This window comes from Prunus avium, chromosome 4 (assembly GCF_965620075.1).
Source record: "Prunus avium chromosome 4, drPruAviu1.hap1.1, whole genome shotgun sequence".
In the NCBI taxonomy this organism is placed as follows: Eukaryota; Viridiplantae; Streptophyta; class Magnoliopsida; order Rosales; family Rosaceae; genus Prunus; species Prunus avium.
Genome location: NC_142287.1, coordinates 28,865,335 through 28,920,819, shown reverse-complemented (window position 1 = coordinate 28,920,819; position 55,485 = coordinate 28,865,335). Strand labels below are relative to the sequence as shown.

The window sequence follows — 55,485 nt, the reverse complement described above, 5'->3', positions numbered from 1 at the left end:
CTAGCAACACTTCTCTGCCGCTATCATGTCGAAGTTTCAATTTTTTAGTGGCTATAACGTTGTTATTGTTTGTTGAACGCTCTGCTTGTCAGCTGAGAAAGCTGAGGAAAAGGAAATAAAGAGATGTGTATTTTGAATTTGAGAACGTATGCTAGTTAAGGAATTTTATTTTCTCTTCCGTGTAAAGCTCAGTTTAGCAGAGGCTGTTGGTTTCTCAGGTTTTGAAGCAAATTGATATAAAATAAATTTTTTGCCATGGAAAACCTTTTCTAATGTGAAATTAAAGACTATTCTCTTATATTTTAGATTTTCTTGACGGAAAAATAACCTTTATGATTAGCAACACACAACTGATGTGCATGCATAATTTTGTTTTGTTTTGTTCTCTCTTTCTCCCTCATGGTCTCACCTGCTTCACCTTTTCGTTTTGACAGCACAAATTGGGTAGAGGCCACCGGGAAAAGCTCCAGCAGTTCATAACAATAACTGGAGCGAGGTAATTGATAATCATATGTAAATTTTTTGTAGTCTGTCTTACGAAAGGAGTTTTTGGTGAATACTATGCTTCTTTGAGTTTGGCTTTATTCTAAACAAATATGCGAGTAGCTTAAATGATTTATTCCTGTGTCACAAGCTTGTTTTAATATTGTGAAAAACAGGTTGTGTGAGAGGTGATAAGTGTTTTTATGTCTGAATCCTGCTGTAAAATGAAATGCATTAACCACAGTGATGATAGTATCTCAATATAAGAATCTTATAAGCATGCCTAGGTTCACGGGTCTTTATTAAAACCCATTTAGATGTTGAAGTTTTGCTAGCTTGCATCTGTCATGCATTGATATTTAAAGCAGCCATTTGAACCAGTTGATGTTGTGTGTTTAGTTGTTGATCATGAAGGGTCACATGTAACTTCAATATCAATTTTTCCTTTCTAAGGGACACACGTGCGTTTGTACTGTGCTAGAGTTGGTTGAGTTGAGCAGTTGTAATGGTCTACTTGTTTATGTATCTTTTGAAGTTGAGTTGGAAAAAGTGTGTGTGCAGACGCATACCTGATTTGTATTAGATTGGTGGAATTCTTCCATACCTTTTTTCTTTCTTCCTCTTCTTGAGTAGCTTCAGTTTGATTCTTGGAATAGTTGAAAAGTCTAACTTCCCATCATATTCAGTGAAAAAGTTGCTCTGCAGGCTTTGAAGTCGAGTGATTGGCATCTTGAAGGAGCATTTGATGTATTCTACAGTCAGCCCCAGTTGCAAACAAATACTGATTCTAGACATTTGGAGGAATTATACAATAGATATAAGGGCAAGCTCTTCCTTTCCGCTCATTCTTGTCCTCAATCTAGACCTTATTGCACTTTTTTATAGCGCATTCATAGGAAATGGAATAGACGGAGATGTAAATCAGTATATAAATCCACAACCATCAAGTGTCAGTCTAAAATTGTATCAATTTTGTAATAGATGAATACTTGAATCCTAATAATTTAGTAGTGAGCATGATGGATTTTTCACTCTGATTAAAATATAAATGCTAGATAATAAAAAGTTTGATGGAGTTGGTTTTTGTAAAGCTTCCTCATCAACTTTGTGTTACTCGAACATATATTGGCGAATAAAAATAATCCATCAAATATTTTCTTTCTTTGTCCTTTTTTTTTTGTGATTTTTTAAAACTAAATTTATATGGTTTGCAGAATTCCCCTTTTACTGATGAAATATAATTTTTCTCAGATCCATGTGCTGACATGATACTCGCTGATGGTATCAGCATCCTTTGCAACGATCTTCAGGTAACTGAATGGTACAGATAGTAACTGTCTCAATTACTGGACAGTAACATTGTTGTTTGTTTCTTATGATTGTTTTCTTTCTTATTTTTTCTCTCTTTTTTTGCCTAACAAGTAAGCCTCCATAATTTGACAGGTGGATCCTCAAGATATAGTCATGGTACGTATATATGAATGCATAAATCTTTTCAGATCAAGATGTGCGTGCTTACCAAGTTCCTTCCAAGTGTAGCCAAATCATTGTTGCGGCAATATTAAAATTCAATCCATAAAGTTATGTCTCTTTGAACTTAACAACCATTATGTTTGAAAGTTCATCAGAAGTTCAGGGAACTTTTTAGTAAGATTGCGGAAGATACGGTAGTTTTCTAAGTGGGGCTTATTGCATTTATGGAACAGGCTAAAATAAGATTTCTAGGGTGTTAAATGTTACTTTTTCAAGTTTGGAGACTACTATAGGACACATGCTAAAATTTAGGGGCATTGGTGAAATTATCTTGAACTATATAAAAGAAATGGATATGTAGGCAATGAAGACTCAAATATATGTTTGCAATTTGCTTGGTGAACTTTTGCTTTTAGTTTGCCTACATTTGTCAACTTATGCTTATGAAGTGGCTGGTTATTTTTGGCACGATGGGCTGTTGATGCAGTTAGTTGTCTCCTGGCACATGAAGGCAGCCACCATGTGTGAATTTTCCAAGCAGGAGTTCATAGATGGATTAGAAACACTGGGGTAGGTACAAAAGGTTTTTGATATGTATTTTATTTTTCTAAGCTCAAATTACAGTCGGTATTTAGTCCATAACTACTATGTGAGGAATTCAGTAAACATATAAGTTTACGTTTTCTGATGGCAGGATAGATTCTCTGGAGAAATTCCGTGAAAAGATACCATTTATGCGATCTGAGCTGAAAGATGAACGTATGTGATTATAGTGTTTTCAAAAATTGATCTGTTTGTCATGTTTGCCTTTTGTGGATACTTATAATGTTAATATATTTGTTGAAATAGCTTGACCCTTCTTTAAAGATATTGTTTTCATTTGACTTTTGTGAGAGGTATGGTACCTTTGTTCTCCATTGCTGAAATGATCTTCTTTTGATTTTCCAGAAAAGTTTCGTGAGATATATAATTTTGCTTTTGGCTGGGCCAAAGAAAAGGTATGTGTTTTTGGTGCATGGAGATTTTGGCTTGTTCTATTTCTTGACTATGCTTATCTCTCAAATTTGATAGGTAAAACTAGGAAGAATCCTTTGATATTCTTGATGGGTGCAAATTTAGAATGGAAACATGTGGACCTCAATGTGCATTAAAACAGACAATTGGGTTAAGCCGCTGTGGTTGAGCGGTAACCTTTCCCCTTCCACCCCAATTGTCCCCCGGGTTTGAACTAGCATGAGTTATTGAAATCTTGTGATACCCACTTACTGTACAGTCCCCCCCACCTTCCTACCTAATACCTATTGGCAAAATAAAAATAAAAATTGTGCATTAAAATATAATTAAAATGTATTCAGCTACAGCTTTTGAAATAGTCTTTGTGTGATGCATCTTTCATAGTTTGAATTATAGATAACATGCTTGAATGTCAACTGGTATCTTCATGTTGTTGTTCAGTACCTTGAACAATTTCAACAATAAGATTTTTGTTGTTAAAGGTATCTCAGATAAATTCTGGTTTTGATCTATATATATGTGTGTGTATACATATACATATATATGCTGCTTCATTTTCATTTCAGGGTCAGAAATCTTTGGCATTGGATACTGCAATTGGAATGTGGCAATTACTGTTTGCTGAAAAGCAGTGGCCGTTTGTTGATCATTGGTGTCAGTTCTTACAGGTAATTTATGGGATTAAGTATTTGTTGAAAGTAGCAGCTACACTGGGCTGCAATAGTCATTTATATTAATCATTGTGAACTTCTTTTCCCCCTTGAATGTCATGAATGTTTGATATGAATAAATATCTCTAAAATTGGAGGCTTCATACATTTACCTTTAGCCCTACGTCATTTTCTTACTAAACACTATAACACCTGTTATATGTTTGAAAGTATGTGTGCCTTGAAATTGCATGGGTGTCCCAAAGTGATCGTGAGAAAATATATAGTTTCTTCTTATGGCACCAAGGAAAAATGTAGGAGTTATGTTTTTTGCTGCCATACTCCATGCATAACTTTCTTCTCTTTAGTTTTATTATATTCTCGACGTGCATCTATTAATAATTTTTTCTTCATCCACTCATTTCAGGCTCGGCATAACAAGGCAATTTCAAGGGACACATGGTCTCAACTATTAGAGTTTGCAAGGGTAAGATATCAAGCATCAAAGTGTCACCAGAATTAAAAAAAAACAAACAATAAGGGAAAAGGAACATACGTATGTATTCTTATGAGCATGATTTATATCCAGTTGCCTTGTCCTTCATGCTAATCTGAATTCTGAACAAGGCTACTCCTTTTTTCTTCTGTTTTTGTTTTTCTTTGGTTGACTTTAAACTTTGTGTTTGTAGGCTGTGGATTCATCACTCACAAATTATGACGCCGAAGGTGCCTGGCCCTATCTTATTGACGAATTTGTTGAGTACTTGAAGGAGAATGGCGTAATCCAAAAGAGTTAGTTGCCCGAACAGAGCCAAAACCGATCAGGACCTGCTTGAGTGGTGAATTAGGAGTTTCTTCTCATTTTCATTACTGTGATTGAGTTGTGCTGCCCTGTGATTGAATTTGGTTTGTCTGCAAAATAAGACGACCAAAAGAGAGAGATGACTTGGAAACCAATTGAAAATCTTATTATTACATACATTTTACAGTCAATTAGATTGTTGATGTGGTATTGTATGTGCATTGTCTGTCTAGTACAATATGTTTTGTTTTTTCTTTTGATAAATATCTAGTACAATATTGAGATGAGCCAAGTTTTTCGTTTCATTGATACTGAAGATGTCAAATGTGTAAATTAGTGTTGGTAATTCCAAATTGATTTGCACGTTGAAATTTCATCAAATTATTTTAAAGCACCCAAACAAATACCAATGTCGTTGCTATTGACCACTAAATATTGGGTCTGAACTGAAGTTTAACCCTTTTTTAATGCTGGAGAAATGGGATTGAACACATGCACAAACGATTTAGTCTTTATGTTTTACTTCTGATGAGTCATTCGGTCAGGGTTATACAAGCCGGCTTATGAGCTCTTAGTCACACTTATCTTGTAATGAGAATTCCTTTTTGACACAAACAATATTGGGACACTTTTGGGAGAAGAACTCACATGTAACAGGGATGCCACTGTAGCGGTATCTCAAGTTTATCACGTATTGCCCTGTCAAAAAGTTAAAACACATGGCAATGGATGATTGGCTCAGGATTACATCGCAATGGTATCTCTGATATATGCAAGTTTTTCTCCACTTTCGGAGGTGAATCAAATACGACTTCGAGTGTATGGAAATGCTCTTAACCATTAAAGCTAAATGCATGTGCAGTAACTCGAATTCTTCAATATTACAAGCCATGGTAATGAGAATTCAAAATTAAATCGGCATCAGGTTTAAGTTTAATTTAAGAGTCGCACTTTGAACTAATTGATGAAATAAGAGCACAAAATCTTCAATATAAAGTATTTTTATTGAATGTTGGTAAGATGATGATTAATTTGATTAACAATTCATCCAGCAAATGCAATCAGGGTAACACTGGCCTCCCTGGTATGATTCACCCTATAATATACCTCTACTATAGGATGAACAAAAATAAAATTTGTTACCTAAACTCATGTGCATAAACTAAAACACCTACTATATACCAAGTCGAGAGCATAGAAAAACATACATATGTTACTTTACGAAGAAGAAAAAGAAGAAATTAATGATTTTAGAAATTATGGGATTCATTAACCTATGTATATTCTTAATCAACGACAACAAATACGAATATTAAACCGAACTTATGTTCTCAATTTTAGACTGATCTCAAATTTTCTAAAAAGAAAAATACTTTTGAACGTAAAATTATTTTATTCACATCCACATGTGTCCATATGACTTGTATATTGTAACGAGTGGTACAAGAAGAAAAGTCCTTGGATGAGTTTTTTTTTACTTTTCTCTTCTGAGATGTTCACGAGGTTGGAGTGTTCTAGTAGAGTGTCCTTGGATAAACCCAGATGGCTCTTCCACCCACAGACACACTGTCCTCTAATTGACAACGCATACCATGGTTTACTGGAAACACCAACAGATGTCTATACTTGATGAAAGCGACAGTAAGCTTTAGATCCACCTGTAAGCAAAACATCTGAATGCATTTTCATTAATTACCAAATCCTGAAAATCCATGCATACTTTAAGAAAGGTAGGGTCTAGAATGCCAAAGAACCCATGAATGACGTGTGACTGGTAATAATATATATATATATACACACACAGAGTGTTGAAAGACAGATCTAGAGTTCAGTGTACAATTAGAAATCTGAAGATTAAGACATGGAGAGGAAGTTGTTTGGTCTTGTTTTGATCTTGGTCATCCTTCTAACTTCTCGTAAGTACTCTCTCTCTCCGCTCTCCTCTTTGTAACAATAATTGATAAAAGAACTTATTAATATTTGTGGTAATATATCGCAGAAGAGATGGTGATGCAGAGTGAAGCTAAGATTTGTGAAGTGACAAGCAAAACATTCATAGGGCTATGCATCAAAGACAGAAACTGTATGGTGAGATGCCACAGTGAGGGTTATGGCTATGGCAAATGCTCCCATATCCTACGCAAGTGCCGCTGCCTTAAGCCTTGTGTGGCTGAAGAAACTAAGGAAAACTTGCCATGAATGATAATATTTTGTAGCTTCTCTGCATCAATCTTGATATGAGACCTATAAGCGTCTCATATCTCGTGTATTAGTGAAATTAATAAATAAAATTACATGTTTTATAAATGAGTTCTTTTCATTTACCGCTCATGAGGATGAGGATATTACCATGGTTAATAATTCTATGGCTGGAGGACTCAGCCTTTTTATTTTCCGAAAAGGGAAGGGAAATTCTCACACACACGATGTCATGTGGGATCGAACGGTTCCTGAAAGGGAAGGGGAATTCTCACACACACGGTCTCATGTGGGATCGAACGGTGTCATATGTGATCGAACCGCAGATCACTAGCCTGCATGTCACCACAAAGCTAAACCAACAAAAAGGAAAATAACTTACAATAATATTCATTTTCCCATTGAAATATATTTTGTGGAGATCGCTTCTATATGTTTGCAAGGCTTTAAAGTGTGATAGTAGTGTTGATATCTCTTTAACTAAGAAAGTAAAAATTAGAGCATATAACTCAAAATCAATATCAATTTGATATCTTTAACTAAGAACTGAGTGATAATCAACCAAGTAAAAATCATAATCATCAGTTGGAATTTTTTTTTCTTTTCTGAAACTACATATCATGAATCAAATTCTTAACCAGATTTTAAGAATGGCGGTAATTTATATATAGCATGTAATCCATCTGGGCTCAGAGCCTTGAGAGGAAGTTCTTTGGCCTTGCATATATATATGCATGTCCAAGCATAAAAAAGAAAAGTTCTTCTTATGAGTTTCTTTTTTCCATGTCATCAGACTTCTATGAGGTTGAGCATATAGCCAAACATTATATGCAGAAGAGATGGTGATGCAGAGCGAAGCAAAGATTTGTGAGGTGTCGAGCAAAACATTCATAGGGATTTGCATCAAAGACAAACTGTATTTTATTTAAATTTTTCCAAGAAAATACACATATATTCTTTGCAAACGAGCCACTTTCAACGCAATTGCTAGTGTTACCTTATCTTTGGCATCATCAAAAAATTGAAAATAAGCATATTTCCAGGATTTCTTCACGAGTAATGTACCACAAACGCCCCAAAAGCCAATAATAAAGCCAAGGATCATGCTGACTGTAGGGGCTTTTTCGTTCCGGCAGTTACAGATGGGTCTGGGCTGTTGTAAATAGCAAATGGGTGGACTTGCCCTTGTGTCTGAGTTCAAGAATTAGGCCCCACGAGTGCTTCAAAATGTTCATGGAGCCTTAGGAAACACCTTGGCTTCCTTCACCAACAAAACCAACAGTTGCTTACAGATAAATATTTAGGCTTGACATGAGAAGCTTGTGGCATGGGAGCTGAGCACTTATGAGTTTTGCATTAGAGAGAGAAGGCTTGGGTTTCCTATGAGAAACAGAGGTTCAAAGTAAGGGGAGAGGGAATTTTGTGAGGATTTGTTGAGGGAAGAGAGGGAAAGATGAAGGTGGAGGAATGGGTGGCTTAAGCAAGTTTCCGGAAACTTGACGAAAGCTTCATAAGGCTCTTGAGTGTTAGGCTATAAGAGAAAAAGGGGAAGAAATGGAAGAACATAGCTTGAAATCGGAGGGTTCCTAGGTGAGAGGTGATGCTTGCTCTCTTTGGATGCGTTTATGGGAGCGAGAGGAAGAAGATGGAAGCATGGGTGGCTTTAGCAGCTTTCTAGCAGCTTGACGAAAGCTTCGTCAGGCTCTTGGGTGGCTTGCCAGAAGAGAAAAAGGGGAAGAAATGGAAGAACAGAGCTTGAAATCGAAGAGTTCCAGAGGTGAGAGGTGATGCTTGCTCTATCTGGATGAGATTATGGAAAATAGAGGAAGAAGATGGAAGAATATAGCATGAAATTGAAGCTTCCAGCAATGAGTAAGGATGTTCCTCAATCTGGATCGGTTATTTTGCTTGGTAGAAGGTGCCTCCTTTTATAGGCGCTGGAAGCCCCCAATTTTATCTAGTCTTCTTCTCCATTTTTCTTCACTTTCTTCCATTTTGGTGAAATCTCCTGAACCCAAGCACATAAGAGCAGAGCTTTTTGGGGTTCCAAGACTTTCCTGTAGCTGGACTCCTCTATTTGGGTGAGGTGTCTCTTGCTTTTCCTTCTTGTTTTCTCACCAGAGCTTGCAGAGGAAATAATGGGTAAGGGTGCTGGTCAAAAGGTGATTTACGTCTAGCAACCTGTGCATATGGGTTTGCCTTGGTTTTGACAAGGTGCTGGATAGTTTGACTGATGTGGGATATTTCCAAGTGTTGTGGGCTATGGCTATTGGATATTTTCTAAGATGTTTGGGCCTTTTTTTTAAGGTGATAGGCTATTGGGTTTTCTCTTTCATGCTTACCCATATGTTTGAGCTCAAGGAATGGGCCCAAGCAGCCCAAAACTTCCACTCATTGGACCATCAATGGGCCTAATGAATACTCATAACCATTCATACCACAACTCGCTCAGCAAGCCCTAGACATTCACGTGGCTTGGGCCCACTTAAGCTTGTAGCGTGGCTTGGTGCAAAAATAAGGATTTTCCACTTGGCGTGGCGTGTTATTTGGCGTGCTTATGCTCGAGCTTTGCCGTTTTGTAAGGGCTATGACGGGGCCAAAATGGCGCTTGACGGGATAATGAGCATGGGTTCATAGAACTAGTACATTTTACAAGCTTGTTACGACCTTTCTGCGTGGAATGTTGCATATTTGCTTGGCATGGCATGTGTGCAAGCACATATGACGAACTCTTGCGTATTCAAGTCGGGTTTCTTCCCAAGTTAGGTGTCGTACTGGGCTAGAAATATATTTGGTCCCAGCCTTGGATTTTTTGAGACTCAACACTGACATAGAACCAATGACTCTAGGAACTCCACTACCTTTGAGCCCCAAATCTGATAAATCTAGGTATTCAAGAGATTTAAGGTTTGCAAGTTCCTTTGGAATATGATAACTGAAAGAATTGCTGCTTACATTTGAGGTTTGCAAGTTCACCTGTGCTGCTATTAAGATCCACTTCATTGAGATTGAGGTATTTTAGGGAAGAGAGACAAGAAAGTCTATTCAAGTTTTTGGAATATACTTCGAATGAACTGACATGGATAGAGTTCAAGTTTGATAAGTTACCAAGAGAAGAGGGAATCTTTCCCGCAAACGATGCAAAGGAGATATTGAGATACCTCTGAGTTTTAAGCTCCCCAAAGAACTTAGGAATGTGATCCCTTCAAAATTATTCCAACTTAAGTCCACGTAATACCAATGTTAATAATAATAATAAATTCATAGACAATGGGTGTAGCCCAATTCAAATTTACATGACACATTGGTTGAGTGTGTGAGAAACCCTTACACATTGGTTGAGTGTCCTTAACCCATTTTGCAAGGTTCCAGGTTTGCATCAAACAAAGTATGGAAAATATTCAATTGTGCTCACATATGCTCATATTATTATTCTTATCTAATATGGAGGTATTTATACAAATACAAAGATGTGTTAACCCTAAATAAAATAGGAAATATCTCTAAATTACAATAGGAAATAAATCTCTATTACAATAGAACTAAATAATAGTTGGTAAGTAACCAAAATTCTAACTAAATAACGAACCAAAATCCTAACTAAGTAATGACTCGCCAACACTAGTCCCCCTCAAGTTGGGGCAAATATATTTTGCACGCCCAACTTGACAAGCGAGTCATAGAACACCATACTCGACATTGACCAATCGAACAACTGTAGAGAAGGTCTTGTCATAAACCACAAGTGAAACAACTGACAAACCCTAAAAAATAGGGCACATAGAAGAACACATTAAAACAAAACACAGAAACCATGTGAGCACAATGGTAGATAAGGCAGAACATAGAAACCCTGTGAGCACGACAGTAGATAAGGTAGAACACAGAAACCCTGTGAGCCGAGCCCGACAATAGATAAGGTAGAACATAGAAACTCTGTGAGCATTACAGTAGATAAGACAAAACACATAAACCCTGTGAGCACGGTAGTAGATAAGGCAGAACATAGAAACCCTGTGAGCACAACAGTAGGTGAAGTAGAACCAGAAGCAAGTGAAGAAATAAAGGCATCAACATTGGGCATGGTGATGAATGGTGGGGTGGCGGCAGCGGCAGCAATAGCAAGGAAGGCGGCGACGACAGTAGCAAGGTAGACGGTGGCGGCATACTAGGATTATATGCTAGATATATAGTGCAGCGGAAATAGGTAGTGTTTAGGGTTAAGGGGTTTTTTTTTTATGTTGTAGAGACTGATCAAAACACAGCAACATCATCGGCAATGACCATAGCAACGTTACGTGAAGCAAACAAAGGCAACATCAACGGTGGCAGCAACGGCCATAACAACGACAACGACCACATAAACAGTAGCTGAAAACAATGACAAATTCTTCCATATCAACTTTAGCTAATTCACGTAGACACAACTTCTCTTCACTCCCCCTGAAGAGAATGGGTTGTCAGAGCCAAGAAATAAGCAATTTCTTCATGGAATACGTCAAGGTAATAGGGCAAGCAACACATTTGAGAGAGATAAGGTATAGGAAAGAGAAACAGATCCCTTTTCACTCCCCCTACCCCTTTGAAGAAGAGGGGATGAGAGCACTTAAATTGCAAGAAGAATGTAAGAACGTAAGCACATGTCACAAGAGAACCTGGCTCTGATACCAAGTCAAACAAAGTATGGCAAATATTCAATTATGCTCATATATGCTCATATTATTATTCTTCTCCAATATGGAGGTATTTATACAAATATAAAGATGTGTTAATCCTAAATAAAATAGGAAATATATCTAAATTATAATAGAAAATAAATCTCTATTACAATAGGACTAAATAATAATTGGTAAGTAATCAAAATTCTAACTAAATAAGGAACCAAAATCTTAACTAAGTAAAGACTTGCCAACAAGTCCAGTAAGGTACATGGAATTATATGCATTTTCTTTTTCTTGACTAAACTGTAGTCTTCTTTTTGGCTGCTTAAATTGTAATTCCATTTCGGAGAAAGTGGTTAGTTGGGCAAATGCTAGCCAATACCAAGCTTCTTAGTACTTATTATATATGGTGAGTGGTGGAAAGAAATTAACTCATGATGATATAATTGAATTTTATTGTATATATACAAAATTACAAATTCTTTTTCTTTCCTTAATTAAAGGGTTCAACTACGATATCATGGATGATTAATGATGTTGTCCCCAAATCCTTTTTTCTTTTTATATTTTTTTAATTAAACAAGTAATTACATTATTTAATTATATTATTTTAATTTTTATTAATATTTTATTCTATTTAAGCAAAAATAGTGAGCCCTGCACATGACACATCATCACTTCGACTTCTGGAGGCAATGTAAGATTTGACCATCTTAATTGACATCTTTTTTCTCTTTTTCACATTAAGATATTTATTCTTTATTTTTTGTCACTAAGAGAGAATTTCGAATCTAGACCATCTTATCTTTCAAAGTTGAAAAGAGAGGTGTTAGGTGTCTCTTGTTTTCAGTTTTTTAGTCATAGTGATAAAGTTGGTTTAGTCTTTGCTGGAAAAGACTTATTTTTCTAATGAATTGGATTGTAGAACTTAAAGGAAGCCAGGACTAATTCAAACTAATAAAGACAGTCGTAAAAAAGAATTGCTTTGTTGGGGATACGCAGTACGTTGTCTGCTGCAAGTGGTTTGTATTTGATTTTGGGTTATCTGATTATGTGCAAGAGTTTTTCTGACTTTAAATTGATTGATTTATGTAGCTCAACACTACAACAGTTTTTGAGGCTTTTGCTTGGTACCCCGTCCAGAAATGATTGATGGACTATTATTTTGTCAAAACAAGAAACCAAATTGGTATTTAATCAAAATTTTCTCAAGAAAAAACACACATAGATATAGAACGCATTACACTGTTTTACCGGGTCAAATTATAGTACATTACTAAACACGAGAAAACTTTCTTTGCAAACGAGCCACTTTCAACACAATTGCCAGTGTTATCTTATCTTTGATGTCGTCAAAAAATCGAAAATAAGCATACCTCCATGATTTCTTTACGAGTAATGTACCACAAATGCCCCAAAAGCCCATGACAAAGCCAAGTACCATGCTGACATAAAACCACAACTTATCACTTCCATCTTCATTACTGGGTTTTGCATCTGTAGCAGTAAAAGTGTCATCTCCAGGGCATTTTGTTGGAAGAGGAACCCCACACAATGATGGATTGCCCATATAAATGGACGGATCAGTGAACGTTTGAAGTTGGCTGCCCAAAGGAATTCTCCCCACCAAGTTGTTATATGCCAAATTCAAGTGCGCCAAGAATGTTAAAGATGCAAGCGTTTGAGGAATCTGTCCTGAAAGACGGTTGTTTGAAAGATCAAGAGTTTCGAGCCCATGCATATTTCCAACAATCGAGGGGATGTTACCAGTCAATTGATTTCTCGACAAGTTCAAGGTACCTAATAAAGTGAGGCTACCTATCTCTTGTGGGATTTCACCTTCTATATTATTTGATGAAAGATCAATGCTCTTTACTAACATTATAGTGGTGTTATACACAAGTTCTTCTCCTTTTAATGTCAGCATGGTTTGCTCATTATAGATTCGATGTGATTTATTGGAATCATCACGAACAAGAGAAGTCAAATTATTGAAACAGCTGGGAATAGTACCTGAAAAATTGTTGTGGCTAAGGTCGAGGATGTGAAGGTAGCCAAGATTGCACAATTGTCGGAGAATATGTCCGCTAAAAAAGTTGGATCGCAATCGTAGCATGTACAACATGGATACATTTGATCTTCCTATCCACGGAGGTATGCTCCCAGATAATTTGTTGCCTCCAAGATCGATACTTTTTAAAACATAGCAATTTTGCAAAGAATCAGGAATCTTACTGCCAAAATTGTTGTTGTTCAGCTTCAATATTTGAAGATTACTTAATTCCCCCAATGAACTAGGAATATTACCAGAGAGATTGTTGTAGGCAGCATCTACTATGGTTATCTGGCTCCCCGAACTCCATGCATGAGGGAATTCTCCAGAAAAATGATTGCTCCTCAAGGAAAGGACTTGCAAGTATTGCATGTTGCAAATAGAAGGTGGAATAGTACCATTGAAATGATTCTCTGAAAGATACAATTCTAGCAAGTTGGGAGTGGGCCCGGAAAATAAATTGCTTTCGAGATCAAAGGAAGTGGCATTAGTGGACCAAAGTGAAAGTGGGCCCTCAAATTGATTATGATCCAAAATCATAGAAATTAGACTCGGAAATCTCATCAATTTTTGGGATAAAAGCCTTCCTTGGAATTGGTTGTAAGACAAATCCAGGTATTCAAGTTGGGAAGATAGCTTCAACAACCATTCCTTGGGTATAGAATCTGATATTCCAGTTCTACTAAGGGTGACATGTGCCAGTTCAGTCTGAGATTGAAGCCATACCCCAAAATGAGGACCTACTTTACAGTTTCTAATCTCAATTTTGTGGAGCTTGAAAGGAGGAACCCAATCATAAGACATGTTGAAAACAAGGGACATGGGCTTCTCGATATAATTGAGTATTGAAAGACGTTTCAATTTGGTGAGACTTATGAAATGGGCTTCCGTTAGAATGTCATCCCAAGAATTCAAAGACAAATCGAGTTCAACTAGCTGGGAGAGTTGTCCTAGACTTTGAGGAATGGACCCGTTCATGTGATTATTAGAGAGGTCCAAATATTGCAAACTGTTTAACATTCCTAAGGAGGGTGGCAATTGGCCTTTCAGCCCACAGTTAGACAAATCTAGTGACTCTAATACTAGTGTATTATTTGTACAATTTGAAAACTCTTCAATCCCCCCACTATCAAAATTGTTCCCCCTAAGACCTAATGTCTTTAGTTTACACAAGTTTCCAAGGACTCTGGGAACTCCACTACCTTTGAGACCCAAATCAGATAAATCTAGGTATTCAAGAGATTTGAGGCTTGCAAGTTTATCTGGAATCTGACAACTGAAAGAATTCTCTCTTAGAACAAGTTTTCTGAGGCTAGTAAGATTGAAAAGCCAGCTGGGAGATGAAGAAATATTGAAATCATTAAATGACAGATCAAGAACCAAAAGTGAGGTGAAGTTAATTCTATGTAGTGATAGTGGAAGGCTTTCTATTCTGCAATCACATAAATGTAACTCCAGTAAGGAAGGAAGTATGTTAACAACATGCAGCCAACCTGTGCTGCTATTATGATCCAGTCCATCGAGATTGAGGTATTTTAGGGAAGAGAGATGAGAAAGCCAATTCAAGTTTTTGGAATACATTTTGAGTGAAAAAGGACGGACATCAAGATAATTCAAGTTTGATAAGTTACCAAGAGAAGGGGGAATCTCTCCTGCAAACTCTGCAAAGGAGATATTGAGATACCTCAAAGTTTTAAGCTCTCCAAAGAAGTTAGGAATACGGATCCCTTCAAAATTATTCCAACTTAAGTCCAGGTAATACAAGTGTTTCAAGCTAAGCAAAGAAGAATTTATCTTACCCCCCAAACAATACTCTTCATAATCCATGGAATCGAAATATGTATTCTGGAGATCCATCTTGACAACATGACCGGTTTGATTGTTGCATGAAATCCCTTTCCAGCGGCAGCAATCCTGACCCGCCCAAGAAGAAAGCCTACCAGACGGATCAGTAAGATCTTGTTTGAAGCTCACAAGTGCTTGCCTTTCTTCCTCAATGCATATTAGTTTCACTTTCATACCAGTGCTTGCAGTAAGTCCAATATCACCCAATACGCACAACAAAAGGAGCAAATACTGAGAAATCTTGATCAGGTGATGGATCTTCATTTTTCGAACTAAGTTTTCTCAATTTGATGCAGATGAGTAGATTAAGTGAACTCATACATTTATACAAGGCTGCTAGTGCGTGTAAAAACCAAACCCAAAATCAACAGTCCAAGTCCTCAACCTATTTTGCAAGTCCAACCAATCAGTAGATTTCTTGACTCATCACCATCATTGTCATCAATGCTTATGTCTAAAACATTACTCTGTTTATTTGCTACTTTCACACCACAAATGGTTTTTTTTCTTTACATAACAATTTAAATTTCATGGTAATTGTTAGTAACAAAAAAAATCCATGGACAACGGGGTGTAGTCTGATTAGAATCTCCATCACACATTGGTAGAGTGTGTGAAAAACTCAGGCATATAAATAAATATATTTATAAAAAAATTCATGGTAATTGAAACAGGTACTAGAAAAAGAAAAAGAAATTCAAATGCCAAAAGGTGTATACAACTTTGCACCAAATGACCCCTGAAATTGCGAAGAACGTGAGAGAGGGGATTTTCTAGTCTTCCAATCAGGTTGTTTGGGGCTGTTGAAAATTCACCCGGGCACCTTTCAAAGACACGGGCAGCTAGACTCTTGGAATGTCGGCCGGGCTTTGAGAATGGAATCTCGGTCGGGTTTTGTTCGAATGGGGCAGAGTCACGGCTGAATATTGTAATATGGAGCTCAAAGGCGGCTGGAGCGATCTATGCTGGGCAAGGTTGCGGCCGGGCTAATCTGTTGGAGTTTTGCGGCCGGGCATCGTTCGAGATGAGGCCGGGCGTAGTTCGAATTGCGGCCGAGCCTGAAGCTCTGGAGGTCTTGCAAAGTTACGGTCGAGGGTTGGAGAGTTTGGGCAGCTAGACTACACGCTGGTACGGCCGGGTTATGGAAGAATAGCGGGCGAGATTTCCTAGCGGCCGAGATTTCCTAGCGGGCGAGATTCCTAGCGACCGAGATTTCCTAGCGGGCGAGATTCCTAGCGGGCGAAATTCTTAGCGGCCGAGATTTCCTAGCGGGCGAAATTCCTAGCGGGCGAGATTCCTAGCGGGCGAAATTCTTAGCGGCCGAGATTTCCTAGCGGGCGAAATTCCTAGTGGGCGAGATTTCCTAGCGGGCGAAATTCTTAGCGGCCGAGATTTCCTAGCGGGCGAAATTCCTAGTGGGCGAGATTTCCTAGTGGGCGAAATTCCTAGCGGCCGAGATTTCCTAGTGGCCAAGATTCCTAGCGGCCGAAGTACTTTCTCAAAAAGGTGGCCGATGTCTTTTCTTCAAAGGCCATGGTGCCTTCTCAAAAATATGGTCGGACACTTCCCTTTGCAAAAGTGGCCGGGCACTCCTTAAGATTTCCTAGTGGGCGAAATTCCTAGCGGCCGAGATTTCCTAGCGGCCAAGATTCCTAGCGGCCGAAGTACTTTCTCAAAAAGATGGCCGATGTCTTTTCTTCAAAGGCCATGGTGCCTTCTCAAAAATATGGTCGGGCAATCCTTAAATACCTTGGTCGGCCACTCCTCCTACAAAAATCTGGGCTAGGGCGAATTCTCTCCTTGCTCACCCCGGCGCCCTCCTCTCAACACTTGGGCAAGCAAAGTCAGGCCAAGGGAGTTGAAGTTCGGCGGGAGGTATGTTCACCGAGTGCCCAATATTCGAATATTTGAGAACTCAAATATAGTCCAATGTAGGGCCTAGCCCAACATCCAAATATTTGGAGTTCCCATACCACCCATCTTGGCGGATGGTCGACGGATGGTAAGCCAACTCTAGAATTCTAAAAACTCAAGGGGCACAAGGTTCCACCAAATGTCAAGATGAAATCTCAGAGTTCAAGGCCCAAGCCACGGATTCACGCCCAAGATTTCCGGAGGTCAGTGTGCATGTGATGGAGGCCTCACAAGGAAACAAATCAAGGAGATTGATGATAATTCATAATATTCCAAAATAAGAGAGAATTAAGCAATCAGAATATTTCAACCAATGTAATCCCACGGATTCAAGGGGCCTCAAAAGGAAAGATTTTTAAAAGAGTTGACATTTGGCCATTCAATGGCCAGCCCATGGGCCAACGGAAGCCCTATATAAACCTCCCCAGACGAAGACAGAAGACACACAACATCAAACAGACAAACCTATCTTTCGTCTCGCACTTTTCTTTTCCTAGACTTAGGATTTTATTTTCAAGCACCTAGTGTAGCGAGTTCTTCCTTTTCCTAGTGTAAGTTTCAATTCTTGTTCAATTTATATTTTCATGTCATTTAGATTCAAGTTTATTTCCGTTGCTTTGCTTTTCATTGTTATCGCACTTCAATTAAATTCAATTTCAAGTCTATTCTATTTTATCGTTCTTATTGTTCTTATCGCTTTTATTTTCATTCTCGCTTTATTTATCGCTTTGATTTATTTTATCGCACCTCAATTCTTGTCTTTACGTTTATACGCACATTTAGTTTAATTGCATTATTTTTACTTAAAACCTTAAAAATCATAAAAACATCCGTACGAAACCTAACCATCCTCGAGCCCGAGGAAGTGAAAGAACCTAGGCCAAGAGGAGGTTCCTTGCTTGGCCGATCAATCGTTTGATCAGAAGTTAGAAGCGCAACACATCCATCTACTCACATTCCATTCAAGCCCAAATTCGGGGCTTGGTGGTGGCACGCCCCGCATCCAAAAGAAGAAGGACCAAGAACTCCTTCAATCGGCCTACTCGGCCGAAAAGAGGGAAACATAATTTGGCACGCCCGGTGGGACACTATATGAGCGACCGAAAGGAATGGCAACATTTCTATCAGCCGATGAACTACAACGGCTATGATTCTTATGGCTCGAATAGCCAATCCATCGGCCAACACTATGGCCAATATAATTTTACCTATCAAGGTGGGCCTAACAACCAATATGGCTCAAGTAGTCAATTTGGTTGCCAATATGGTGGGCACAACTATGTTGGCGAATTTGGTGACCAAAATGGTGGGCACAACTATGTTGGCGGATTTGATCTTATGAATCAAAATGGTTCGAATGATCAAAATGGCTTTGGTGGCCAAACCAATCAAGGTGGCTATAGCTGCCAATACGATTCTACATATCAATATGGCTCTGGTAGCCAATTCAATGGCCAACATGGCGGAAACAACAATCATGGCCAAAATAATATGATATATCAAAATTATGCGAATGGCCAATACAATCAGGTGGCCGGAGGGCAATACACTTACCCATATGGCCAAAATAATCTGGCCAATATTTATGATCAGCCTAGTTATGGCTCCCACCAAACGACTCATCCTAATGGCTATGATGGCCAAAATGTTCTTAGCGTAAGTGACAGGCCATATGTTGACCGCATGGACAAAGAACATCAAAATTTCATAAAGGAAGTATCTAAAGTGAAAGATATGGCGAATGAGTTTTATGCTTCCAACAAACTTTTGATCCAAGGTTTGTGTGAAATTGCCTCGCTACTTGCGGTCGAGGAGCAAACTCTCAACCCTAACCTTGGTTCTCAATCACAAGAGGAAAATTCTCATATGGTTGCAATACGGCCACCCGTTCAACCTACTCATCTAGAGAAAAATGAGGTTGGTAGGGAATATGAGAGTGAGAAAGAGGTGGGCGAGACGACCTTAAAATCGAATACTCAAGTTGACCTTCCTATTGAGAACCTGACATTGGTTGAGGAAAATGAGTCCACCCAAAGGGATAAAACTCAAAAAGTGGTTAATGTTGAGGATAAAAATATCGTCCAACCCAAGGCCACTATCCTAGGATGTAATAGCTTACCACCTAGTGAAGAAGGAGGTCGAAGCACGACCCAAGGTGGAATCATAATAGACATGATTGTAGGAGAAAAGCTCGACATTGTGAGACCACAATTGCAAGTGGTCAAGTTTATCGAGCCCCAGCCAAAGGCCAAGATTGGTCGACCAAGTGGATTTGGGGGGCATGAAGTGTCGGCCAAAGTGATGGCCAGAAGACATTCGGGTGGTACTAGTCATCATAGTATTTCAACCCATCGCCAAGAAAATGGCAAGATCCGAGTCGAGAATAAGAAGGGCTCCAAGCTGGGGGTAAAACATGGTTGGCCACCGCCATGGTCTCCATGAAAATTTTGTTTTACGCGGCCACCTACTAGGTAGGCCATTAAGATTCTAATAAAGGTCACAATTCATTCTTGAACAAATTGGCCACTTAGTTTAAATTTTTTTTTATTTATAAAAAGAAAAAAAAGAAAAAAAAAGGGCCTCAAGATTGAGTCTCGTTGGCGGAAGATGAATGACACCTTGATTTCGGCCACAAAAATTGAAGTTTGCGATTTTTGGGCGAAAAATGACTTGGGGGCATGTCCACCACCTGAGTAATCCGTCGGAGGGATTCACATGCCTTCGATCATAATCAGATAGTTGGTTCACTCCCCATGTATACTTAGCGACAAAATATTCTGATCGCTCAACCGGGCCAAAATAGTCTCGGCCGAACCACGGCCATCGCCAAAATAATTTCGACCGAGATCCAGTCGTCGGTCCCGACCATGTGTTGGTTGAAGATGTTACGAAAGTCGCTGGACGACCATTGTTCAGGCGAAATCATGCCACTTCGTTGGAAATCCAACAACTCATCCGTACAATGGAGATGGCGAACTTCAAGCATCAACGAATGCAAGAGGCGACTCAAACCATGGCCACTCGATCAAAGAGTGGTTGGATCGATATCTAGGCTAACAAAATGGCCAAAATGAAATCTAGTGATGCCTAATAGAGTGCTAGCGATGGGGCCTCAGCCGGAGGCCCAACCAAATATTTTTGGGGTGAATTCGCCCCAACCTAATCCACCAGCTGGGGGCAATCCTGCCCCGGCGGTTAATATTCCGCCGATGGGCAACAACCCATTTGTGGGGGCCAACCAATTCCAAGTGTTCCTGCCCTATAATTAATTCTGCCCACAAGGTCACCAAGGGGCCGGAGCCAATTTTGTTGGGGCTCATATTAACCAATTAGCCGGAATCGGTGGTTGGAGTAATCTCGGCGGAAATGCGAACAACCCGTTGTTAGGAAACCAAGCAATTGACCGAGGTGCGGTCGAACAAATGATTCAAGATATGGTGCCTCATGATAGGAGGATTGGTAGGTCAGTCTACCGAAGGCCATATCCGGAGCACTTTGATCATGAGGAACTTCCGAGGGGTTTCAAGGTTCCGAATTTTGCACTATTTTCGGGAGATGGGCTCCAGTCGACCGTTGAATATATTGGTCGATTCACGACCCAATGTGTAGAGATTGGGCATCGTGAGGCCTTGAAACCAAGGTTATTCCCAAGTACACTCACGGGGGCAACTTTCTCATGGTATGTCAAACTTACACAAAACTCCGTCCCAAATTGGCAAGTCATGGAGCAAATCTTCCATGAGCAATTTAGTCGGCCGAAGTCAGAAGTCTCAATGATTAACTTGGCGAAAATAAGCCCAAAACCAAATGAGTCGGTCCAAGAATACTTGGGGCGATTTAGAGAAATAAGGGCTAGGTGCACAATTAATATGCTAGAGCATGAGTTTTCGAAATTGGCCCAAGAGGGATTGTTGCTTGACCTTCGAAAGAAATTGGAAGGAATTGAGTTCCGTGACATTTATGATCTCCTACTTCGGGTGAACCGATATGAAGCCTTTCTAAAGGAGGAACAATAAAAGGGGCAGCCGGCACCTCGACCAACCTTTTATAAGAATTCGGCCAAACCCTCCGGGCCTAGAACTATGGCGGTCGAAAGAGATCATGGCCAAAGGGCCATATATGTGCAAGGCTTTGTCTAAAGAGGAAGAAGAGTCGGCCGGGGTAAACTTGGCCGAGATTATGGCCAAATGGCCATATATGTGCAAGGCTTTGTCTAAAGCCTTCAAGGATCAAAGGGCAACGAGGGTCCAAATTTCCAAGTTTAGTGGAACCTCCCAAAAGACTTCATCGATCGGAAGATCTTGAAGTTTCCAAAGAAAGTTATCATGGGCATCGACCAGAACCCTTTTCCAAATGCCCAAGTCAATATGGTGAATGTCAATTTCTCGAGGCCAGACCAACCTAGGCAAAGGTTGGACTTGTGTGGCTCAGCAAAGGCTGAGTTAGAAATAAGGGCAAGGGAGATTCCGACGGACCCTAAGGCAAGAGGAAAGGCCAAAATGTACACTGAGGTGGCCAATGTTCTCGAGACAAAAGTTTCGACCAAGGAAGAACCTCCAAAGCCCATTGTGCTATGCAGTCGATGCCAATGCGAGGTAACTCTCGAAGTGGTTCCGTCAAAGCCCAAGAAGCTAACCAAGGAACCTACCAAGGGGCTGATTAATGAGCAACCCAAGGATCAAGTCCAAGTGGGCAGACCTAGGAGTTTTGAAAGGATTACGATAACAAATCCGGCTGAGAATTACGGCCCACATAGCCCAAGAGGCAAAATAAAAGTAAGGCCAAACAAACGGCCATTGCATGAAAATTAAGATAGGTACGAGAGGCTACGATATCAGCCTAAGAGGAGAAATCAACATGCCCCTCTAAGGTGTGAAGACGTTGATTCGCTAGACTCAAGCCAAAACAGAAGCATGTGGATTTCAGTGGGCGAAGGCAAAAGCTAAGATGTGGCCTATGTATCAAGACCCCGCCCCGCAAACGGTAGTGGTGTTCCAACTTTCAAAGGTGCCAAACACAAAAGTGGGCCAATGGTATAGAAGCAGAGGCCAAAACTCCCACCGGTACCCCTGAGCAAGACTCAAATTAGAAGGGCTCAAAGGCAATATGCCACCACTTGCAAGGCGGAGTTAGATTGGGCGGACAAAGGGCAAGCTCAACTCGACCGGTTGGTCGAGCTTTGAGAGGAGGAATTGGAGTTGGCCAAGGCCGATACCGTCGCTTCCTTAGAGGTAGCCTCGACCGAGGAGATGAAAATACGTTGAGAATGGGTGAATGACCGAGTCGTGGTAATGGCCCCGGAATAGCCAATCTCGGAATTGGAGGCCTATTTGACTAGGGCTTTCAAGACAAAAAATTCTGAGGCTGAAGTTAGTAGGCCAACCAAAATGGTGGACAAGAAACCTTTGAAGGGTGAGAAAGCAAGGGTTGCTTGATCGAAAATCAAACCTTTGGTCGCCAAGACTCCGATAGTGACCAAGGGAGCTCAGCCCACCGAGGTTAAGAAGAAAGGAGAAAATGACCAGAACATGATTGAAGAAACTAGGGGCGAGCTCCATATGAAAGAAAGTGGGCCAAAGGTGGAGGAAGACCAAGTCATGGTCGAGACCGAGGCCAAGGCCAACAGAATAGGAAAAGAGATCGAACGTACGGCCGAGGGAAGACAAGAGGCCGAATATACGGTTGAAGGAGAAGATAAAGAGATGCTAGAAAACCATCAGCCCAATTTTGCATCGGCCGAAGGTTTGATAGCCGAAGATGAAGAATATGGAGATGAAGGGTGTGGAGCATCTTGAAAAGGAGTGCAAGGAAGTGATGGCCAAGTTTAAGAATGAACTAAAAGAGGGCAAGGCCAAAGTGAAGTTTGGAGACTTTGACGAGGTAAATGCCATGGTTGTTACACTCCCACTATTTTTCGAAGCTCGGCCGGATCATCCTAATTATATGGATGGAGATGTGTTCAATGAGGTTGAGTCCATGGTCCAAATGGAATGAGCCAAAGAAATTGAGGTGGCCCAAGAAATTCCAAAGGAATGGAATGCCCAACCTTGCATCGTGGTGCCCAAAACGGAGGAAAAATTGCCTGAAAATGTGTGCTATGAGATGCCCACCAAGAAAATGTCCTCCACCTTAAGCCTTTGTACATGGGCACTCATTTTGATGGAGTTCCGGTTGGCAAGGTCCTTGTAGATACAGGGGCTACAGTCAATTTCCTCCATGCCTCAATCATGAGGAAATTAAAGAAAGGCTCAAATGAATTAATTCCGACCGAGACAACAGTCAGTGGGTTCGTGAGAGACACCACGACTTCAAAGGGGATCATCCCGCTCGAAGTTAGAGTGGGGCAAAAGATTAGAAAGATTGCTTTCTTTGCGGTGGAGACAACGGCCCATTTCAATGCTTTGTTGGGCCGAGATTGGATCCATGGAAGCATGTGTGTGCCCTCTTCACTTCATCGATTTTTACAATTTTGGCACGAGGATGGAAGTATAGAGACTGTTCAGGCCGATGCACGGCCTTTCATGGCTTCCGCTAATGCGGTAGAGGCAAAGTTTTATGAAGATGATATCATGCTTCTTTATTTTATGGGGTCAGATATGAATGGCCGACCTATGGGAGTCTCGGCCCAAAAGTTGATAAACTTGGGGGCACATGATGCCCAAGAAAATGGGGAGCACCCCATGATAGCTAATTTTTTCTCCTTCAATGAGTGATACAACCATAGAGGGACAGAAGAAGGCCGCGGTGGAAGATACTTTGAGGCGGTTATATGGTTTTGGGCCAAAAGAGTGGCCGAGCATAGGTCCACCGCTAACTAAGTGGAATTTATCCATGAAGGTCTAGAAGATGATGCACTCAAAATCGTGGAAGTGGAATTGGCACCATCGGCAAATCTACATCAGTGGTCTAATGAAGCCGGAATTTCGGGCCAAGATGGAAGAACTTTTAAGAGAGTTCAAGGATTGCTTCGCTGGGGATTACGCCGAGATGTCTATATTGAGTCATGACTTGGTCAAGCATCGTCTACAAACAATGGAAGATTTCAAGCCCTTCAATTTTGGTTCTAAAACTTTAAACCAATTAAACCAATCAAATTTACCTTCCATCGACCTTGAGTGGTCGGATTTCCCGGCGGCGGATGATGCTTTCTTTGATGGGGCCTCTTTAGTTGGGGCAGAGTCTATTTTGATGGGGGTTCCCGTCGGCCAACCTTTGAATGGCTTGGAGCTCTCCCAAACGGTTGCCCATGTGAAGTCTGAAAAATAAGTTGGGCCATTTCAAAGGTTCGGGATAGGCGGAGAAAAATGGGCCAAGAATATATTGGGCGGAGTTGGGAAAGGCATTGAGAAAGTAGACAAATACTTGCTTGCCCAAGTCTTTGTCCATGGCCACTTTCATATCTTCAAAAAATTGGGCACTATCATTTGGAATGGATTCCATCCTACAAACATGAAGTAAAATCGAATCAAAGAAAAATATAGTGAATAAACTAAGATTCGAATCAAGGCAAGTAAAGAGTTTCAAAATTCAGAAAATTGAAAGGTTTTGAGTCTCGATTTGCTTACCTCTACACCAATTATGAGCTAAACAAATCGGGGGGCAATGTTTGGGGCTGTTGAAAATTCACCCGGGCACCTTTCAAAGACACGGGCAGCTAGACTCTTGGAATGTCGGCCGGGCTTTGAGAATGGAATCTCGGTCGGGTTTTGTTCGAATGGGGCAGAGTCACGGCTGAATATTGTAATATGGAGCTCAAAGGCGGCTGGAGCGATCTATGCTGGGCAAGGTTGCGGCCGGGCTAATCTGTTGGAGTTTTGCGGCCGGGCATCGTTCGAGATGAGGCCGGGCGTAGTTCGAATTGCGGCCGAGCCTGAAGCTCTGGAGGTCTTGCAAAGTTACGGTCGAGGGTTGGAGAGTTTGGGCAGCTAGACTACACGCTGGTACGGCCGGGTTATGGAAGAATAGCGGGCGAGATTTCCTAGCGGCCGAGATTTCCTAGCGGGCGAGATTCCTAGCGACCGAGATTTCCTAGCGGGCGAGATTCCTAGCGGGCGAAATTCTTAGCGGCCGAGATTTCCTAGCGGGCGAAATTCCTAGCGGGCGAGATTCCTAGCGGACGAAATTCTTAGCGGCCGAGATTTCCTAGCGGGCGAAATTCCTAGTGGGCGAGATTTCCTAGCGGGCGAAATTCTTAGCGGCCGAGATTTCCTAGCGGGCGAAATTCCTAGTGGGCGAGATTTCCTAGTGGGCGAAATTCCTAGCGGCCGAAGTACTTTCTCAAAAAGGTGGCCGATGTCTTTTCTTCAAAGGCCATGGTGCCTTCTCAAAAATATGGTCGGACACTTCCCTTTGCAAAAGTGGCCGGGCACTCCTTAAGATTTCCTAGTGGGCGAAATTCCTAGCGGCCGAGATTTCCTAGCGGCCAAGATTCCTAGCGGCCGAAGTACTTTCTCAAAAAGATGGCCGATGTCTTTTCTTCAAAGGCCATGGTGCCTTCTCAAAAATATGGTCGGGCAATCCTTAAATACCTTGGTCGGCCACTCCTCCTACAAAAATCTGGGCTAGGGCGAATTCTCTCCTTGCTCACCCCGGCGCCCTCCTCTCAACACTTGGGCAAGCAAAGTCAGGCCAAGGGAGTTGAAGTTCGGCGGGAGGTATGTTCACCGAGTGCCCAATATTCGAATATTTGAGAACTCAAATATAGTCCAATGTAGGGCCTAGCCCAACATCCAAATATTTGGAGTTCCCATACCACCCATCTTGGCGGATGGTCGACGGATGGTAAGCCAACTCTAGAATTCTAAAAACTCAAGGGGCACAAGGTTCCACCAAATGTCAAGATGAAATCTCAGAGTTCAAGGCCCAAGCCACGGATTCACGCCCAAGATTTCCGGAGGTCAGTGTGCATGTGATGGAGGCCTCACAAGGAAACAAATCAAGGAGATTGATGATAATTCATAATATTCCAAAATAAGAGAGAATTAAGCAATCAGAATATTTCAACCAATGTAATCCCACGGATTCAAGGGGCCTCAAAAGGAAAGATTTTTAAAAGAGTTGACATTTGGCCATTCAATGGCCAGCCCATGGGCCAACGGAAGCCCTATATAAACCTCCCCAGACGAAGACAGAAGACACACAACATCAAACAGACAAACCTATCTTTCGTCTCGCACTTTTCTTTTCCTAGACTTAGGATTTTATTTTCAAGCACCTAGTGTAGCGAGTTCTTCCTTTTCCTAGTGTAAGTTTCAATTCTTGTTCAATTTATATTTTCATGTCATTTAGATTCAAGTTTATTTCCGTTGCTTTGCTTTTCATTGTTATCGCACTTCAATTAAATTCAATTTCAAGTCTATTCTATTTTATCGTTCTTATTGTTCTTATCGCTTTTATTTTCATTCTCGCTTTATTTATCGCTTTGATTTATTTTATCGCACCTCAATTCTTGTCTTTACGTTTATACGCACATTTAGTTTAATTGCATTATTTTTACTTAAAACCTTAAAAATCATAAAAACATCCGTACGAAACCTAACCATCCTCGAGCCCGAGGAAGTGAAAGAACCTAGGCCAAGAGGAGGTTCCTTGCTTGGCCGATCAATCGTTTGATCAGAAGTTAGAAGCGCAACACATCCATCTACTCACATTCCATTCAAGCCCAAATTCGGGGCTTGGTGGTGGCACGCCCCGCATCCAAAAGAAGAAGGACCAAGAACTCCTTCAATCGGCCTACTCGGCCGAAAAGAGGGAAACACAGGTACATGGAAATTAAATGCATTTTCTTGACTAAACTGCAGTCTACTTTTTGGCTGCTCAAATTGTAATTCCACTTCGGAGAAAGTGGTTAGTTGGGCTAGTGGTGAGTGCAAAGAAATTAACTAACTCATGATGATATTATTGAATTTTATTGTATATATATACAAAATTACAAATCCTTTTCTTTTCTGCAATGCGATGGGCTGCCGTGTCCTTCAAGTGTTTAGTAATTTCTTTGAGTTAGGGGTTGACGCACGTCAACTGTGGCGGCGTCCTAGTCTTTGCCCTCTAACTGGTGTATGTTTGTTTTTATCGCTTTTAATATTTTTCTGTTGTGAGGTTCTAAGTTTGTAAGTCTGTTTGCTTTTTGAGGAGCAGCTTTCTCCTGCTTTCCTCGTTCCCTTTCGTTTGATGAAAGCGTTCTGGTTCAAAAAAAAGGGTTCAGCTACGATGATTGTTGGTTCCCAAATGCATGGTTGGCTTCTTACTTTTGCATGAAAACTGACGTGGCACAATTTCCACAAGTTACAAGAGAAGAATCAGAAATCGCTTTACCACTTTTTTATGGTTGATATCGTATATATCATGATTATATATCAATCAAGTCTCACAATTTTTGGTTTTTTGCCCGCATCAATGGCCAAAGCCTCCTCTCAACCAGTGGCTCCTTCCCCTGGACAACGACTTACATGCACTAGCCGTTGGTTATATCCTCTTTTAGAAGGGAAATCTTGGGTCTAATAAGTCTTTGGTGACGGGTAGGATCAGTGGAGACTTTAGGTCTCCATAGCGTTCATTAGAGCACTTCCACCCATTTGCCATGACAAAAGGCAAAAGGAGGCAAGGGCAGTTATTATTCATGTGAATAGTGTCTGCCCTAGCAATTTTTGAAATTTTTTTTTCCCTTTTTTCAATCTTTTTTGTATTTAAATTGGCCGCTGACGTCAGCTTGCCCAAGCAAGTCTTGCCTAGTTTTTGGAGCCTAGGCTGCAAAAGAAAATGGGTGAAAGTGCTCTTAGCAAGCGGAAAAGTTATTTGCGGTTCTTTTTTTCTTTTTGTTTTTCTTGTTTTGTTTTGAATAGGTTGTGCAAAATTCATGGGGCTATGCAGATAGACCAGCAACAACATAACATGCATTTTCTTCTATGAGACTTATCAAAAATCAACTTTAGAACAAGATAGAGGATGAGTTTCTTGCCGATTGTATGATACTTCACATTGAAAAAGAATTTGCTGACAGTATCGACAACAAATCAATAATTAGTGATTTCAACTCTTTGAAGCCTAGAAGGGTGCAACTCAAATAGTTGTATTATGTATTTGCATTGCATGTTTATTTATTATTGTCTTCTTTTACTAGTTTATATCTTATGTACTAGATGCATTTTGAGGGTACGGCTCAATATGTCCCCCCTAATTAGGTGTATAATTTTTGTTATCAATGAAATTCACTCGTACCGTCAAGTTTGTTTATAAAGGAAATCTAGCCCAGTGTATTTCAAAATCTTGGATTCGTTCTTTTAGATGGGAAGTCTTGGGTACAATAAGTCTTTGGTGACGGGTAGGTCAACGGAGACTTTAGGTCTCCATAGCGTTCATTAGAGCACTTCCACCCATTCACCATGGCAAAAGGCAAGAGGAGGCAAGTGCAGTTACTATTCATGTGAATAGTGTCTGCCCTAGCCATTTTTGAATTTTTTGGTTTTTTTTTCTTCCCTTTTTTCAATCTTTTTTGTATTTAAATTGGCCCCACACGTCAGCTTGCCCAAGCAAGTCTTGCCTAGTTTTTGGAGCCTAGGCTGCAAAAGAAAATGGGTGGAAAGTGTTCTTAGCAAGCGGATAAGTTATTTGAGGTTTCTTTTTTTCTTTTTGTTTTTCTTGTTTTGTTTTGAATGGGTCGTGCAAAATTCATGGGGCTATGCAGATAAACCAGCGAATGTATCACCAAGACACGCAAAATTATATGGTTTCGATGACGGCAAATGCTCCTTATTCCGTTGCATAAAGCCTTGTGCCTAGGACAAAAGTTGTCATGCAAATTTGCAACGCATTGCAATTAGTGAATCTCTTGTTTTGAGAATAAGCGATAATCATAAAAGAATAAAAGAACAAAAAGTAATAAAAGACGCTGTACAAAATGTCGAAAATCAACCCTAGCAAACTGTACGTAGTCTACTTTTTGGCTGCTTAAATTGTAATTCCATTTCGGAGAAAGTGGTTAGTTGGGCAAATGCTAGCCAATGCCAAGCTTCTCACTACTTATTATACTTATGGTGAGTGGAAAGAAATTAACTCATGATGATATTATTGAATTTTATTGTATATATACAAAATTACAAATTCTTTTTCTTTTCTTAATTAAAGGGTTCCGCTACGATATCACGAACATTAATGTTACAAAAAAAATGAAGGACAAAAGGTGATAGTTTCACGAACTTCTGCAATCATTTGTGATAAAAATAGAAGAACTAGTGAAATGAAAACAGTTACTTTTTTCTAATTACAATACAGGGAAAATAAAAAACAAAAAACATCACATGATACATAAATTTAATAGTTACCCAAGTGTAGTGAATTCAAGAACTTATTTCCGTTCAAATCAAAATTTCCTTCGAAAAGGAGCCACTTTCTATGATAAAAAAAAACTTAATAATTCTGGGTCCAAAATTAAAGTGTACGTTATATAGGGGAACCATTAATTCGGGGGCCAGAGGGGAGGTGGGCCGACGCCTTTGCCGGTGCCTGTGGGAGGAGGTCCGGTACTAAGTACACTGCCGTTTCCAACTTTTATGTTCTGTGGTTTTTGTTTTTTTTTTTTGGAGTAAAAAACTTTTTAAGTTCTTTAGTTTAAGTTTGTTCTTTTGTCATTTTAAAAAGCGGTATATAAAAAATTCTCTCTAGCGCTCTTTAGGGTTTTCTCTAGAGCGTCCTAGGGGAGTTTAATCCAAAATCAGAGTATTTGGAAATTTCAATTAAAATGGAAGTTTTGCAGGAAATAGACTTTGGAAGATATTAATATTTAGAAGAACCAGTAGTCTTCTGTTAAAGGAATATTTGTTCTAAAAACAGTGTTATTTGCTACAAATTAATAAATAACTTCACGCAAATAAATACCAAATTTAAGTCATAAAATTACACAAATAAAAAGATAAATAAAGTTTATAAAAACTAGAATATTGTTGAGTTTAGAAAAACTAGAATATTGTCTCACAAATACTCCAACAATTCATTCGTGTTTCCTTGTCAACTAATTTCTTAAACAAATCACGTTAAAAATGTGATCAAGGGTATTAAAGGAATTTTAAAAATATAACATTTAACACATTAAGCTTGATTAGGAAACTTAATGAGTTGGATTCTAGTCAAATAAAACGATGGGTTTGTAGGTAAGAAAATATTAATTTGAAGAGGAAAAGTCAAATTTACTAATTAATAAAATATCAATGCTTTTTTTTTCTTTTTCGTCATTCGCTAGCTAGGGAGTCGAGGGGCGTTGGAGAATTAGATTGGGTTGCACCAAGATTGTCTTTTACGTAAATCGAACCTAGATGCACTAGGAAGGAGGGGGAGAGTTTGGCCCACTTGGTTGGTGCCACCCCATGTGCAAATATCAATGCTTCTTAATTGACGTCTTTTTTCTTCCTTTTTTAAATAAAAACATTTATTCTTTCTTATTGTCACTGAAAGGGAAATTCGAATTTAGAGTATCTCATCTTTCAAAGTTGAGGTGTTAGGTGTCACTTGCTAAATTGGTTATATAATTCATTTCATTAATGCACTTAGCCTCGGGTTTCAGCGCTGTAGTGCGATTACGAAGCTTTGTAGGAAACGTATTCATCAAAAACTGAAATTAGTTACTAAACAAATTTCATGATTTTAATTTTTCAATGATAGTGATAAAGTTGGTCTAGTCTTTGCTGGAAAGGACTTATTTTTGTTGTTGTAAGTGAATTGGATTGTAGAACCTAAAGGAAGCCAGGACAAATTCAAATTTCAATGGCTGTATTCGATTTCAAAAAGAATAGTGATACAGTCGTAAAAAAGAATTGCGTTCTTGGGGATACGCAGGAAACGTTGTCTGTTGCAGATGGCTGTATTCGATTTTGGGTATCCGATTATGTGCAAGAGTTTTTGTGACTTTAAATTGATTTATTTATGTAGCTCAACACTGCAAGAGTTTTTATTTATTTATTATTCGAATCAAATTCAAACCAGGGTTCAAATAAATCCCAATAAAAAAGCTAGACTAAATTAAGCCTTGAGTCTCATTAAGGTCATGTTAGAAATATATTCTGATTAAGAGGTGAGCGAATGTGGTGGGTACCCCGTCCAAAAATGATTGATGGACTATTATTTTGTCAAAACAAGAAACCAAATTGGTATTTAAAATTTTCCCAAGAAAAAAAACACACATATATATAGAATGCATTACACTGTTTTATTGGGTCAAATTATAGTACACTATTAAACATGACAAAACTTTCTTTGCAAACGAGTCACTTTCACCGCAAATGCTAGTGTTACCTTATCTTTGGTGTCGTCAAAAAATCGAAAATATGCATACCTCCATGATTTCTTCACAAGTAATGTACCACAAACAGCCCAAAAGCCCACGAAAAAGCCAAGTACCATGCTGACATAGAACCACAACTTATCACTTCCATCTTCATTACTGGGTTTTGCATCTGTAGCAGTAAAAGTGTCATCTTCGGGGCATTTTCTTGGAAGAGGAACCCCACACAATGATGGATTGCCCATATAAATGGACGGATCAGTGAACGTTTGAAATTGGTTGCCCAGAGGAATTCTCTCCACCAAGTGGTTGTAAGCCAAATTCAAGTGCGCCAAGAATGTTAGAGATGCAAGGGTTTGAGGAATTTGTCCTGAAAGACTGTTGTTTGAGAGATCAAGAGTTTCAAGCCCACGCATATTTCCAACCTTCGAGGGGATCTTACCAGTCAACTGATTTCTTGATAAGTTCAAGGTACCCAATAAAGTGAGGCTTCCTATCTCTTGAGGGATTTCCCCTTCCAAAAAATTTGATGAAAGATCAATGCTCTTTACCAGCATCAGAGTGGTGTTATACACGAGTTCTTCTCCTTTTAATGTCAGCATGGTTTGCTCATTATAGATTCGATATGATTCTTTGGAATCATCACGGACTAGAGAAGTCAAATTATTGAAACATTTGGGAATAGTACCTGAAAAGTTGTTGTGGCTGAGGTCGAGGATGTGAAGGTAGCCAAGATTGCACAATTGTCGGGGAATATGTCCAGTAAAAAAGTTGGATCGCAATCGTAGCATGTACAACATGGATACATTCCATCCTCCTATCCATGGAGGTATGCTCCCGGATAATTTGTTCCCTCCAACATCGATACTTTTCAAAAGAGAGCAATTGTGCAAAGAATCGGGAATCTTACCGCCAAAATTGTTGTTATTTAGCTTCAAAATTTGAAGAGAACTTAACAGCCCCATTGAAGTGGGAATATTACCAGAGAGATTGTTGTAGGCAACATCTAAAACGACTATATCGCTCCCCAATCTCCATGCGTGAGGGAATTCTCCAGAAAAATTATTTCTCCTCAGGGAAAGGACTCTCAGGTTTTGCATGTTGCAAATAGAAGGTGGAATCATACCATTCAAATGATTCTCTGAAATATACAATTCTTGCAAGTTAGGCATCAGCTGGTCAACATTCGAGGGAATTGGCCCGGAAAATAAATTGCTTTCGAGATCAAGTGAGGTGGCATTAGTGGACCATAGTGGGAGTGGGCCCTCAAATTGATTATGAGCCAAATTTAATGAACGTAACTTCTGAAATCTCATAAATTGGTTGGATGAAAGCCTTCCTCGGAATTGGTTGTAAGATAAATCTAGCAATGTGAGTTGGGAAGATAGCTTTAACCACCATTCCTCTGATATAGAACATGATATTCCAGTTCTACTAAGGATGACATCTACTAGTTCAGTCTGAGATTGAAGCCATGTATCAAAACAAAGATCCACTTTGCAATTGAAAATCTCAATTGTGTGGAGCTTGAAAGGAGGAACCCAATCATAAGACACGTTGAAAACGAGGGACATGGGCTTTTGTATGTCATCTAAATAGTTGCCTATTGAAAGACTTTTCAAGTTGGTGAGATTAATGAAATGGGCTTCCGTTATATTGCCTTCCCAAGAATTCCAATACAGATTGAGGTCAATTAGCTTTGAGAGTTGTCCCAGACTTTGTGGAATGGACCCGTTCATGTGATTATAAGAGAGGTCCAAATACTGCAAACTTTTGAACATTCCTAAGGAGGTTGGCAACTTGCCTTTCAGCTCACAATTTGATAAATCTAGTGACTCTAATACTAGTGTATTATTTGGACAATTTGACAAACTCTCCCAAAACTCTTCAATCCCCCCACCATCAAAATTGTTTCCCCCAAGACTTAATGTCTTTAGTTTGCATAAGTTTCCAAGGACTTTGGGAACTCCACTACCTTTGAGCCCTGAATTAGATAAATCTAGGTATTCAAGAGATTTGAGGTTTGCAAGTTCATCTAGAATATGACAATTGAAAGAATTCTCATATAGAACAAGTTCTTTGAGGCTAGTAAGATTGAAAATCCAGCTGGGAAACGAAGAAGTATTGAAATCATTATATGACATATCAAGCACCGAAAGTGAGGTGAAGTTAATCCTCTGTGGAGATAGCGGAAGGCTTACTAATCTGCAATCAGATAAGTGTAACTCTAGTAAGGAAGGAAGCATGGTAACAACATGCAGCCAATTTGTAACTCTATGAAGATCCACTGCATCGAGATTGAGGTATTTTAGGCTAGTAAGATTGAAAATCCAGTTGGGAAATGAAGAAGTATTGAAATCATTATATGAAAGATCAAGGACCGAAAGTGAGGTGAAGTTAATCCTCTGTGGAGATAGTGGAAGGCTTACTAATCTGCATTGAGATAAGTGTAACTCTAGTAAGGAAGGAAGCATGTTAACAACATGCAGCCAACCTGTGCTGCTATTAACATCCACTTCATTGAGATTGAGGTATTTTAGGGAAGAGAGATGAGAAAGCCAATTCAAGTTTTTGGAAGAGAAATATGAATAACCGACATCAAGATAGTTCAAGTTTGATAAGTTACCAAGAGAAGGGGGAATCTCTCCAGCAAAATATGTAAAGGAGATATTGAGATACCTCAGAGTTTTAAGCTCTCCAAAGAAGTTAGGAATGTGGATCCCTTCAAAAGAATTCCCACTTAAGTCCAGGTAAAGCAAGTGTTTCAAGGTAAGCAAAGAAGGATTTATCTTACCCCCCAAGCAAGACTGGTTAAAAGCCAACTCGTCCCACTCTTCATTAGTCGTGGAATCTGGATATGTATTGCGGAGATCGATCTTGTCAACATGACGGGTCTGGTTGCTGCATGAAATCCCTTCCCAGCGACAGCAATCATGACCCACCCAAGAAGAAAGCCTACTAGACGGATCAGTAAGATCTTGTTTGAAGCTCACAAGTGCTTTCCTTTCTTCCTCAATGCATATTGATTTCGCTTTCACACCAGTAATGCTTGCAATTCCAATACCCAATAAGCACAACGAAATGAGCAAAAAGTGAGAAATATTGATGAGGTGATGGATTTTCATATTTGGAATCAAGTTTTCTCAAATTGATGAAGATGAGCACACAGTAAGTGGACTCGATCCTACATTTATACAAGCAGGCTGCTAGCGTGCACGTGTAAAAATAAAACCCAAAATCAACGGTCCAGGTCCTCAATTTAATTTTTTGTGGTAAGTACATGTAGAAGAAAAAAGAAAAATGTAATGCCAAACGGTTTGTATTTACACCCTCAAAGAAAAATCTGATTATTATCTTCAGATTTTCTACTTTCTGTTTGCTGCTCAAACGGATGTCTCTCTTCAGTGAACATGTTACTATCTGTGCCGCTGGGCCACCTTGAAATTACAAAGAACGTGGCAGTGCCAGACAAATGGGCCGGACCACTAGAGAGAGAGACTAGTTGTGGTTGTGGTTGTGGTTTAGGTGGGGTTGTATACAAGGCTGCGATTGGCTGGGCTCTAACGAGGACTCCTAAATGAGGACACTATGTGAGGATCAATTTCAGCCATCCGATCTAATCTCAACGGCTGTAGAGAAAAAGCAAGCTTACTATGTAAGTGGGTACGCTACAATTTCCCTCCTTTGGCATTCGCGCCTTTTCTTCTTCCTTCATTTCGGCATTTAATTGTTTTGTGAATTATAACTACAAACCCCAAAATCTGAAAACCCAAATACCCAGAAGCTCATAACGCCACCCAAAATCCAGATTAAAGAAAAAATTGTTTTCATTTGTGCAAAATCTTACAGCCCAAAATCTCATTCCGTTTTCCATCTGGATTTTGAGGCAGGGGTAGTAGAATAGAAACCAAAACCAGCACGTTGGTCATCCACATCACGCGTTTCTCTCTCTCTCTCTCTCTCAGATAGAAACCAGAAAGACACTTTTTTATTTGGGTGAAAATCCTAACTGGAAAGTCCATCACTCTTGAGGTTGAGACCATCGACAACGTGAAAGGCAAGATCCAGAGGTACTGTTTCTCTCTCTTCCTCTTTCTCTTCCTCACTCTTTGCTGTAGAAGATACTTTGTATCGAGAAACTTGAAAGATAGCAATTCACGTTGCTGCCCCAATTTGATTAGGACGAAAGTATGGATGATTCTGATGTTGCTGATGATGATATCTTTAGTATTTAATTGTTTTTGGTTGTATAGAAAACAAAGACGAAAAATTTGATTTTGAATGATTTAGGTGATTATTTCATAGGGGTCAATGCTAAGTGATTATCTTTTAGTCTTGAATATGGGTGATCTGACAAGACATATTGAATTTCTATTCTGTATCTTGCAAATAAGTGGGTAATATGGATTTGGGTATCTTATTCTGTATCTTTTTTTTAAGAAAGAAGTATCTGATTGTGTATCTGAATGTCTTGATAACATTGTGAATAGTATGGATTTGGGTATCATATGAGTATCTTTTTTAGAAAGATGCAGTAGGAAACTTTTACAATGGCTAGGATAATGTCATTTATGTTTTATGGAAAGAATACTCTTAAGTATGAACTGACTACATAAACAATCTAGTCTTCCTTTATCACCGATAATACTGTGAGTAGTTTGGATATCAGTATCATATGAGTATCTTAATGTGTTCATTATAGTGTATGGATACTGGTATCAGAGTCTGTATCTGAATGTGTTGATTATATGTCATTCGTATGGATTTAGGTATCCTTTTTGTGTATTTATTGTAATGTGAGTAGTATAGATATGAGTATATATGTTTATTGAAATGTGTTTCTTCTTCTTAAATTTTGTGAAAAAAGGACCTTTCCTCTCCCCATAAAAGAAAATTTGCTTGGCTCCTTGTGAGTAATGAGTAAATTAATCTTACATAATGAGGTGGATATCGTACTTGTGTCATTTTAGTTTAGTTGTACTGGTGTACTTTGACAGATGTGGCTTACCTGACAATTGCATATTAACCTCAGAAAATTTGTCCTCTGCAGGAACCGAAAAAGTTCAATGATTTTCTGCGCACTCTATGTATATTCTGCCAGGAGAAAGCCCTCAGCAGTTTCTGTGAATTTCTTGCATCCAAAGAGCTCACCTTGATTTCAAAGACAGAAGCTATAGACAGGTTTCGTGCTCTTATGCTCTTTCCGGTTATTGAAGTGCTTGTTTTCAAGTCAATTACAGTTTTTGTATCTTTCTCATTTCTTTCAGCAGTCATTTATTTGAATTTTTGTTCCTATATGTTCCCAATGCAGTGAAGTTAGGGATGATGAAGCTAGGAATTTTCTGGTCAAATCAGAGCCAAAGATGGAATGAGTGCTTGAGTGCTTTAATTGGTGTCTTGTGGCTATTTGCCGAGAGTTACATCACATTATGATACAATAAACACATATCTATATGAGTATCATAATGTGTTTATTGTGATGTGGTTTTGTATCATAATGTGTTTACATCAATGCTACAATATATAGATATATGATTATGGCTGAATGTTTAACTGCCTCAGTTTTGAACTTGAGAGGTATTACCAATCGTGTGAACACACATGCAACACTGTTTTGTTTTGATTATGGTGATGTGAATATATTAGCAATTCAGTCTGAACACAGAGGTGCATGTTGTTTAATTAGAAAGGTTTATTTTTTTAACTTGAGAAGCCGAAGAAAATATGTACATACAATAACCGTGATACAATATGAGAAGGGTGGATAAAAGGATGTTATGCCATATTGTCATACAATAACCTGAAAGCACTTCCCAATGTACATATGTGAAAACAAAATGTAGTAGTCGTTTGGGTTTTACCCCTTACTAGTTGATCAGTTTACAAACAGAATATTGAAAGCTATTCCCCATGTATCCCAGTGGTGGGTTTGGGGTTGGTTTCGGTTTCTTTATCCTTTAATCGTGAGACTCAAGACGACATGGTTGATTTCAAGTTTCAACATATCTTCTTGTTGCTTTGGTTTATTTTCTTGTCCTTACTGTTTGACTAGTTTTGTCCTCTTGCTGGTTTTTTGTCCTCATATTGCTTTTGTTTAACCACATATATATAGTATTAGCATTAACTTGGTTTTTGAAGACGGCACATGCATAATATCATTTAATACCCATCCCAAGTTATTATTTGTTGATAGCATAAAAACATACCCATCCCAAGTTATTATTTGTTGATAGCATAAAAACATACACATCCCAAGTAATTATTTAGTACCTAAATTCCTCAATAGAGGAATGTTATTCACAATCCCATTACTTGCTAGACATGTGGACACACAAACGCTTGCTACATGTCTCTCCTTTGTGTAATTATGATTTCACTTTCTTCTCTCGGTTGCCACTCTTTATTTTTTTATTTATTCTTCTCTCTCTCTCTCTCTCTCTCTCTTCTCCTTCTCACATCCTTAGCCTCGTCCTCCTCTGTTTTTTCCCTTGTTTTATCATCTGGGTAGCTCTAGTTTTTAGTTTTTAGTTTTCTTATTCATTCATTACTGGTTTTGGGTTCAAATTTGCTTTTTATTTTTCGTGACCCCTCTTTGTTATGCTCATGTTCATAAAGTGGTCACCTTTGATGTTTGAAATCTGTGCCTTTTGTGTGTTATGGATCGGTTTGTGTTTTTTTGGTATGTCAATGGGCACTTCTATGAATAAGAAGAAATAAAGAGGAGAGAAGAGACGGAGGGCGATGGAAAATTTATAGAGATGGAAAGAAGATAGGAACGAGAGAGAGAGAGAGAGAGAGAGAGAGAGAGAGAAACTGATGGAGAAAAAAAAAATTAAAAAAGAGAAAGAGAGAGCCAATTGAGAGAAGAAAGAGAAAATATTTTTAAAATAAGAGATAGAGAGAGAGAGAGAGAGAGAGAGATACGCAAAATCGAGAGACAAAAGAGAAACAATTTTTTAAAAATAGAAACACGATGCAGCAAGCGTTCGTCTGTCCTCGTGTCTTGCAAGCAATGGGACAATCGGTTTTGAGTGCTTGTGAATAGCATTCCTCCACGCGTCTAACAAGTAATGGCATAATCGCTATTGAGCAATTGTGAATATCATTTCTCTATGCCTCCTCATTTAACCTTCCCCATGAAAAGTCTCTTGCATGAATAAGTTTTCCATAATACCCCTAACCCTAAACCCTAACCCTTAACCCCAAACATCTATACCCTAAACCCTAAACCCTAAACCCTAACCCTTAACCCCAAACCTGTAAACCCTAAACCCTACAACATAAACCCTACAACCTAAACCCTAACCCTTAACCCTACAACCTAAACCCTAACCCTTAACCCTAAACCTCTAAACCCCCAACCGCTAAAACCTAAACCCTGAACTCTACCAATTTAAACCCTACATACGTATTTCTTAGCACCAATTATTTGTATCCCAAGTCCAAAAAGAAAAAGAAATTCCTAAGCTATTGTTTGTTTGATCACATAAAGACGGCTTCGATATTTGTTGTTAGTTGTATCATTTATTAAATTTGCCATCTGTTATGGCTTGTGTATTTTTCTAATTGGTAATTTATTTATTGTGAATTTTAGAAGTTAAATCGTATAAAAATAAAATGAAATAGTCGAAGATTGACATGTCAATTTTTTTGTTATTTATTGTCTTTTTCTTTATCAAATTCATAAGAAATTAAATACAAATAAGAAAAATACACCAAAAATTGCTACAAATAAGAAAAATACACCAAAAATCATGATTCTACATATTTGAATTAATGGAAATCATTGAATCAAAGAAATAAGAGTGTATGTGATAGAATGTTTTGATTTGTCTATGAACAAAATTGACTTTTTATTATTGATTTGTATTTTTATAATTTACAATTAGCATTTTGGAGCTTTAAAGAAAAGATAATATCACAAGATGTTTATAGGAATTTTCTGGGTATTTTTATGATTTTAAATTTATATATTATGAATTTTAGAAATTAAATTTTTGATAAAAAGCCTTTATAATTTTTTCCCCCAAAAATTTTCGCGTGCCGCCCTTTTTTCACCAAATTTAAGTTTGGTGCGTCTTTTTTTTGGGGTCAAATTCTCTCTCCCTTACAGAAGCGTCATATTCTATCTCCAATCTCTAATTCATTCTTTTATCCCAAATGCTCTCTCAGATCTCTTCCTTCTCAGACTTTGCAAATTTCTCTCTCTCTCTCTCTCTCTCTCTCTCTCTCTCTCTCACATCAAATCCCATCGAAACCCTCCCTCTCTTTCTGTGGCTTCTTCTCTGTCTCCCTCTCTCACAATCTATGGCTTCTTTCTCACTGGAACATTCAAGAGCTTCAACTCCTCATCAGCTACAAGACAATTGCTCGAGGCCAATTGCTTCGAAGGTGAAGGCTGCGTGACAATTCCCAAGGTGTGATTTTGTAAAGCTCTAAACTCCATGCTTGATACAAAGTTTTGGTATCAGTTTAGGATTGATTTGAATTCTAGATGTCTGTAGCTTGCTTTAATTGTGGATTCCATGTGAATGTTTGTTTTTATTTGGATTCTATATGTATGTGATTTTATTTGATTGAATCCAAGATCCTACTTGCATTTGTGATTTAATTTGATTGAATTTGGGTTCTAGTTGTGCGTTAGTATTTAGAATTTTTATTTTTGTTTTATTTTCAGAGAGTAATTACGATTTTGTGAAAATTTCTCCTCCTGGTTATTATTTGGGTATTATCAGTAGCTTAAGAATACAACACTTCAAACTTAATTTTCTTTGGTGGGCACTTCAATCATCGTTTTGTACTGGTTGGGCATGTGTGCTGGAATTTTAGTTCTTGCTTGAAATTTTAATTTGATATCTTATTCCCTCACATTTTATTCTTTGATGCAGCTCTTAATAAAGATGAGTTACTTCAAATGGTGAGATTTGGTGCTGAAATGGTGTTGCTCATATGCTTGCACAATTGTCTAAGGCCTTTTAGATAAATGTTAAGGCTTAATATCTATGTTTGCACCAAAGCAGGTGGAACTTTCATGAAAGTGTTTTTGATTGATTATATCTTTTAGTAGCTTTGATTACATCTCTTTTTGCACCATGTAGAGTTTAATTAGCTTTGGTTACGTTTCAGAAATGTATCAAATATCCCTTTATGACAGTGATAGGTATTAATCGTGCACTGAGATGATACATTTCCAGCTATGCATTGATGGCTCTGGTTGCCCTGCAAATTTGGTAATTATTATAAATGAAGTTGGGGATGAAATTGATGATATGTTTATATTTTTTAAATGAAGTGAAAAGATTGGTCATACCTGTGGAACCAAGATCAGCCATTGCCTCTTCAAGAAATGGTAATTTGTTTATTAGCAGCAGGAATGCAGTTTTTTTGTTTTGTTTTTTAAGAAGAGGATTTCCATTAAGAGGTTTTTTAAAATGGTTTTTATTGTTGGTGTTGGGACATTGGAGGTTAGCAACCACTTATAGAAATTAAAATAATTTTCTTGTTCAATTTTATTCGAACTCATCGTTTCATATTTGCTTGTGTTATGTTGCTGGCTCATCTGTTTGGTTTTTTAATTTTTTTTAAACTTGCTAAACAGAGTATGAGAAGAGTATCAGAAGAAAGGTTTAGAGTATCACAAGAAATGTTTCTGGTTTCAATTATGTTTTTACCAAAGGACTATCCAAAGGTCGCTTTTCTCATTTGGTATCCAAACTTGTCTCCCGGGAGCCAAGTTTGCAGGGGAGTGTTGAGAAGAAGACATGACATAATCACTAAGCAGACAACACAATATTCTGGTGCATGTACACAGAGCTGGACTAACGGTAGTGTAGGTGTGGGACCAAGACAACTGCATGTGGTCTTGACTAGTGCAGAATATTTATCAGATTAGTGATATGTTATTTTATTCTTAAAGTCTCTACCCACATGCAGAATACTTGTATATAAATATAGTCAGCATCTTGTAAACGAGTGCAAGCAATGATAAATTAGTTTCCTCAGTATTTTATTGTGAATTTTAATACTGACGTTTATCCATAGAAGTTGCTTGATTTGATTATAAGACCGTACTCGCCTATGTGAAACAAAGTTCAAACTCATATTCCATTTTATACTTCCAACATATAAAGTTTAAATAAGATATACTGAAACCATAACGAAAACATGAAGATATAGATCTAACACCCATACCCATATTACACACACTATCATCAACACATAAGATACAAAAATGATATTTACTAACACTATTGTCAACACATTAAGATACAAAAATGATATCTGCTACTAACGCTATTGTCAATACATTAAGATACATAAATGATACTAACGCTATAGTCCATACACACAGAGAGATCCTACCAAGCCAATGCCCAGGGCTTGATGATACACACAGAGAAAGTACAATGACACCACACTATACTCTCCCACTTTTACCTCACTTAAACACTTAGAGTGGTACACAATTAACTCTCTCACTCTCACAATATTAGAGTGGAAGACTGATGGCTTTCGGATGGTGTTCTCACCCTTCTCTCTCTGTCTCACGACGTCTTCTCTGGTGCAACACGCTCTCTCTGCTCTAGCTTTGGTTGCTGCCTCCTTATATAAACCCATGCAGCAACTCTCCTAATGAGGGAAACCGCATATCAACCCACGTGATGGCCAGCCAAAGAGAAAGAACATTCTTTATCATTGGACCGTGCATTGTCTCCCACCAAAGACATCATCATTCCATGCAATATTATTAGCCACCAGCCATATTCCCTTTAATTATAAAAAGAACATCTCAAAAGCACTCATCCAAAACTCATCACGTGAAGCTTGAGAAGGAGCCAGAAAGTTGTGGGAGACTACTTTCTTCTTCCATCATGGGCTGGACCAATATGCCAACAAACTCAAAGATTTGAAAACCAACAGTATAAAACCAGAGCCAAGTGCTCACTTGTGGTCTCCAATCATCAAGTAATGAACTCAAGGCCACTTTGATGAAGCAGACCAGAATCACCAAACTAGCCAAATGAAAACAGAAAATTGAATTACAAAGGTAGATGTAACTTGCTTTGTATGGTATGAATGACCAAACAAGAAGAAAAAAGAAAAGAGAATTGCAGGGGTACACCGTGGGGGAGGGAGGGAGGAGAAGATTAAACCAGGAAAAAAAAATGGTGTTCTTCAAGAGAGTATCTGTTTTTTTGGAGGAAGGGATATTTTTGGAGGGAGAGAGGATAGAGCATGCTCAAGAAGAAGAAGAAAAAAAAAGAGAATTAGAGGGGTAGACCGTAGGGATGGAGGGAGGATAATATCAAACCAAAAAAAATGGTGTTCTTCAACAGAGCATCTGTTTTTTAGAGGAATGGATATTTTTGGAGGGAGAGAGAACATAGCATGCGAAAGAAGAGGATAATAGAGAATTAGAGGGGTAGACCGTAGGGAGGGAGGGAGGAGAATATCAAACCAGAAAATAAAAATTGTGTTCTTCAAGAGAGCATCTGTTTGGAGGGAGTGATATTTTTGGAGGGAGTGATTTTGGAGGGAGTGATATTTTTGGAGGGAGAGAGGAGAAAGCATGCGGATGAAGGGAGTGTTTCAGTGCAATAATTTCAGTTGCAACTGCTTTTTGGAAAGCCGTTGGATATATCCAACGGTGTTCTCATATTAAGTCCTCATTTAGAGGTTCTTGCTAGAGCCTTGCCCAGGCTGCGATAGCGCCTGTAAAAATCAACGGTCCAAGTCCTCAACCCAATTTGCAAGGTTGCAAGTCCAATCAGGTACATGGAATTATATTCTTCATTTCTCCTTGACAGAGCCACAATGTTTTCATTAATACTCGAATCATGATATGCTGTTACTATATTATGCCCAAATATTCTTTTTTTTTCATTTTTAAATGGGGAGTTTAATAAATAACTTCATGCGAATAAATACCAAATTTAAGTCATAAAATAACACAAATAAAAAGATAAATAAAGTTTATGAAAACCAGAATATTGTTGAGTTTAGAAGAAAAAAAAAAGAATATTGTCTCACAAAATACTGCAACGATTCATTCGTTCCAGGTCCAGGTCTCCTCAACCCATTTTGCAAGTTTGCAAGTCCAATCATGCACATGTAAACTATACTCGACTAAACTGTACTCAACCTTTTGGCTGTTCAAATTGTAATTCGATTTCGGAGAAAGTTATTGTTGTTCCCCAAATGCATGGTTGGCTGGCTTCTTACTTCTGCATCATGATTATATTCTTTATTTCTCCTTAACAGAGCCACAATGTGTAGAAGAAAAATTAAATCAAATGCCAAATGCCAAATGGTGTTATTACATCAAATGTTGTTCCACTCTGAAATTTCAAACAATGTGAGATAGGGGGTTCTCTAGTCTAGTCTCCATATATAACGTGACAAATTTAAGCACATAAAAGCTCCTAAATATCAATCAAGAGTTTCACGAACTTCAACAACCATTTGTGATAAAAATAGAAGAACTTGTGAAATGAAACAGTTACATTTTTAAAATTACAATACAGGGAAAATAAAAAAATAAAAAAACATCACATGGTACATAAATTTAATAGTTATTACCCAAGTGTAGTGAATTCAAGAACTTATTTCTGTTCAAATCAAAATTTCCTTCGAAAAGGAGCCACTTTTTATTGCAATTGCTAGCCTTCCCTTACATATTACTTATGTTATCAAACCATAACTTGTTCACAAATAAGGTGCCTCTATTTTTACATTTCACTATACATTCCTTATATATTCGAAAGTGAGAATGGGCCTCAATGCACCTACCTATATATATATATATATAAATTCCAAGTGTGCTAGCTACATGGTTCTTATCATTAACTATTTATACCATCTTAGTCATCTTAGTCACATATATATGCATGCATGAGATTTTTGATGTCATGAATTATTGAAATCTATATGTAAAATTATTAGGGAGATTCACTATTATACTCAATATAGGAGTCCAAATTATAAAAAAACCATATCTGAAATGGACTTTAGAAACACACCCAAAGCCTATTTACAACATAACAAAAAGTATTTTAACTTCTTTTAAATTACAAAACTGCCATTGATTTTTTAAAACAAACCCAACCCCAAACCTCATAAAAAGCGCAAAACACTCAATAGGGCATCAAACTATTTTTTTTACGCAAATAATTGTGTATTTGGGTTATGAGTTTAAGTTTGTTCTTTTGTGGTTTTAAAAAACGGTATATAAAAAATTCTCTCTAGCGCTCTCTAGGGTTTTCTCTAGAGCGTCCTAGGGGAGTTTAATCCAAAATCAGAGTATTTGGAAATTTCAATTAAAATGGAAGTTTTGCAGTGAGTCGGTTGTAAAACAAATTCAAAAGGAAATAGACATTGGAAGATATTTAGAAGAACCAGTAGTCCTTCTGTTAAAGGAATATTTGTTCTAAAAACAGTGTTATTTGCTACAAATTAATAAATAACTTCATGCAATTAAATACCAAATTTAAGTCATAAAATAACACAAATAAAAAGATAAATAAAGTTTATAAAAACTAGAATATTGTTGAGTTTAGAAAAACTAGAATATTGTCTTGCAAAATACTCCAACAATTCATTCGTGTTTCTATTACCATATTTCCTTGTCACCATTTCTTTGATAGAAAGGGATTGAGGATACACAAGATTCCAGGTCCAGGTCTCCTAGCTCGTGTAAAAATCAAACCCAAAATCAACGGTCCAAGTCCTCAACCCATTATGCAAGTTTGCGAGTCCAATCAGTAGATGGAGTTAAATGCATTTTCTTGACTCCTCATCACTATCATTGTCATCGGTGCTGTTAATATTATGGCTAATTAAAGATGAATTTATCATGCCCCGTTGGACACATATGGGTTGACATAGTAGTAGAATGGGATTGAGGATACACAAGATTCCAGGTCCAGGTCTCCTCAACCCATTTTGCAAGTCTGCAAGTCCAGTCATGCACATGTAAACTGTACTCGACTAAACTGTACTCGACCTTTTGGCTGTTCAAATTGTAAGTCGATTTCGGAGAAAGTTATTGTTGGTCCCCAAATGCATGGTTGGCTGGCTTCTTGCTTCTGCATGATTATATTCTTTATTTCTCCTTGACAGAGGCACAATGTTTTCTTTAATACTCATGATGCTGCTACTATATTACGCCCAAATATTCCCTTTTATTTATGCTATTTCGACACAAATGGGTTTTAAGTCTTATTTTCATTTTTCACAAGGCTGCTAGCACGTGTAAAAATCAAACCCAAAATCAACGGTCCAAGTCCTCAACCCATTTTGCAAGTTTGCAAGTCCAATCAGGTACATGCAAGGTCTAAAATATTGGTGATATCGGAAATATTGGTAGGCCAAAAACATGGAAATTTCTATGGAAATATCGGGATATTATCGATATCGATAAAAATTGAATAAAAACCACGGAAATTGTAAGAAAAACTTGGAAATTTTTATTGAAACTTTGCAGGATGTTTATTTAGTCAATTATCTATTAGTTTATCATAAAAAAAATTGGAATGAAATGCATTGCATGATGGATTTAACTTATTTAAGTTGATTATATAGCGAGCTGACAAACACTGTGAGTGTAGAAAATATGTAGTAATTAATGAAAAAAAATTAAACACACCATAATCATTTATATATACACTACTAGATTTTTGTATTTGCGCAACGAAGGAATTTTGGTCGCGCAAAGTACATTTGTGTCGCACAAATAGTAATGCGACAGTATATTTGTCGCGCAAAATTTGTCGCGCAAAGATCGTAAAGATACACTTTGCGCGACGAAAATATTAAAATTGTCGCGCAAAATGAGCGACGGTAAACCTTCATTGCACGTTATTTCGCGGGACGATGAGATATTTCGTCGGTCAAAGTTTTGCGCGATGAATATACATTCGTTGCATTAACATAGCGCGAGGAATCATAAGCGTTGCACTAAAAGTACAGGGACGAGAGCATATTCGTGTCGAAAAGATTTGCGCGACGAAATATAGTCGTTGTAAGGACACTGCGCGACGACTACCATGCGTGGCGCAGGTACTGTGCGACGAGTGTGTTCGTGATTAAAATATTTGCGCAACGAAATAGTTTGGTCGCGCAAAATAAAATAAATTCTTTAAAATTTATTTTTACGGTTGTGTATGTTCAAAAACAATTTGCGTGACGGAAACTGTCGTCGCGCTAAAGCAGAGGGACGAGAGTATATCCGTGTCTAAAATATTTGCGCGACGAAATATAGTCGTTGTAAGGACACTGCGCGACGAGTAACATTCGTGGCGCAGGTATTTTGCGACGAGTAGATTCGTGTTTAAAATATTTGCGCGACGACATATTTTTGTCGCATTGACTTAGAGAGACAAATTATTTCGTCGCGCAAAAAAAATAAATTCTTTAAAATTTAATTTTACGGTTGTGTATTTTTTTAAAATTAAATTGAATTATTTTGGTAAAAAAAATAAATTTGGTTTTTTTTTTTAATGAAATGAAATTGCAATTAGAAAAAGGTAATAAAGAGAAATATGTAAAATGTGATAACATAATGTATTTAGTACAATAGAAATATTTAAAATATAATTAAGAATGTTAAAATCTAATCAAACAACCCTCCAAGATCTACATTGCCGTCTGGCAAATGCAGCTCGGAGGTCTGGACATTGTTGACAGGGGGAGAGGTGTGGTTGCCATGCTCGGAGGTCGACGGGGGAGTAAAAGGCGGGATTGAAATGCCGCAGTGAGCGAGGGACTGTAGAATATGAGACAAATGACTCTTGAGGTCCGCCACCTCTGTCTTCAAAGCAGTCACCTCTTCATTTGACTCTGATGATTCACGGGGTCTAGGTGGCCGCTGCCTGGCATTCCCCATCCCTCGACAATATGTCCCTGAGCGCCTCCCGAGACTCTGATCCAAGGTTTCAGTCAGGATTTGAAACCCTGCATCCGATGGAGGAACCACGGACTCGAGCGGCGTATCGGGAGGAAGCTGGGAGGCGGACTCCTGAAGAACCAACTGGCTCTTCTCAATCATAGTCGTCTGTTGAACATAACATAAAATATGAATTAAAACATTCATATAATAACTATAAAAACTTGAACGCTTACATAATAATTTAAATTAAAGGCTACTTACATGAAGGGACTCCGCCAACTCATTCCCAGGTCGAACATAAACGTCGCCAAATACGTCAATCTCTGGGAATTTGGACCCCCCCTTAAATTGAGCAGAAAAAAAAAATGTTAGGACGAAAAAAACAAATTAATATTAATGACATATTAAAAAATAAATTAAAACGACTGTATTATTACCTGGCGCCGCGCCTCCATCCTATAAGAGAAGGGCCTGGAACCTGAATGGTGGAGAAGAGTCTTCCTCTGCCTATTGCCTTTATTTGCTTTGGCCTTCTTCTGTTATACAAAAAATAAAAAGTATTAGTTGAAAGTGAATTTATAAAAAATTAAATACACATTAGTAAGAAACATGTAATAAGTTTCAATTTAATATATAAAAATACCACATAATCGGCCTCTTGAAAATGACCGCAGAGCCACTACCAACTATCCTCCCGGCCCTCAAGCTCCTTCGGGCAACCCTCTTGAAGAGCAACCTGCGTATCATCATATGCCTGAAAATGGTGATGCAGGTCGCTCTTCCACTGCTTGTACCTGTCAGCAAAGAGTCTGTTGATGTAGGCTAACAACTCTTCGCCGACGTTCTCCAAATTGTAGTTTGTCTAAAATAAATTCATTACATACATTAAATATTAGAAATAAAATTTGAAGGGAAAAACAATGAAAATGTATAAAATACATACCGACAGGTGTCCTAACATCTCCATCCGCACCTGATCAGGCATGACCCTCCAGGACTTCCATTTGATCGGGCAATAAGTCCGAACGACGGATCCAATGTCATGGGCCAACGAGCTGTGCTGGTCAGCCGTTGGTGCAGCCCGATGTCGCGCGTCGTATGCGATGTTGATACGACTGTTGTTCACCCGGGTGACTTTGGCCGTCATCAACTGGCGACAGGGTCCTCGGGTGTTCTTCTTGGCTGCAAAGAAATATAAAATTAACATTAAATAACCAATCCTACTAACATTCTTGGTCTGAAACAACTAGAGTTGAAGGAAAATCTTTACCTGGTTGTGACCCCGACGCACTAGCAGCAGATGGCGACGTGGTGTCGGTCGTGCTGGGAGGCCGGTGACGCCGCCTGGCACTAACTGGTTGCGCCACTGATGACTCTGATGACACCGGGGCCCGGGAGACGTGGGGAGAAACTGGCATGTCCTGCGACTGTGCTACACCAGTGGGAGCTGACACCGCAGTCGGGGGAGCTGAACTAGGTGAAGTCATCACCGTCTTACGACGTCTGATAAGTTGTGACATCTGATAAGGTCTTACAATTAAAAAAACATCCTTGGGTAAAATTATTATTTTGTAAAAAAAAAAAACCTCAAAGCCTAAAGAACAACAAATTCAATATTTAAAAAACAAACAGAAACATGTATTCTTTATATGGCAAAAAACAGAAGCACATTTTTTAAAGCAAACAAAATAGAAACATGTATGATATTACAAAAATCAGAAGCACATAATAAAGAAAAATCAAATTGCTGCCCAATTTTGAAATAGTTTGGTTAGTAGCACATAGTTTAAAGCCCCCGAAAATTAATAAAAATACAAAAAACAGCAGCAAATGCTCCAATCAAATCTGAAATCTAACAACAATACACCTACAAATTCACAAATCGTACACCACAATGCAATTTCAATACAAAAACAAATCTGAAAAAAAAAATACAAATCCAATAAAAAAACAAAATTGAAACAGCAATTTAAACACTCACATCCTAACCAACCATCAGACTCACATGCCGCAATACAAATCCAATACAAATCCTAACCAACCATCAGACTAAGCAGCAATTTAAACAATTACAAAATAAATATACAAATTGAAACAGCAAAACAATTCCAAACTTAATCCGAAAATTTCTGAAATAAAACTTAAAAATTGAAAAAATATATATCGGGGAGCGTTGGGAAATTTACCAACTGGGTTTCGAGGGAGACCGGAGAGCACGGCAGTTCGGCGGTGGCGAGCGAGACAGAGAGTTGGGGGCTGCCGTCTACAGGGATGAGCGGAGACGGAGGAGGCGACGGACTGACAGGGGACGGAGGAGAGAGGGACTGAGAGGGATGCGAGGGGACGGAGAAGAGAGGGACTGAGAGGGATAAGTGGGGACGGAGGAGACTGAGAGGGATGAGTGGGGACGGAGGAGAGAGAGCGGGCCGGAGGAGCCACGAAATGCGAGGGATGAGAGGGGTCCGGGGAGAGAGGGACTGAGAGGGATAAGTGGGGACGGAGGAGAGAGGGATAGAGAGGGCTGAGATAGAGGGAAAGGAGAGAGAGCGGCTGCGAGTTAGGGTTCGAATCGGAAATGGAGGGTGCGATTTTGATGTCGAGACTGAGAGAGTGAGAGAGGTTGAAGACAGACCAAAACTGCGCGTTTCTTTCCCTAAATGTTTGCGTCTTTGCGCGACGAAACTACATCGGTCGCGCAAAGTTAAATTTCTTACTTTGCGCGACGGATAACTAAATGGCGTCGCGCAAGCAATTTTTAATACGCGGGATTACAACCGCCAAAATTTGAGAACTTGCGCGACGACATGAACAAAATCGTCGCGCACTATAAACCCTAAACCCTAAACCCTAAACCCAAAACCCTTTCAGAACCCTAAATCCTGAGAAGTACATTGAGCGACGGCAATTTCATTACGTCGCGCTATCACTTATTGCGCGACGAAACATACATATTCGTCGCGCAAAGTACAAACAGTAAACAATATAAAATGTTAGTGAATATGTTGTTTTAATGGGGCTACGCATTGTACGATGGGTGTTTCACCGATCCAACCGTCAAACTTGTTTGTTTATACTTAGAGATCGTGCACACCAAAAATTGAAAAAATGCAAGATTCATAGATGATGTTACGGGATCAAAATTTTCGACGGTTATAAACTAAAAATCACGATTTAACGTTTTTTTTAACTCCGATTTTGATGATTTTTTACGGGTGCACTCCTTTACTGTATATGAATACAATGATTGAATTGGATCGTCATTTAAAGATATTTACAATAGTGGATACCACAAAATTGTATGTTCTATTTAACAAACATATACAAAATGTATTCATTTTTTTTTAATATAGTGTTTTCATGACACACGGATTCTAGGAAAGTAGTTTCAACGATCCAACCGGTAGAGTTGTTGGTTTATACTCAGAGATCGTACACGCCAAAATTTAGAAAAAATATACACTCACACATGATGTAACGGGACCAACATTTTCGACGGTTACAAATGAAAAATGAAATTTGAACGATTAATTTAACTCCAAATTTGATGATTTTTTACGTCTACAAACCTTGACCCCGTATGAATATAGTAACTGAATTTGATGTTCATTTAAAAATATTTACAGTTTAATTTCGACTTTTTTTTTTAAACAAACGTTGCGCAACGATTATATACGTCGCGCAAAGTGAAACAGAAAATAATAAATAATTTTTAAACGATTATTGCGACGAGTTCGTATACATGGTCGCGCAGTTATCTGCGCGACGACAGTGTTCGTCGCACTACGTTCTATCTGTTATTTCGCACTAAGTTGAGATTTTTAGGGACATGTCTTTTGCGCGACGTGTAAAGTTTGTCGTCGCGCAAGATTATTTTCTATTATTTCAAAATTTTGTTGCATATTTGTTAACTGCCGCGACGAAATCCGTCGTCCCGCAAAACCTCCTCTTACGACGGGTAAATATTTTCGTCGCGCAGGATTATTTTCTATTAATCAAAAATTATTGCATATTTGTTAACTGTAGCGACGAAAGTTTTCGTCCCGCAAAACCCTCTTGCGCGACGCTATAATAGTATTCGTCGCGCAAAAATGAGACCGGTCAGAGACGACCGGTCGTTTTTAAACAGATTCTTTGGCCCTTTTTTGCAATTCCGACCTCTGTTCAGTTTTTAATCAATAACTTTCTGACCGTATGTTCAAATTTCGATTTCTGTATACGGTTGGATTCAGCACAGAAAAACAAACAACACTAAGCGGACCAAAAGTCAAAAACAGTTACGGATGAAGATTTCCGTCCCGCAAAAATGACGACCGGTCGTTTTAGACAAAAGTTTTTTTTTTTTAGTACAACTCAAGTACATGAGCATTGAGATTCTTTCTCAATTTGAGATGTCGCTGACCAATTGGGAAGACGTGCAACTTTTCAGACACGAGATTCATTTCGTAACCGTAATAATTTGCATTTACGCCATAATTATATGTAAAATAATTTAATTACAAAAGTATGAATGACTTGAGTTCATTGCTTTTTACATTAATCTTCTCAGTAAGTATATCCAAATTTTTTAAACTTCGTTTTATTTTTCCACATACATATATAATTGGAAATTAGATATAACAAGTACATATATTCAACAAAAGTAGAGTTGCCAATATATTTACACTAACGTAATTACATTACAAGAAATTACCAATACTAAAACATATGAAGCAACAAATAAATTGCATTATTCATCATCCGAACTATAATAACCTTCGTTGTCTTCGCTATCATCACTTTCAGTCTCCCAATCATCCTCATCCTCATCCTCCTCCTCCTCCTCCTCCATAACTACATCGTATCTAGGAAGATCACCGAGGTCAATTGTAATGGATTGAATTGGTATTTCTCTTGAAGACACTCCTTCGAGCTGAAATGGTTCCTGAACAACATTTGTATCGCGAAGCGTTTCCGCATCATTTTCCATGCCAGATTCTGACCGTTGGTCAGCTACATCGACGTCAGATGGGTCTAGTTCTGGTATAGCATATACGTTCCTGTGATCCATTTGCTGAACAACTTTCCACCCGCTCCCTGCTTTAGGGTCATCTACATAGACAATTTGTTTTGCCATGTTTCCCAAAATGTATGGGTCGTCATCGTACCAAGTTCTGTTCATGTTCACAGATAGTAACCCTTGATCGATTTTAACACTTCCCTGCCTATTTGGGTTTGTATCAAACCATCGACACTTAAACATGATGACTTGGTATCGGTCTTTGTAAAGCAATTGCACGACAGTTGTGAGTTTGCCATAGAAATCAATGTCCGTACTTTCCCCTCCACCTGGAACATGGACACCGTTGTTTTGCGTACACAACTTGTCATCTCGTGCAGTCCCTAAAAACTTGACGCCATTAACATGACAACCCGAGAATAATTCAGCTCGAATTGGGCCGAATGCCAAGTTATACAACTCTTCACTGTAAGTGGGGAATTATCTGATTTCAACTTATTCACCTAATATTATACAACAACATTCACATGTTAGTTTGAGAAAAAGAAATACTACAATATATATGTCAATTACAAAACACTTAAAACTTACATATTCCAAAAACCATTTTGGAAACAATTCACGGTGTTTCTTGGAATACAAATGCGATGGATGTTCTCGCTTCATCATCTCTTCATGCTCATCTAAATATGGCATTATCTCATCACAATTGTTCAATACGAACCAATGCGCCACCTCCATGTCATTTTTGGAAAACGACTCTCCTCGTACAGGATCTCCAAAGGGTCGTGCACTTTGGGCAAAAACAGAAAGTTGCTCATTTCTCACACCTCCGTCATTATTGCGCTGAGGTCGATTGAAAGCCGTGTCCACGTCTTTTAAATACATTCCACAAAAAGTAAGCGCCTCATATTGAACCCAAGCCTCTACAATTGATCCTTCGGGCTTCGCTCTGTTGCGTACGCTTTTTTTCAGCTCTCCGAGTAGCCTGCCAAAATAAAATGAAAAGATGCAAATTAGCAAGTAGGAAGTATGAGATAATGATGCTTACACGAATGATGATGATTATATACCTTTCTATTGGATACATCCAGCGATAGTTGACTGGACCAGCAAGCAATGCCTCTTCTGGTAAGTGAACCATCACATGAATCATACTCGTGAAGAAAGCCGGAGGAAATATCATCTCAAACTTGCATAAGACTTGGACAATGTCATGGCGCAACTGATCAATGTCTGTCTTTCGCAACGTTTTTGCCGTCAGTTGGGAAAAAAATCTGGACAATAATATGATTGGCTTCACTACATCTTCCGGCAATAGGTGTCGAATCCCCACAGGAAGTAGGCGTTGCATAAACACATGACAGTCATGGCTCTTGAGTCCAGTAAATTTACCCCCGTCAACATTCACGCAACGTGCGATATTAGAAGCATATCCGTCAGGAAACTTAACAGACGAGACAAACTGTAGAAACTCTTTTCTGTCATTCGGTTTCATTGAAAAAAATGCAAGATCTCTTATAGCTTTATCAGTGCCCCTTTTCAGCCATAAACCCCTTCTTATGCCCATTCTTTCCAAATCAAGACGAGCTTTTATCGTGTCCTTTGTCTTCTCCTTGATATCTAGAATAGTTCCTATCAATGTGTCAAACACATTTTTCTCAACATGCATAACGTCGAGATTGTGCCTCAATTTTAGTTTCGACCAATATGGAAGCTCAAAAAACATAGACTTGTGCGTCCAGTTCATATGTGTAGCAGGTCTTGTCCGACTAACTGTTTTCCCAAACGGAGCAAAATCCAAACCATTAAGCTGTTCCAAGATTTGATCACCGGACGATTCTCTAGGTCTTGCGCGACGCTCTTTGTTCCCGTCGAACTCTTTATCCTTTTCCCGCCACTCGTGGTCCCATGGCAACCATCTTCGATGCCCAAGGTAACACACTTTTCCAGCGTGCCAACCAGAAGTTACATCTTCCTTGCATACAGGGCATGCCATATAACCCTTTGTGCTCCACCCCGACACCATTGCATATGCGGGAAAATCATTCACAGTCCACATAACTGCCGCCCGCAAAGTGAACATCTTCCCAGTGGATTTATCGTACGTACGCACACCGTTGGTCCATAAATCCTTGAGCTCATCAACCAACGGCCTTAAGTACACATCGATTGACCTGCCAGGATCCTCAGTTATCAAAACAGTCATCATCATGTACTCTTTTTTCATGCATTTCCAAGGCGGCAAATTATATGGGAATACGAAAATCGGCCAAGTGCTGTGGTGTTGGTTTAGAACCCCGTACGGATTGAATCCATCAGTGGCAAGTCCCAACCTAACATTTCGGGGATCAGCAGCAAACTCGGGGAACGTTCGATCGAACTCTTTCCATGCCTCCCCATCTGCAGGATGCCGCATCACATCGTCGTCTACCCGTTTTTCCTTATGCCATCTCATGTCTGTGGCAGTATGCGTCGACATATACAATCGCTGCAATCTTGGCTTCAGGGGCAAATAACGCATCACTTTTTGTGGAACCTTAGTCATTCTATTCTGAGACATCTGTTTGAACCTCAACTCATTGCATATAGGGCATGTATCCAATGTTTCATACTCTTTGTAGAATAACATGCAATTGTTTTTGCAAGCGTGGATTTTTTCATAACCCAATTCAAGACCACTCAACATCTTCTGTGCATGTCTGTGGTCTTTCGGCAAACAATTGTCCGTCGGAAGCATTCTCTTGAAAACCCCCAAAAAGTAATCGAAACACAGGTTCGACATACGATACTTTATTTTTCCGTGCATTAGCTCCACAATCGCCGTAAGAACGGAAAAGCTCTCGCACCCCGGATATAACTCTTGGTTGGCATTTCTTAACAGTTCTTCATACTGTTCAAACTCTGCACTATCCATTGGTGTAGGCACGTCATCTTCCCCTTCCTGATTGCTGCTGGTTGATGCAAATGGAAAAGCATCATGTATAATATCCATGACTTGTTCATTAGCATCCACAATAGGTTCAACATTGTCCACTCTTGTGGCCCTTGAAGACGAACCAATGTCTAATTGTTCCCCATGATGGTTCCACCTGCTGTATGTCTCAATCATTCCATTCCTTACTAAATGAAATTGAACATTTTCAATTGTATCCCACAACATGTTGTTACACCTCCTACAAGGACATCTGATTCTAGTTGCACCCGGGTTGTGTGACCGTGCAAAGTGAATAAATT

The 55,485-nt window shown here is 38.9% G+C and overlaps 4 protein-coding genes and 3 long non-coding RNA genes across 7 annotated transcripts in view; 4 read left to right on the top strand and 3 right to left on the bottom strand.

Moving 5' to 3' along the window:
- LOC148295181 (uncharacterized) overlaps positions 1 to 1,304 on the top strand; it is a 1,694-nt gene extending 390 nt beyond the window's left edge. The window contains exons 2-3 of the long non-coding RNA XR_015835187.1: positions 435 to 496; positions 1,189 to 1,304. This is a non-coding gene — a long non-coding RNA (uncharacterized LOC148295181). The remainder of the gene's footprint in view (positions 1 to 434; positions 497 to 1,188) is intronic.
- A 384-nt stretch (positions 1,305 to 1,688) lies between these two features.
- Positions 1,689 to 4,709, top strand: LOC110773830 (defective in cullin neddylation protein). Its single transcript, XM_088251876.1, has 8 exons — positions 1,689 to 1,793; positions 1,927 to 1,950; positions 2,444 to 2,526; positions 2,651 to 2,715; positions 2,905 to 2,954; positions 3,537 to 3,638; positions 4,048 to 4,107; positions 4,310 to 4,709. Exons 1-8 carry the CDS (start codon positions 1,749 to 1,751, stop codon positions 4,415 to 4,417), a joined length of 537 nt encoding a protein of 178 aa, XP_088108002.1. The 5' UTR covers positions 1,689 to 1,748; the 3' UTR covers positions 4,418 to 4,709.
- A 7,823-nt stretch (positions 4,710 to 12,532) lies between these two features.
- On the bottom strand, positions 12,533 to 15,455 carry LOC110773834 (receptor-like protein EIX1). Its single transcript, XM_021978354.2, has one exon. It carries the CDS (start codon positions 15,442 to 15,444, stop codon positions 12,559 to 12,561), a length of 2,886 nt encoding a protein of 961 aa, XP_021834046.2. The 5' UTR covers positions 15,445 to 15,455; the 3' UTR covers positions 12,533 to 12,558.
- A 15,811-nt stretch (positions 15,456 to 31,266) lies between these two features.
- LOC110773824 (receptor-like protein EIX2) lies at positions 31,267 to 34,491 on the bottom strand. Its single transcript, XM_088252413.1, has 2 exons — positions 33,748 to 34,491; positions 31,267 to 33,543 (listed from the first exon to the last, which is right to left on the bottom strand). Exons 1-2 carry the CDS (start codon positions 34,489 to 34,491, stop codon positions 31,318 to 31,320), a joined length of 2,970 nt encoding a protein of 989 aa, XP_088108539.1. The 3' UTR covers positions 31,267 to 31,317.
- Positions 34,492 to 34,929: 438 nt separating this feature from the next.
- LOC110762290 (uncharacterized) lies at positions 34,930 to 36,964 on the top strand. The gene is made up of 3 exons (XR_015835001.1): positions 34,930 to 35,436; positions 36,417 to 36,547; positions 36,678 to 36,964. It is a non-coding gene; the product is annotated as an uncharacterized LOC110762290 (long non-coding RNA).
- Positions 36,965 to 39,539: 2,575 nt separating this feature from the next.
- LOC148295180 (uncharacterized) lies at positions 39,540 to 41,319 on the top strand. The gene is made up of 3 exons (XR_015835495.1): positions 39,540 to 39,783; positions 40,255 to 40,715; positions 40,965 to 41,319. It is a non-coding gene; the product is annotated as an uncharacterized LOC148295180 (long non-coding RNA).
- A 1,008-nt stretch (positions 41,320 to 42,327) lies between these two features.
- LOC148295179 (uncharacterized) lies at positions 42,328 to 47,740 on the bottom strand. Its single transcript, XM_088252412.1, has 4 exons — positions 47,690 to 47,740; positions 47,514 to 47,594; positions 47,040 to 47,417; positions 42,328 to 42,378 (listed from the first exon to the last, which is right to left on the bottom strand). Exons 1-4 carry the CDS (start codon positions 47,705 to 47,707, stop codon positions 42,328 to 42,330), a joined length of 528 nt encoding a protein of 175 aa, XP_088108538.1. The 5' UTR covers positions 47,708 to 47,740.
- Positions 47,741 to 55,485: the final 7,745 nt, after the last annotated feature.

Excerpts from the sequence above, each read along its gene's own strand:
- LOC110773830 (XM_088251876.1), top strand. The coding sequence starts at position 1,749 with ATGATACTCGCTGATGGTATCAGCATCCTTTGCAACGATCTTCAG. Across the intron at positions 3,639-4,047 it reads ATTGGTGTCAGTTCTTACAG|GCTCGGCATAACAAGGCAAT; the intron begins GTAATTTATGGG and ends CACTCATTTCAG. Across the intron at positions 4,108-4,309 it reads AACTATTAGAGTTTGCAAGG|GCTGTGGATTCATCACTCAC; the intron begins GTAAGATATCAA and ends TTGTGTTTGTAG.
- LOC110773834 (XM_021978354.2), bottom strand. The coding sequence starts at position 15,444 with ATGAAGATCCATCACCTGATCAAGATTTCTCAGTATTTGCTCCTTTTG.
- LOC110773824 (XM_088252413.1), bottom strand. The coding sequence starts at position 34,491 with ATGAAAATCCATCACCTCATCAATATTTCTCACTTTTTGCTCATTTCG. Across the intron at positions 33,544-33,747 it reads TTAACTTCACCTCACTTTCG|AGGATTAACTTCACCTCACT; the intron begins GTCCTTGATCTT and ends CTATCTCCACAG.
- LOC148295179 (XM_088252412.1), bottom strand. Across the intron at positions 47,418-47,513 it reads AGTTGGCGGAGTCCCTTCAT|ACGACTATGATTGAGAAGAG; the intron begins GTAAGTAGCCTT and ends TATGTTCAACAG. Across the intron at positions 42,379-47,039 it reads CCTCTCCCCCTGTCAACAAT|TTTGGTGATTCTGGTCTGCT; the intron begins GTCCAGACCTCC and ends TCATTTGGCTAG.